Source organism: Ascaphus truei, unplaced genomic scaffold (genome assembly GCF_040206685.1).
Source record: "Ascaphus truei isolate aAscTru1 unplaced genomic scaffold, aAscTru1.hap1 HAP1_SCAFFOLD_668, whole genome shotgun sequence".
NCBI classification, from domain to species: domain Eukaryota; kingdom Metazoa; phylum Chordata; class Amphibia; order Anura; family Ascaphidae; genus Ascaphus; species Ascaphus truei.
Genome location: NW_027457001.1, coordinates 1 through 72,089, shown reverse-complemented (window position 1 = coordinate 72,089; position 72,089 = coordinate 1). Strand labels below are relative to the sequence as shown.

The 72,089-nt window shown below is 44.8% G+C and overlaps 1 protein-coding gene across 3 annotated transcripts; it reads right to left on the bottom strand.

Annotated features, from left to right (window-relative positions):
* Positions 1-54,262: 54,262 nt before the first annotated feature.
* Positions 54,263-71,948, bottom strand: LOC142485936 (uncharacterized). Of its 3 annotated transcripts, XM_075584602.1 has the most exons (4): positions 71,806-71,948; positions 69,408-69,470; positions 68,326-68,444; positions 54,263-56,121 (listed from the first exon to the last, which is right to left on the bottom strand). In XM_075584602.1, the coding sequence occupies exon 4, from the start codon at positions 55,877-55,879 to the stop codon at positions 55,124-55,126; it is 756 nt and encodes a 251-aa protein (XP_075440717.1). In that variant the 5' UTR covers positions 55,880-56,121; positions 68,326-68,444; positions 69,408-69,470; positions 71,806-71,948; the 3' UTR covers positions 54,263-55,123. The 3 variants fall into 3 exon arrangements, with proteins under 3 accessions (XP_075440717.1, XP_075440715.1, XP_075440716.1); XM_075584600.1 differs by lacking the exon at positions 68,326-68,444; XM_075584601.1 differs by lacking the exon at positions 68,326-68,444 and having other exon boundaries at positions 71,831-71,928.
* Positions 71,949-72,089: the final 141 nt, after the last annotated feature.

Genomic DNA, 72,089 nt, shown 5'->3' with positions numbered 1-72,089 from the left:
TAACTGTTATTTTATCCACAAGCCTGCAAAAACAATCTTGATCTTACGATATTCAATCTGTGCGTTTGCCTGCACATGGTTGATTTGTTTGCTTTTTATGTACTGTTTTTGGGGGTGTAGGGATCAAATTACAGTATTATGATGAACTGCCTTTTGAAATTACTGTACTCTACTCTATGTAATTTCTTTGAACTGCTGCACAACTAATCCTTCATCCCTCCCCCACGCACACACAAACTCTTATTGACAGACACCTCCACAGAGTCATTAATTTTCTGAAGTTAGTCATTGTGTTATTAATCCGTCTCTAGCCGAGCGTCAATCGCCTCACTGCGCCTGCGTGTACTCTAATCCTCTTTGAGATGGGAGCTTGCTGCTTACTGCGCATGAGTCACCCAACCCCCCTCCACAGAGTCATTCATTTTCTGAAGTTAGTCACTGTATTCTTAATCCGTCCATAGCTGAGCTACAAAGCCTCACTGCGCCTGCGTGTAATCCTCTTTGAGATGGGAGCTAGCTGATTACTGCACATGACTCACCCCCCCCCCAACCCTTTGAGGTTTTGTTTACGGTAACGCTTTGGAAAATCCCTTCTCGAATTTGAAATGTAAATCTGATTTGCACAGCATTGTGAGAATTGAGAGTTAAAAAAAACATTAACTGATTCATGTTGTTTTGACATTCATTCTTATTCATTGGTGTACTGTGTGTGTGTGTGTGGGGGGGTGGGTGTTGTCAATGATTATGATTATAACAAATAAACAAAAGACACCCTGTGGGCAGCACTTGTTGTAAGCAAATATGAATTGGTGATGGATTTAAAATTAAAATGCTTTAATCGTATAATTTAAAATAGATGTCAAAATTGTTGAAAAAATGGTCAACTGACTGTGGTGACAAAATACAAAAAAACAGACAAAAATATATAAAATACTATAACTGAGGTCTAGGGGGGGAGGTGGAGTGCCCACCTAACTGCTAACTAGCAGAGATCAACAATCAAGGACTAAATAGTCAACCCCCTAGTTCAGCAATAACAAGGTTAAAAGGCCTGTAAAGTAGATACAGGTGACGGAGAACTACCCATGCAAAGGTATATACCAATGTGCTATGCACAATAGATTGAAAGCTCACTAATGGCTATTTGATAGTCCACAATGAAGATGGTGAGGAATACCCTAAATAAAGGGTTAAAGCAAGCCTAACTATAGAAGGGTTGATATGGTAGGCAATGTGTTATATAATAGTGTGCACAAGAGCTCACAAAGTGTGGTGCTTAGCTCTGGGGCACGGTTCTAGTCCGTATCCAGTTATAGCCCCCTAACATAAATGTGCCACTTAGACATGCTTAATAATACCTCACAATATACACATAGGTCAGTCAGTGACTATCAATAGCTAAATGTACAAGAGCTTACAAAAAATGTATTTTACAGCTCTGGGGCACGGATCTAGTCCGTATCCAGTTATGGCCCCCTAATACAAATGTGTCACAGTAACAGATAGGTAAACAGACTGTGATAACATAGTGAGCAAACACATAAATGAGCCGAGGGGAGGGGAGGCGGCTACAGGACTGACGTCATCACGCATTGACATCCCCATGCCGAGCAGAGGGTGAGAGGCTCTGTACAGAGCCGAGACGCGTGTTAAGGGAGTCTGGGTCCATACATCATAGACACCAGGTACTTTATGTGGTATCTTATGGCAGCAGGATCTTGAACAGGAACCAAAGGTACAACTGCTTATGTCAGCGTTACTCCGCAATATCAACCCTGACGAGGGCTTAACTAAACCCACAGAGATGCGGTATATATTCAATTATCTCACCTTACCCAGCACGTGTAAATGCAATTGCTGCTGACTACTTTTTTCATTGTGTGCATTCCCTCTCCCCTCAGCTCATTTATGTGTTTGCTCACTATGTTATCACAGTCTGTTTACCTATCTGTTACTGTGACACATTTGTATTAGGGGGCCATAACTGGATACGGACTAGATCCGTGCCCCAGAGCTGTAAAATACATTTTTTGTAAGCTCTTGTACATTTAGCTATTGATAGTCACTGACTGACCTATGTGTATATTGTGAGGTATTATTAAGCATGTCTAAGTGGCACATTTATGTTAGGGGGCTATAACTGGATACGGACTAGAACCGTGCCCCAGAGCTAAGCACCACACTTTGTGAGCTCTTGTGCACACTATTATATAACACATTGCCTACCATATCAACCCTTCTATAGTTAGGCTTGCTTTAACCCTTTATTTAGGGTATTCCTCACCATCTTCATTGTGGACTATTAAAAAGCCATTAGTGAGCTTTCAATCTATTGTGCATAGCACATTGGTATATACCTTTGCATGGGTAGTTCTCCGTCACCTGTATCTACTTTACAGGCCTTTTAACCTTGTTATTGCTGAACTAGGGGGTTGACTATTTAGTCCTTGATTGTTGATCTCTGCTAGTTAGCAGTTAGGTGGGCACTCCACCTCCCCCCCTAGACCTCAGTTATAGTATTTTATATATTTTTGTCTGTTTTTTTGTATTTTGTCACCACAGTCAGTTGACCATTTTTTCAACAATTTTGACATCTATTTTAAATTATACGATTAAAGCATTTTAATTTTAAATCCATCACCAATTCATATTTGCTTACAACGAGTGCTGCCCACAGGGTGTCTTTTGTTTATTTGTTATAATTCTGCTCCTTCCCCTTATTGCACCGTTGTTAATTCTTTTTTGATTAGAGGCTGATGCGAGGGTTTCCACCCCTTTCCCTTTTCCCATTGTTGAATGATTATGATTAGCAGGAATGTAAATAAATATTTATTTTATTTTATCAGGAACCAAAAAATACAAATATAAAAATAATCATGAGTAATACATAATGCAGTCTTTATTAAGTTCTTCTGACAGATTGAAATTGGATAAATTATTTGGAAAACATTTGTAAAACATGGAGAAACATGAATAATGCACATTTATAAGAATATTATTTAATAATATATACTGTAATGTATAATATATATATATATATATATATATAAATAGTAATATTATTTTTTCCGTCTTTATCTTGTTCCTCATTCTGTGTACAGTACAGTAGTTCATTGAGAGAGGAGAGGTTTTGTGTACATCATTACTGCTGTTTATATACTGTACATTTGACTGTACAAACAGATTAGACTGGACACAACACCCCACCTCCCCCCAGGCCACCCTTTTTTCCTTTAACGACAAGAAAACAAAAAATTAGTGCAGTTATGTGCGTACTGTATTATGGCATTGTGTGATGTGTAGTACTACTGTACATGGCTGGTGCTGCTTTCTCTGGAAAGAAAAAAATTGAGCAGTCAGTAGGCAGTTACTGTAGTACTGTCAAACTAGTCTATACTTGAACTACTGTATACTCTGACTACTGTTAAATACTATGTACTGTAACCTGATGGCTGGTGCTGCTCTCTATGTAAAGAAAAAACTGTAACTACTGTATACTCTGACTATTAGGAAAGAAAAAATCTGTGCCATACTTACCTGTATCATACTGTACTTACAATACTACAGTACAGTACTACTTTCCTGATGCTTGCCCATTACGCGCGATCACAATGGGGAACACAGTCGCAATATGGTCTATATATTTATTGCAGCGTTCCACGGTGAGTACATCGTTCCAAAAATTCATTATGCCTTTCAACAACTAATCCTTTTTGGAGGGTTTCACCACTTTCCGGATATGGTCCTTCAGCTGATGCCAGACCATTTCGATCGGATTGAAGTCTGATGATCTGTTATTGGAAAAAAAGAACAATTAGTTTAAGAGATACAGTACACAGTAAAAACAGTAAGAAAAAAATGAGACATGGTTACCGCACTTACTCCGCTGGCTTCTTCACCCAGTTGATACCGCGCTCAAGGATATGCGCTGTTGACGCGGTGTGCTTCGGATCGTTGTCCTGGTAGAAACGGTGACCATCCGGGAACTCGCGTGTGATGTTCCTGTCCTATCAACACCATCGTACATGGTACAAGGTCAGCCCGAATACGAAATACGGTCCATTCTGGATTCCAAAATCTCAAGAGGCATCTTGCACTATTTAGTCCACTGGAAAGGATTCGGACCAGAGGAGAGGTCATGGATTCCTAGGCATCAAGTCCATGCACCTAGACTGGTTCGGCTGTTCCACCAGAAGTTCCCCAGTAAGTCATCGTGGAGTTGTCCGGAGGTCGCTCCTAGAGAGGGGGAGGGTACTGTGAGGATTATCCAGCATGCCTCCAAAGGCAACTTACCCCAAGGGCCTGCACTCGCGCAGGAGGCGCGTCACAGCACCAGTGCGCGTGCACGTAGCGCGCCCGACTTCCTTTCCTCCGGCCCATGATGCGCGACCCCCTGGCTGCTTTGCCTCAGCTTCTCCTGATCCCAGTGATGTGTGATGCAGGGACAGTACCCAGTGCGTCACTGGGTCTTACCCCGCCTTCAAGCTCCATCTTCGGGATGCCGGGGGAACCCTGGCGCGCTCGCGACCGGCTCACCAGCTGAGGCGCCAGTGACGTGCGGCGTGCGCTCACATTTGCGGGACTCCTCCTCCCCTTCCTATTAGGCTATTCCATAGGGCCTTACCCAGTAGCCTACCAGGACGCATTCCTGCTGTCTGGGGACCTCCCATTGGTGGGAGGCTCCTTTAAGTATTTGTTTGGATGTTCACTCCTTGCCGAGCATAATACCTTCTGTGACACTTACTTCTCCACGATCCTGTCTGTTTGCCTGCCTGATACCTGACCCTTGCTTCGTACCTGGACTCCGCTGTATCTCCTGCTCTGACCCTGGCTTGTACGACTACTCTGGAATCTCCTGCGCTGACCCTGGCTATCCGTTATACGACTACGTTGATATCTCCACTCCTGACTTCAGCTAAGTACCCCACGATCCTGCTCTCTCCTACCCTGGCCTGGCTTGTTATAACGATTACTCTGAACTCTGTATCCCTAGAACCGGCTTGCAAAACCATTCTACACTCTGGACGTGCCTTTGTGGTTGTGGGAGGTGTCTTGCAATAATTCCCTACCTCAGCCCCTCGGTCGCGTCTCGTTTTTGGTGAGCTACGCTTCACATGTTCATCCAATGACCATGGGAGTAATCTGTGAGTATATTTGTTTAGGAACATTATCTGTTTAGACTATATATGTACACAAAATAGACAGACAGAGCCCCTGGTGGTAGCACTCTATTCCAAAATTATATGGTGATTCTTTAAAATAACTTTATTAATGACAATAACGTTAAAATATTGGGGTCTAAAACAAAGATTAAATATTCCAAGTGTGTGCGTCTCTATTGGATAGATGTGTCCAGAAGAGTGTACATAATTGGGTTAATGTCCAGTGTTTGGGTAGTTCACTGGCCCTAGTGTTCCTCGTATAGAGTGAATTGACTAGAGTACTAGTGAATTGTCCACAACATTATGTCTGGTTTTCTATCCACTTTACCAAACTATCAAGAATGGCAAATTGAGTCAGATAAACTATTCTCTTCAGAAAATGTACCTTTGGAAACCATTTCCACACCCAATATCTCAAACTACTTCAATGACCTAGACAGAACACTCAACTTCGCCTCAAGACTTGGTGGGAGGTCAGTAGCTTTGAAAACTATCTGAAAGCTGAAACTATCCCAAGGGGCCTACGAGCTAATGTAGCACCAGCCCACTACATAACTGACCCTGAATTCCATCGCTCATGGGAACTAATACTTAAACAATGTTCTATCATGCTCATGCAGCTGTTAATAGAACACCAAAGGACGAGGCTTGAAACATTTAGCTTAGAGCTAGAGACCAAATTAAAAGAGGCAGAGAAGTGGAAGGAAGATTCGAAATTTGACGAACTGGAGAAAAAGTTAGAACTAAACATATCTAAATTTACAGCAGAACTAAAAGAGAGGAAACGCAGAAAGTTTGAGAGAGATAAGAAGGATTTCAAAGAGGGAAAAATATTTAGATATAAGTTTGCCAAAAAGAATAAGTATAGAACTAAAGCAACAGACATACAAGAGTCCTCAACAGAGTGGGAAACATCAGACACAGAAGAGACAAGATTAACAAGTGGTGAAAGCACCTCAGGCTCATTCCTCACGTCCCTGGTTCCACATTTTTTAGACCAACAAAGAGAGGCCTTATCAGGGACAACAGGCAGAGGAAGACACGAAGAGGAAAAGGGAAGAGTTTTGCGGAGCGGAAATACACAGACTCAGGGCAAAAGGAGAGGGAAACAACACAGATACTAAATACTCCCCAGAATTCAAACCAGTCCATTATAGTGAATCTTTCAAATTTTGAACTCACCAAAGATCACATAAGCCTACTTAATAAAGGACTATCATTTTCACCATCATCTAACATAGATATATTTGAATGGGTGAAGGACACGAATTTATTTAGTAGAAAATTAAAATTACACAAATTCCATCGCCTACGAGGGGCCGTTCACACAGCTAAGACCCAAGTCGAAGTTCTTACCTTTTGGGGATAGATTTGCCAACATAGACGTGTTCTGCGATCTAGTCACAAGAGACCTCGAGAACTTACCCAAGTTCAGGATGACTGATAATTTGAGTGTCTCTGAACAACTAGCTCTGAAGGAACTAACATCAAATAAGTCTATAACAATAAAAACAGCAGATAAAGGAGGCAATCTAGTCATACTCAATACCACAGACTACAAGGCTGAAAATCTGAGACTCTTGTCAGACCAAACCTGTTACGAAGTTCTGTTGAGGGACCCCACCTTTGACTATCTAACAGAACTCCGCACCATTCTGGACAAAGGACTCCTAAACAGAGTTATAACGCAAAGAGAGCATGATTTCATACTCAATAAAAACCCAAAAATTGCCACGTTCTATAGTGTTCCAAAGATACACAAACGGAGAACACCTCCACCAGGCCGCCCCATTGTGTCTGGGGTGGGAAATGTCAGTGAGAATGCTAGTAGCTATATAGATCAAGTTTTGAGACCCTTTGTGGCATCACTACCGTCTTACTTGAAAGACACTAAAGATATCCTTCAGAGACTCGAAGGTATAGTGATCACACCAGATACCATCCTAGTAAGCCTTGATGTAGAAGGGCTATACACTAGCATTCTCCACAACGTTGGCCTAGAAGCCACCAACTACTATTTACAAACTAGAGGTATGCATTTCTCCACCCATTCTAAGTTTATGATAGAACTATTAAGGTTTGTTCTAACACGGAACTATTTCCTTTTCAACACTAAAATCTATCATCAAATACAGGGGACGGCCATGGGCACGAAATGTGCACCATCATATGCAAACCTCTATTTAGGGTGGTGGGAGGCTAAACACGTTTTCACTGAAGAAATTGAACAGTACACGTCGCACGTCGTACTCTGGACGCGCTTCATAGATGACGTGTTCATGCTATGGCAGGGTACACCTTTGCTGTTAAAAGAATTCATTGGCATCCTAAATAGGAATGAACTTAATCTACACCTCACTCTCGAGTATGATCTAAACACCATTTGCTTCCTAGACTTACAGCTAATAAGAGGGACAGATGGCTCGATAGAAACAACGGTATATCGTAAACCCACAGCCACTAACAACCTGTTAGAAGCCTCAAGTCATCACCCTAACACTCTAATTAGGGGAATACCAGTAGGCCAATTCCTACGCCTCAGGAGGAACTGCAGTACGATTTCAGAATTTGAAGCGCAGGCCAAGACCATGACCCAACGTTTCAAAACAAGAGGATACAGTAACAAGAGTATCAAAACAGCATACAAGAGAGCTAAACACTCTCCACGCTCAAACTTGCTAACTGATAAAAACCTAACCATTGAACCCAAAGTGGTACGTTTTGTAGGCACGTACAATAAACAGTGGGATCTAGCCAGGGGAATCTTCCGAAAACATTGGCATATCTTGGAGGCAGATGAGGACATTAAGGAAGTCATTCCTGCTCACCCATCAATGGTGAGCCGAAGAGCAAAAAACCTTAAAGACATCCTAGTCCACAGCCACTACACGGAAGTCCCCATGCAATCATGGCTACCATCTAAACCGAATGGCAGCTATTCATGCCATCACTGCAAAGCATGCCCCAACATTCATACTACCAAAACATTCCAAAACTGGGACAACTCAAAAACGTTCCAGATTAGGAAATTTATCACTTGTCAAAGCTTCGGCGTGATATACCAAGGCCTCTGCAAATGTGGGAAGATCTACATAGGCAAAACAAAACGCAAATTCCAACAACGGGTATTGGAACACTTAGGCACAATACGGAATAATGTAGACACCCCACTGGCGAGGCATGTTAACTCTTGTCAACAAGGCAATCTTAAATCTATACAGTTTACAGGTATAGATCAATTCTCCCTAGGGCAGAGAAAAGGGGACATTGACACTGTGCTTCTACAGAAGGAAGCTCGATGGATTTATATTCTCAAAGCATTAACACCTAAGGGCCTCAATGAAGGTTTCGTTTATAGTCCCTTTATATAAAACTGCAAATAATAAAATTCACATACCTTTACAATCAATTAATAACATCTAAGTTCTATTCAATATGAATAAGATCCAGTTACCTATGACTCAATTTGTACCATCTAAAGAATTAACAATCTATTAATTTAAGTCCATGAAATGATTGATCAAACAAGTGCATTATTATTCACAAACCAGGCAAACACAGATAATATTGAATTCATTTATTGATACAAAATAAACATGGTGTCACAACAGTGCAAGCAATTATAAACACATTAACTGACATTCTGTTAAACATCATAAGCAGGAAGCAATAAACCAGCATGCCTCAACATTTTCAAAGTCCCACATATTCAGTGAGACACGGAGCTGAATTCAACTTCAGACACATACCAGCCTCATAGAGAGCATGCGCGATCAGTCAATGGGGTTACTTTAGGTTAATCCAAGAGCTATAAATACCTTGCTCTGACATAGGAATCCCACTGACTATTCAGCCTTGAGAAAGCAATCGCGAAACGCGCGCGTCGGCAAGCACGTGACCACGTGCACGCGGAGGTGCTCGAGTTCACATACACTGACTCAGCGATATTGAGAGAGTCAGCGTGGCGCCTCCAGTGCACATTAAAGGACTATTAGGGTCCCAATGGACTCACTAGTCACATACAAGTAAAGGCAACTATTAAATCTGGCACAACATTGTATTACCTAACTATGTAAGGAAGCCACAATGCTAATTCCCTGATACAGCGAGCAGCTCATAGGGCACAATACGATTTAGCAAAAGGCAAACCAAACCAGCAATTAACCTCTGGAGTGCCAGAATACAACCACACATGCTAAGCACTGTGCCAAATGGGGACAGGTCTGTCAATTGACCGATATACAACCCCAAAAGGTACACTACTCAGCTATTAACTTGGTATCTATCTAGAACAGAGTTATAGCAGTGTCATATTATACACCAGTACAAGTTTTATCAATACTAGTATACAGCACACCTCAGACATCAACAGCTATAGATGTTTATGTACCAAGCACCATACACCCTATTCAACATACCATCTATTGTATAGGGAGGTGACGGGAACATACAAATAGGTGCACTTTGACCAAGTTTTGTTTAATACAACAACTTTAATATGCTTTAGCTGCCATCACGCAATAGCACAGCATAGGTCCCATACTTAAGAGCACCAACTAGTATATTTTACTGGGGCACTGCATGTGTGGCCCAAACTGCTGACAATTCACTAGTACTCTAGTCAATTCACTCTATACGAGGAACACTAGGGCCAGTGAACTACCCAAACACTGGACATTAACCCAATTATGTACACTCTTCTGGACACATCTATCCAATAGAGACGCACACACTTGGAATATTTAATCTTTGTTTTAGACCCCAATATTTTAACGTTATTGTCATTAATAAAGTTATTTTAAAGAATCACCATATCATTTTGGAATAGAGTGCTACCACCAGGGGCTCTGTCTGTCTATTTTGTGTACTAAGTTACATGCCCCTTGCAGCACCACTCCCTCTGTAATATATCCAAGCTGAAGCGGGGGTACACCATAAGTTTCTAATTAGACTATATATGTATCTATCCTTATAGTCATTAGTTCAAGGTTCGCAGATTCTCCCTTTGGTCAATGTTTTTAAAATGATTGTTTTCTTTCCTCTGCTCTATGCGGTGACGTATATACCTTGTACCTCCCCCTTTTGTTACACGGAGGAGTTCATTCTTTATCAGTGTATGAAACTAAGTGCTCATTAAGCCCCTATTGGCTATCCCGCAGGGCAGTTTGGGTATTTTAAGCTGAGTCGTCTGTTTGTTATTTGTACTCTTTGATAAAGCGCGGACATCCGTGCGAAACGCGTAAGAGTGAGTCTTTTTTGCCATATGTGCCATTAAAGCATTTGCATTCATTTGAGTAGTCCCTGTCTGCTTATTTTTACAAGGCAGTTGCACCGCCTCACCTTTTTGTATCCTGCTACCCACACCAGTTGGAGCACGCCGACGCTGCCTGATAATCCCACGGAGCAAACAGTGAGTCATTCTTTCTTCTTAATGGCTTATCTCATATAAGACTTACCTCTGCTTGGAGGCTATTGAGTTAGCCAGACCACTGTGTAACATAACGTGGCTACAGGGGTCATTATACCTAATGGGACAGCTATTGTGATTGAAGATATTTATTTTACATGTGATCTTTCCTATACCGGATTCTACTGAGTAGCGCCACCAGGGGGCATGGGGCTCCCTTCTCTCCTACACTTACACAGGGATAGGCTGTTTGTTTATTTATTTTTTTTATGCTCTAAATTGTTTAAATGGACAGGCTCAATAAAGCCATGGTTTAATTTCCCCAAAACAGTCTTCTTGTGTGCAAGTCTGAACCTTCCTCTTACAGGGGCCTTCGCCCGATTGCCTTGCCTCCCCACTCGCTGGCAGGTATCACAGGTGCGGCACAACACCGATTCTTCCCGCAATACCCCCGGCAAGTATAAACTCTGGGTCAGCATGGCTCTCGTACGGGTAACCCCCTGATGCCCTGCCAGTGGGATCGCATGCGCCAAGTGCTGCAACTGTGTCCGGTATATACTAGTTACCACCAACTGACATGTCGGGGCTTTTTCCTGGTATAAGAGTCCACGGCGCCACAGGATCTGCTTGGATCCAGACTCGGGACGGTTCAGCAGCATTCTGCCTCATGCCCTCCAAGCTTGGATCTGTCGGTAAGGCATCCCGGAACATCTGTCTCTGCTCCAGCCCACTGACCTTAGTCACACAGTCAGGGATATCAGTCTCAGTCAAAGCATCTAAGCCGGGCAAAATGCCGACATCGTGGATCCCATTGGCCGCACCCCAGTCCAGGAACACGTGGGCCATGTGACGTGATGGGGTATCCAGGCTCACTAATAAAGGTTAAGCCCACTTGGTTGCCCCTGAACTATGTTTTGGGGTCTTAGAGTGTTAGATCTTTGACCCGTGTATTGTGCATGTGTTGCTTTGCAATGTAATAAAATATGCGACAATTGCAATGTTCTATGTTTTACCCTTTCCAGGAGTGCTAGCAAGTGGAGACGTCCAGACTGTGAGATTCAGGGTAGGTTTGATGGAGAAACTTCTTTCAGATTGCGGCTATATACAGGGGTTTCAGAGTTATTGGGGACCCTAAAATGTACCCGGGAGTCAAGCCACATTCCCGGACACATTGAAGAGCAGTGCTCCGGTCAAAATCCTACCATGAAATCGTTGTTGTGGCTCACCATTAGTCTGCTCTGCTTCAGCACAGACCAGAAAGTAAAACGAGGCACATGGGTGTAAAGTATCCCCAGAACTGAACAGGGGGCCCCTGTGTAATGAGGGGATACCCAGTGCCTCGGCTGCGAGGGTTTTTAAAATGAAAGTTAAAATGTTTCAAAGTCTAGTTGCTGTGTGTAAGGGATAAAGGCTAGTGTAAAGAGCATAGTTTAGTTTACACTCTATTCCCTACACCAATGGACTGTAACACATTTTAGCAGCAGAATGTATGAAAGTATATTTTTATTAAGCAACAGTGTTTTAAAATATATATTCCTTTATACATTAAGTAAGGCAGGGTCTTTCATCATGGATGGAGGGGGGCTCATGGCCACCTGGTCTTTGGGGCCAAAGAGTCTGCCTGAAGTCCATAGATCAAAGGGACACCAGCTGCTAGAGGTGTGAAAATCATCCTGGCTAGATAGCTAAGTTAACCCTTTGCAGTCCAATTAATTTTCACTAAGTGCACCAGCAGGTCTAATTTAATTTTCGGGAAAAAAACACATACAGCTCAACCCCGTTATACCGCGATCCGTACACACACTGCACACACAGTGCACACTGCACACACTCAATCCACACACTCACAGCACACTGCGCACACTGCACACATTGCATACACTCACAGCACACTGCGCACACTCACAGCACATTGTGCACACTCACAGCACACTGCACACACTCACTGTAAACTGCACACACTCACAGCACACTCACAGCACACTGCACACACTCACAGCACACTCAGCACACTGCACACACTCACAGCACACTGCGCACACTGCACATACTCACAGCACACTGAACACACTGTGCACACTCACAGCACACTGCACACATTGCATACACTCACAGCACACTGCGCACACTCACAGCACATTGTGCACACTCACTGCACACTGCACACACTCACAGCACACTGCGCACACAGCACACTGCACACACTGTGCACACTCACAGCACACTGCGCACACTGCACACATTGCATACACTCACAGCACACTGCGCACACTCACAGCACATTGTGCACACTCACAGCAGACTGCGCACATGGCACACACTCACAGCACACTGCACGCACTCACAGCACACTCAGCACACTGCATGCACTCACAGCACACTCAGCACACTGCATGCACACACACTGCACACACAGTGCACACTGCACACACTCAATCCACACACTCACAGCACACTGCGCACACTGCACACATTGCATACACTCACAGCACACTGCGCACACTCACAGCACATTGTGCACACTCACAGCACACTGCACACACTCACTGTAAACTGCACACACTCACAGCACACTCACAGCACACTGCACACACTCACAGCACACTCAGCACACTGCACACACTCACAGCACACTGCGCACACTGCACATACTCACAGCACACTGAACACACTGTGCACACTCACAGCACATTGCACACACTCACAGCACACTGCACACATTGCATACACTCACAGCACACTGCGCACACTCACAGCACATTGTGCACACTCACTGCACACTGCACACACTCACAGCACACTGCGCACACAGCACACTGCACACACTGTGCACACTCACAGCACACTGCGCACACTGCACACATTGCATACACTCACAGCACACTGCGCACACTCACAGCACATTGTGCACACTCACAGCAGACTGCACACATGGCACACACTCACAGCACACTGCACGCACTCACAGCACACTCAGCACACTGCATGCACTCACAGCACACTCAGCACACTGCATGCACACACACTGCACACACAGTGCACACTGCACACACTCAATCCACACACTCACAGCACACTGCGCACACTGCACACATTGCATACACTCACAGCACACTGCGCACACTCACAGCACATTGTGCACACTCACAGCACACTGCACACACTCACTGTAAACTGCACACACTCACAGCACACTCACAGCACACTGCGCACACAGCACACTGCACACACTGTGCACACTCACAGCACACTGCGCATACTGCACAAATTGCATACACTCACAGCACACTGCGCACACTCACAGCACATTGTGCACACTCACAGCAGACTGCACACATGGCACACACTCACAGCACACTGCACGCACTCACAGCACACTCAGCACACTGCATGCACTCACAGCATACTCAGCACACTGCACACACTCACAGCACACTGCACACAGCACACTGCGCACACTGCACACACTCACAGCACATTGCACACATTCACAGCACACTCAACACACACTCACAGCACACTCAGCACACTAAACACACTCATAGCACACACCACACAGCAGCCCCCCCCTACCCTCCTACCTCTGGTGTCAGCTTCTTGGGCATCGTGGGGCTGCCTGCGGGGATCGGTGCGGGGCTGTGGGGGGATTGGTGCTGGGCTCGGGGTATCGGTGCCGGGCTGGGGTGCGGGGATCGGTGCGGGCTGGGGGGGGAGGGGGGGGAATAAATGATCATTTGTTTTACTATTTGGCTTTGCTCAATGAAATTATCTCGGTTGTAGCCCTTGTACTGCTGTCACCCGTGAAGCTAACAAGAGGCCTGAACCTCCGCCCCTGGGAGCCTGGGAGCCACGGTGCAGCACCTCCACTGATGAGGGATCCCAACGTGGTGGGAGTGTTCCCTTACCAGAACAAACATACTGTACACAGTAAATACACACAATTGGATGAGAACAGTATTTACTATGTATATAACTATAACTGTTTTACAACAGTATCATTGCATCATTCCTTATGACATCAAAACATCACCTAGTATATATAGCATCACCTGACATATATTTAGCATTACACCCCCTTCATGTATATAATTGCGTTTTCTATTTGTCCATTCTGTATCAATGTGCCTGGGCACTTAACCCCTGTGTGTCCACAAACAATAAGGTGAGTGTGAGTGTGAGGGATAGCGCTTCCCTGTGTTGGGGCCTGGTGGTGCACTTATAATACCTCCCTAGTGATAGCCCTGACCAGGATAATCAGCAACAACCAACTGCTCCGCAACGTGATCCTGCTGCGCAGCGCGCTGCTTCTTGTAGGAATGATTCGGCCGTCTGACTCCTTTGGGGAGGGATCCCCAGCCGGATGATCCTGGGAGAACTGTCTCAGCTATGAAGTCCAAATCTCCTTCAAGTTATCAAGCTGCACTAGCATTCAGGCAATGTTCTGCAGCATGTCTCTTTCTCTTTTGCTATATGGAAAGTTCCCTTTCTTAAGGCCTTTTCCTATCATGCACATACAACACTTCTACAGTGGCTCAGGGAACTAACTGGGCCCTGGGGGATTAACCTCTGGCCTAGTCCCTGGAGCACTGCTCCGTGGACCAACCTGCACCTACAGGGTCCAGGTCTTGACTGCCTGCTTCCTGTCCCAGCATGCCGGTCGGTTAGGCAGTGGGTGCGAGGCAGCGGGTGGGTGGGTGAGAGGCAGCGGGTGGGTGGGTGAGAGGCAGCGGGTTTGGCAGTGGCTGGGTGGGAGGCAGCGGGTGGGTGGGTGGGAGGCAGTGACTGGGTGGGTGGGAGGCAGTGGCTGGGTGGCAGTGGGTGAGTGACTGGGTGGGAGGCAGTGACTGGGTGGCGATGGGTGGTTGGGAGGGAGGCAGTGACTAGGTGGCGGTGTGTGGATGGGAGGCAGTGACTGGGTGGGTGAGAGTGACTGGGTGCAGTGGTGCGGGTGCTGGCGGCGCGTGTGGAGGGGAGAAGACAGCTTTGGGTGAGGCACGGGGGGAACGGTAGCGGGAGCTGGCGGCGCGTGTGGAGAGGAGAAGAGCCAGGTTTGGGTGAAGCGCGGGGGGAGATGGAGCGGTGAGGCGCGTGGGGGGGAGAGGTGAGGCACGCAGGGGGGAGCGGTGAGGCATGGGGGGGAGCGGTGAGGCGGGGGTGAGCGGTGAGGCGGGGGGGAGCAGTGAGGCAGGGGGGAGCAGTGAGGTGGGGGGGAGCAGTGAGACAGGGGTGGAGCAGTGAGGCAGGGGTGGAGCGGTGAGGCAAAGGTGGGGGAGCGGTGAGGCATGGGTGGGGGAGCGGTGAGGCACGGGGGGGAATGGTGAGGCACGGGGGAGCGGAGTCACGCGGCAGCGCGGGTGCTGGCGGCACGTGTGGAAGGGAGAAGAGCCAGGTTTGGGTGAGGCGCGTTGGGGGGGAGCTGAGTGATGTGGGTGATGGTGGCGCGTGTGGAGGGGAGAAGAGCCGGGTTTGGGTAAGGCGCGGGGAGAGCGGAGTCGCGCGGCGGCGCATGTGGAGGGGAGAAGAGCTGGGTTTGTGTGAGGCCCGTTGGGGGGTAGTAGTTTTTCTGAAGCAGTGGGGGGAGCGGAGTCGCGTGAGGGGAGAAGAGCCGGGTTTGGGTGAGGCGTGGGGGGGGGGTGCAGATTCACGCAGCGGCGCTGGTGCTGGCAGCGCGTGTGGAGGGGAGAAGAGCCGGGTTTGTGTGGGGCGCACGGGGGGGTGTGAGGCGCATGGGGGGAGCAGAGGGGTGAGGCACGTGGGGGGGGAGCGGAGTGGCGCGTGTGAAAGGGAGAAGAGCCGGGTCTGGGTGAGGCGCGGGGGGAGCGGAGTCACGTGGCATCGCGGGTGCTGGCAGCGCGTGTGGAGAGGAGAAGAGCCGGGTTTGTGTGAGGTTCGTGGGGGGGGGGGTAGTTTTTGTGATGCGGCGGGGGGAGCGGAGTCGCGAGTTGAGAAGAGCCGGGTTTGTGTGAGGCCTGTGGGGGGGGGGGTAGTTTTTCTGATGCGGCGGGATTGTCTGAGGCGCGCCGGGGGTAGTTTGGGTGAGGGGTTGGCGAGTGGAGGTGAGGTGGCTCCCTTCCCCCCCCCGCCCGTGTGGAGCTGCTGACAGAGGGTGGCGGGAAGGCAGCCATTTTTTCAGAGTGCCGTGGCCGCCAAGCGGCCTGGTGAGCGTGGATCGGGGCATTTTGGAGCGGGTGGGAAGGCTAAGCGGTGCAGAGAGTAAGCAGGTGCGGAGGAGTAACGTTGTCTTGAAGCTGGATGCTGAGCGTGTAATTTTTGCAGAGTAGCGTTGTCGGAAATTGTGATTGAGTAAGTAAGGGGGACAATTAATAGTGTTTGGCGGGAAGGCGGCTATTTTAGCATAGTATCGGTGCAGTGTGTGAAATGAATATTTAATCATGGGTGAAGACGGGTATTTATTCATGATGGGCATTTTGATGAAGGTGGCCAGGGCTGGAGAAGGTGGAGGGAGTGATTTGTGGGAAGTTGCGGAGCGGCCTGTGGCCGGGAAGGAGGCCATTGCGGAGCGGGCGGGAAGGCTGAGTGAGTGATTTGGTGGCCATGAAGGCGGCCATTGCGGAGCGGGCAGAAACTGAGCGTGCAGGATAGTGGAGACACAGTAAGGGGAGTGCTGATGTGGTAATTTGTGAGAGCGTGGATGGGTAAGAGGGGTGGTGGACAGCAGAGAGTGTGTTAAACTTACCAAGGTGACAGGTAAGAGGGGGGGGGGGTGGACATCAGAGAGTGTGTTGAACTCACCAAGGTGTGTGTCTGAGTCCGCAGGGGTGATTCAGCAGGTAAAGTGTCAGAGTGTTAAGGTGAGTTCGCAGGGGTGATTCAGCAGGGTGAGAGTGTCGGAGTGTTATGGTGAGTCTGCAGGGGTGAGACTGTCTGTGGAGTAGGTGTGTCCGTGATGTCAGCTTACCTCTTGGCCAATGAGAGTCGTGGGGGAGGCGGGCCATGGGCGGGCGGACCGAGGGACACCTGAGAATCCCCACATCTACTAACAATCAAACAACTTTGATATATATATATATATATGCAAATATAGCTGTGTGCTCATCTGCATGTCTTAGGCAGGTCTGCAACCCCGCCTTTCCCCATTATCACCCAGCATACAGCACTTCCACTGCAGCAAGGGATTCTGGGAAATGACATGCAAATGAGCACACAGTGTCACTTTTTGCCTCAATAACCATTTTTAACATGGTTCCCTATAGGCTTAAGCTTGCTGCATGGTCACAGCTTTGAGCACAGCCAGGGTTAAGGTGCATACCCAGAAAACCACCCACAGACAGCTGTTTCGACCTTGATGGGTCTCATCAGTGTGGGGTTGATTTTACTGGGAATGCAAGAGAGGCTATGGGATAGGCTAAACCATAATACTGAGTTAAGTTATGGTGAGTAAAAAAAGTGACAAAAATCCTCCACAGGAAAGCAAATATGCAAATATAGCTGTGTGCTCATCTGCATGTCTTAGGCAGGGAACCATGTTAAAAATGGTTATTGAGGCAAAAAGTGACACTGTGTGCTCATTTGCATGTCATTTCCCAGAATCCCTTGCTGCAGTGGAAGTGCTGTATGCTGGGTGATAATGGGGAAAGGCGGGGTTGCAGACCTGCCTAAGACATGCAGATGAGCACACAGCTATATTTGCATATTTGCTTTCCTGTGGAGGGTTTTTGTCACTTTTTTTACTCACCATAACTTAACTCAGTATTATGGTTTAGCCTATCCCATAGCCTCTCTTGCATTCCCAGTAAAATCAACCCCACACTGATGAGACCCATCAAGGTCGAAACAGCTGTCTGTGGGTGGTTTTCTGGGTATGCACCTTAACCCTGGCTGTGCTCAAAGCTTAAGCCTATAGGGAACCATGTTAAAAATGGTTATTGAGGCAAAAAGTGACACTGTGTGCTCATTTGCATGTCATTTCCCAGAATCCCTTGCTGCAGTGGAAGTGCTGTATGCTGGGTGATAATGGGGAAAGGCGGGGTTGCAGACCTGCCTAAGACATGCAGATGAGCACACAGCTATATTTGCATATTTGCTTTCCTATGGAGGGTTTTTGTCACTTTTTTTACTCACCATATATATATATATAATACTGAGTTAAGTTATGGTGTATATATATTAGTTGTCCGATGGACTGGTGAAAAAAGTGTGAAAGCCCTGAAGGGGTTAAATAAAGCATGAGCTTATGTGAGTAGTGCAATTAAAATCTGGCTAAAGCCAGTATCATAGTTACCTTTACTATAGAGGCAAACTGGGTGCACAAATTCCCTGTGTGAATATAATAAAACTTACACATTTCTCTCTGTCAGCCTTACACATTCACCTACCATTCAATGGAGGGTGATGTCCAGACTGACACTAGGGTGTATTTTACCTGCACTAATTGGAAAATTGGTAGGGGCTCAGTAACTGCTATGTAAAGCAGATGAGCATTTAAACCTACCCCTATGACGTTTCAGAGATACTATATTTAAATGCCCCTTGGGAGTATGCAGCAAGGAAAAGGATTGCCTAATATTTGTGAGAAACTGTACATAATACCGCGCTCCTCCCTATAGAAGTTTGGTGCAGGTAAAAAGATAGGCCTTAACATATAGAAAAACAAAAAGAACGATTCCTGCGCTCCTACAAATTAGGCTAAGATAAAATAATATTCTCATGAAAAAGGGTATTTGGTTAAACCCTTTGGCCAAAGCATTTGTAAGCCTGCATGCCACATCAAGGCAACCCGTTAATGCAGGTACTACACACTATATATATATATATATATATATATATATATATATATATATATATATATATATATATATTGTGGCAGGACGGCCTCGCGGCGGGGTCAGTAAGACGCTAGACACGATGGGAAACGTTAAACTATAGTGGTTTATTAGCCACAACCAAAATAAAGTACGGGTGCACTGTCCCTTTAAGAAACTACTTTCAAGAAATTAAAGCCTAGTCCCGTTAGGGAAACGAATTCACTTCTTGAGCCCTTACTAACAGGGCAGCCAGCTAATCTGGTTATGCCCAAAACATATGCTACACAAAGTATAACCAAGAAGTATCATAACAAAGTCTTATCTGTGATGCAGCTCCAACAGCAAACAGGAACACGGTTCTGGGGAGCCGGCTGTCTCCAGCTCGCAGCAATCTGTATCTTTATCCTGGGTTGGGTTCCCAGCTGGTCCCAGCAGCAAAACTCCTCGCTGGACTGGGGGACCAGATCAACAGCCACGGCTTCCTAGCCGGGAGACGTCTCTCCACCCTCACGTGGAAAAACAAGCTCAACTTGTGTGAGAAACTTCCTGCTTTTTAAAGCACTTGTTTCACTGATGAGTTCAACCCCTGTTTAATCAGTCTTCAGCTGTGCTTTCTCTGTCTGAGGAGATTAACACTCTGTGAACTGGCTGCAGCGTCTCTCCATTCACTATTCCAGCCTACTGAGTCAATATAGCGCTTCATCTTGGTTTATATATGATGGACCATCCAGTAGGTCTGGTTTGAACAAGCTAGCCTTGTTCCCTCTGTGATGTCATCTTTCGTATATATCTTTGTGATCAGCATATTCATCATTTATATCATGATTATTAAATTCATTCATTATATATTTTTATTTTTATTTTCATTCACACTTTTTATTTACACTTTATTTCACTTTAAATATCATCAGATATATTTTATATATTACATACATTATAAATACAACAATATTAATTTGAATCACATATAAGTTTTGTTGTGATCAACAGATGAATACAGACTTTGCCTCATTCAATCTTGTTTGTATCGCGAAATTTGCGCCAAAACAGCGTCGCATCCCCTCCCACTGGGGGCTGATCCTAGGTTATATTAATTACTGTTTACAACGTCAAAACACACTCTTTGAAAAAGCGCCAAACGCGCAAAATGCATTAGAGTGACATACCTGTTTGTCAATGTTGTCACCAGAGTAAATTAAGGTGTTTTTAAGTTAGCCTTTGGTTTGTAGCCCCATATTTTTGCGATTACTGTACTCCACTTTGTACCCTTTTGGATCTCTCTCTATATGTGCTGTCAGTGTGATGCATGTACGGATACCGGACTGCCTACAGACTGAGTACATCTTCCTCTTCTTCATGCATACGGAGATAAGATTGTTCATGTGTGTTGCTGTAGGGAGCTTGTCTATAGAGGTGTTAGACGGGGCTAGACTGTTCATATTCAGTTTGTCCCAATATACACCACAGGCCTTTTTATGTACTCACTACCCCTTCTATCTGAGCCTAACTATAGATTGATCAGGCAGATACCCTCTATATATAGCACTCTGATGTCATATATGTTGTATACCAATGGACATAATAGCCCTGCAGTGAAGTGCTGCTAATCAGGTACAGTAAGTAACCCAAAATCACCAGAGAGATCAAAAAAAACAAAAAAAAAAAACAATAACATTTTATTACTTCTACATAGATTCTTTAAAAACACAGATAAATTGTTAAAAATCCCTATACTAGAGAGATCTGCCCCAGCTTGAGCCGAGCAGGGAGAGGACTGTGCCCCCGACTAACAGTCCGTTTTGGGAGCTCATCCGCGCCCGAACCACTTCGCGCAACCCCGGGAGAGTTTCTGGCTGCCAGGAACCCAAGATGGCCGCCACCCGCGTGTGATCCGAGGAACTCCAACTCAGCGGAACAACCCACGGGTAGAGGGAGGCCTTCGGCGGGGTCAGGCACCACAGCCAAGTCAGCAGAGGTAAGCGGATCAGGTGGCAGAGAGACGGAGAGCCTCGGACGGCGTGTGACTGGAGGCGCTTAGTGGGAGGCATTTGGAGCCGACTGATCACAGCGGGAGTACCCAAGCTTGAGGAGGGCGGGGGGCGAGGTGGGGGGTTGCCGTGAGAGGAGGATCACCTACCCAGTGCAAGGAGAGGCTCCAGACAGCGTACCAGCGGCTAACAAGTCTGCCGGGGAGGCTGCAAGGTGGGGAGGGGCGACCATCTTACTTTGGCTATTGCAGCCTTGACGCCGCCTAGGGGGGGAGAATGGAGCTGTCTCCCTTGCACCTCCCCCCCCCCCCCAACGAAATGTCGGGGAAGGGTCAAAAGCGAAACCAGAACCCGGTCACGAAGTTCTTCGCTCCGGCCCCGCGCCAGGCAGGCCTTAGCCCTGAAGCGCAAGATGGCGTTGAGGAGGAGCCGGAGCATGCGGTACACAGTGGCCTACACGAACAACCTGAAATGGACCCCCCCGGTCCTAAATAAAGAATACTTTGACTCTCTCATAGCCAAAATGAGAAGGGGGGTTCAGGAGGATACGGAAAAGGCCCTACAGATCATCCTTGCAGAGGTGGGAGCCCTCACAGAAAGAACCGAGGATCTGGAGGCCAAAATGGAGGGAGTCTCTAATGCCCAGGCTGAGACCCACGAGGAAGTCTCAAGATGTGGGGATGCGATCCGCGACCTACAAAACGCTCTCGAAGACCTTGAGAATAGGGAGAGGAGGCAGAACATTCGCCTTAGAAATATACCAGAGGCCATCTCCCACGAGGAACTACAACCCTACCTCCGCAGATAATTTTTACAACTGGTGCCTGACCTAGCCGAGCACGAGCTGCACACGGACCATGCCCATCGGGCTCTGGGCCCAAAATCATCGGACCCCAACCGACACAGAGACGTGGTGCTCAGAATGCACGCGTACTCTGCAAAAGAGCGGATTATGGCGGCCACCAGAAATCTGCGTACCATCACGATGGACGGAGTGGACATCCAACTCTTTAATGACCTCTCCCGGCTGACGGTGAATAAAAGAAGCGCAATGAGACCGCTCACCACTTACCTTCGTGACCAGGGGGTTAAATATCGCTGGGGGTTCCCCTTTAAGCTCGTGGTGCTCCGCAATGGACGCCACTACACCATATCTGCCCCGGAGGATGCGAGGGACCTCCTCAAAGCTTTGGGGATCCCCCCTCCACAGAAGGACGACTGCCCCCCCCCCCTCGTGCGGCTGCAGGATCGGACCCCCAGGACACCCCTCGTGCGTCGGAGAGGCTGGCTAGCCAAAGATTCCGGTGATCGCCCACCTCCCCCACGTTGAGGGCCCTGCTGTTCCCTGGACTCTAAGAAAATCGGGGGCACCCTCCCGGAGCTCCTACTCCTACCGTGCCCCAACGTTTCTATCCCCCCCCTCAAACAAACATACCCTGCAGTTTCCCTCGAACTCCTAAGTTAAGCCCAGCCAAAGACGCAACCTGGCCCAGAAGAAACCCCTACTTCAGCAAAGATGTCGGCAGGAGCTCCTTTCCCCCCCCTCAACGTCTCTGCCCCCCCCCAAGACGGTCCATCCACTGAAGACGACCCCCCGACTGCTTACTTACCTCCACAAGTCATTCCTCCACCCCCATCTGCCTTCAACCAGCGGCGGGGTCCTGAATCAGCCTCCCTCACCCTCCTTCCTGGAACTAGGCGCTTGCGGACTCTGGGATCCATCAAAGATGGCCGCCATGAAAATTTCAAGCCTCCCTGAAGCCCTATGAATCCAAAGGCTCCACGGCACTAAGCCCTCCCCTCCCTTCCCCTCCCTTCCCCTCCATTCCCCTAAACTATACCCCTCCACCCCTATACCCCTTCCCCCCCTCCATCCCGCCCCCACCCCTCTATCCTCCCCCCCTCTAGCCTCCCCCGCCGCCCCCCCTACATCCCTTCCTCCCCCCCCCTCCAGTTCTCTCACCCCCCTCCACACCCCCTTCAACTCAGCAAACCTCTTCACTTACCCCACCGATCCGCCCGGCGCGAGTAAAGTCTTCCCTGCACCTACTGAATCAAAGCAGCCTGCCGCGGAAATCACCAAACCTGCGCTGCTCGTTTGGCCCGTTCGTCTCGCCCCATGGAGGTCGCCCACTCCAGGTCCCAGGTGTTCTGCTCTGCTCCAGGCCTCCTTCGGTGGGGCTCGGTCCCTGCTGCAAGAACATGCCGGCGCCCTGAAACTTTCTGAGACGCTTCTTTTCCAGGGACGGATACCCGGTGCCTCTTTTCCCTCCGAACCGCGGAGGACAGGTCGTATGCTCGAACCCAGGCTCCCCGCCTATTTCCCCTCCTACCCCCCCCCCCCTCACGCTAGGCCCAGACTCTCTAAGTCTGGATCAAGTTTCAACACATTCCAGTGTTTTGATATAATGTTTTGGATCTGTGGGGCCTGTCTACTGAATTTGGTTATAAATAAAGGATTATCTGTAAACTTATTTTTATTCAATGTGTGTTTTTTATTTGTTTTACGCATCCCCAGAGGATTGCGTGTGAAGAAAATGCCTTCCTTCGGCTTTCCTGACAAGGAATTTGAATTACACTGCCGTAAAATATTGGACACTTGTTCAAATAAAGTTATGCAATTGATTGTACGGTATAAAGTGAAAGAAAAAAAGTCTTTAAGCACTGAAATTGACACACTAAAAAAAGAACTACACAAATTTAGTGATATGGATCGTTTTCCACACAATGATAAAATTATTTTAAAAAATATAGAACAAATGGAAAAAGGGGTAGTTTCTAAAAAACAAGAAAAATTCTTCAGAGATAAGTCAGACTATGATAGGAACCAAGTATATGCTTGGGAAAGACTGGGTCTCGCTAGAGATTTTGATAGGTCTAGAGTTACCTCTCACTCTACGCCTCGCAAGATGTCTAGCGATAGTGATCATTCTAATCAAAAATCCAATACAAAATCTATTCTGAAATTACCATACACAGAACGAAGGTCTAGTTTTGATACAGATTCTTCTGAAAACATGGATAGGCCATCCGTGTCTTTTTCAAAACAAAACATAAGAGACCACAGAGATTCTGAGGATGGTTATTTCAAAAACACATATCTATCCAGTCAAAGAGATGATAGATCTAAATCCAGTCTTCCTAATACACAACATGCACCGTCAAAAAACGGAAAGGGTGCAGAAGGGGGAAGAAGAGCAGTGAGAACATCAGGCTCAGACAACAAGAGGAAAAAATATCCCTAGATCCCTCTCTTAGTAATATCATCAACATTTCTGACACTCCCCTTACCCCACAAAAAATTGTTCTATTAAATAAAGGTTTAAATTTCGCACCTCAAGAGAATGTTGATCTTTTTAATACGATCATACAGTAGATCTTCAAAAATACACGCGCAAACTTGCATTGAAATTTTTTTTTCTAAAAAGGGTCAAATATCATTGAATCCGATCCAAGATACCACTGAGCCTGATATTCTATCTATGAACAAAGAAATCTGCTCTTTTAAAGAACATACCTTTAATATAGATATGCATACACTCTATGATGAATGCCGTACAGACATCCCTACAGAGCCCCCCTTTTTCGGTCATGTGGAATCGGGGCTAAAAAAGCGTTCCTCCTTTATTCCTAATAGCTCCAAAGGATCATGTATTTCTACATTTGAGTGCCTGGTAGATAGGGATTTGAGACTACTGGCTAAAGGTTTTTCCTTCCCAGGGTCTTCCCACACAATACACAATCTGACCAAACAAGAAAAGTTAGATCTAGACTTACTCAAAAATTATCAATCTATAGTAATAAAAAATGCCGACAAGGGTGGTGCCATTATAGTACAGTCATCTATCAAATATAGGAACGAAGCAATCAGATTACTGAGTGATAATGCATTCTATACAAGGTTGAGAACAGATCCCAGCAAGAGATTTCTTGTAGAGTTAGAGACTCTTTTGGAACTTGGCGACGTTCTACAGGTCTTAAGCAACAAAGAGAGAAAATATCTCAAGTGTGATTTTCCTATCATACCGGTGTTCCACCATCTCCCAAAGATCCATAAGTCATTGGAGAACCCTCCGGGGCGACCCATTGTCTCTAGCATTGGATCTTTGGGAGATGGTGTTTCCCGCTATGTTGACCACTTTTTACAGCCCATTGTATGACAATTACCTTCCTTTTTACAGGATACTACTGCGTTACTCATCGAGTTGGAGAACATTGTCTGGAAAGAGAGCTACAGATGGGTCACCATGGATGTCACATCGTTATACACTATTATTGCACATGAACACGGACTCAAAGCCATTTATCACTATTTACTATCCTCTTCTCTTTCCACTGCACAGATCACTTTCATCAATGATTGTATTTGGTTTTTACTGATACACAATTATTTTCTTTTTGACTCACTTTTTTATCTTCAGACACAAGGCACGGCGATGGGGACGTCATTTGCGCCCTCACACGCCAACCTTTTCATGGGTCTATGGGAATCCACATATATTTTTGGTGACACTAACATCTATCGTTCTAATATTATTTTTTACAAACGCTACATAGATGATTTAATTTTTATTTGGGATGGTGACCTTCACACTCTACACACTTTTATTGACACTTTGAACACTAATAATATTAATCTTAAGTTTACATTTAATACTGATTCTAGTAACATAAACTACCTAGATGTGACACTCCATGGTGAACCTGATTCTGCAATCTCCACGGACATTTTTACTAAACCACACTCAAGAAATTCATATTTGTATGCTAAGAGTTGCCATCCTAGATCCATGATCCGTGGGATTCCAAAAGGGCAATTGTTGCGTTATAAAAGACTATGCTCAGACCAGGACAATTTTCTCCAACATTCGAAGGATTTAAGCTTCAAATTTGCTGATAGAGGATACTCTAACAAAGACCTAGAACAAGCATTTACCTATGCAGATTGTTCAGATAGAATCGGGTTGTTAAAAACAAATAAAAAACACACATTGAATAAAAATAAGCTTACAGATAATCCTTTATTTATAACCAAATTCAGTAGACAGGCCCCACAGATCCAACACATTATATCAAAACACTGGAATGTGTTGAAACTTGATCCAGACTTAGAACCTTTTGTATTGAAACCCAGGTTTGCGTTCAGAAGAGCAAACACCTTAGCTACTTCTCTTTCCAAAAGTTTGTTCCAATCAGCTTCTTTACCCAAAATTAATAATATACCCAAAGGGTTTTTTTAAATGTGGGTTTTGCAAGTGCTGCCAATATGCAGTGCCCACTAAAAGAGTAGCCACTGTGTCAACTATGACAACATTTAGAATTCCAATATTCATTAACTGTCACACGAGCTATGTGGTGTATGTGATAGTTTGCGGATGCAATGCTAAATATGTTGGCAGGACAATTCGTCCAATACATATCAGAATTTCAGAACATGTAAGATTAATACACAAGAAAGATCTGATTCACCCTGTTTCTAAACATTTTACATCATGTCCAATTGGTGGTCTAAAAAACTTTAGGTTTTTTGGCATTGAACATATCCCCACATACATCAGAGGGGGAGATCGACTTAACAGGTTAAACAAAAAGGAGATGCAATGGATCTTTTTGTTAGACACCTTACAACCGCACGGTCTTAATGTTGATTGGGAACTGCAACATTTCCTACATGATTAGTAGCATTCACATTAACAATTAGTGCCCTGTAATGTATCCACCACTATGCAACCTTTATTTATGTTGCTGTATTGCTATCCTCATTTACCCATTGTTCCATATTAGAGATGTCCATTTTTATACCATTTATATAGAATTGATTATTGGTATTTATTGTCAGACTGTTGTACTTATGTTTCATCTTTCTGATGTACCAGCAAATATACTTATGATGTGTATGTATTTACTCAACCGTTATATGTATTAATCAGTATTCCAATCATGAACTGCTGGCATTGTTTTTAAATTGTTTTTAACACACTTGTACATAGGTATTAGGGGAATTAACCACCCTACCTGATTTCTATCTGGTACAGGTGTTTTGTGTTAAGTCTGCCTATATCTATGTACTCCTCACACTGATGGATCACTTTTTGACAAAGGCCTAAGGGCTGAAACGCGTCAAAGGATCCACCAGCTACACATGTTTGTGCAATAAATTCTTTTTTAGTCACCACCTATGTTAGACCCTGGTTTTTCTTACGGCTGTGCTTCGCTATCTTCCCGCTGCTGCTGGAGGAATTCCACTATTACTTACTGCTGATATGCACGCCGAGTAGCCGCTGCACACGGAGGAGACACGGAGGAGAACACCGCCGGTCAGGTGACAGCCCCATGCGATGCTGCTATCACGCTGGAGTTAGCGGTGCCACATCATTTCAAGCTGCCTATCTGAGGCACGGCACCATGGAGATAGACACCAGAGGAGATCACCGCCGGTCACTTGACCGCCCCACGTGACGTCATAGTCACGACAGGGTTGGCGGTGCAACACTACATCACTACTACTGAGGATTCAACACGGCATTGCCGCTCTCCTTAACCGTGAGTTTTTTGCAACTACTGGTGCCTAGAGCTGGGCCAGTTTCCATCTGATGCTTACAATTCATATGCTTGTGATATTCAATCTGCAGCGACTGCTTTTATCATTCTGATGCACCTGATAGGATAACTTCTTTATCCACATCTACTAAGCACTATTTTCCAATTAAATAAAGGCTCGGTCTCGGCAGCAGCAATGCTCTGGGAAGCGCACAAAGCCACCATCAGAGTAGACCTTATCTCTTTAGCCTCCCATAAGAAAAAATTGAAACAAAAAGCTCAAAAAGAACTCACTGAAAAGATTCTGACCCTAGAACGCCAGCATAAGCAGTCCTCCTCGAAAAAAGTGCTTAGAACCCTTGATAAGGCAAGATCGGAACTAAAAGTACTGCAGCTTGATGAGGTAGAGAGAGCGTTGAAATGGACTAACCAGAAGTTCTATGATAGGGGCAATAAGGCGGATAAGCTCCTGACCTCGAAATTAAGGGGCATTAGGGCTAAGGCCCAGATCACGAAAATCAGGACAAAAACTGGTCAGATAACATATAACGAAAAAGAAATAGCGCAAGAATTCGCGGAATTCTATACAGATCTATACAATCTTCACCCCTCCAGTCAGAAACACGATACCACCAAGGCAGCCTCGGAGTACCTAACTCAATGTAACCTCCCATCCCTCTCATTGGAGGAGCTGGAGTTACTGAACCAGGATATATCCCAGGAGGAGCTATCTAAGGCCATCTCCTCACTTAAAATAGCCAAGACACCCGGACCGGACGGGTTCTCCAACGCGTATTATAAGAAATTTGCAGCATCCCTCTCCCCTTATCTCCTGGAAATGTTTAATTCCTTCCTCCAAGGAGAACAGATCCCAAGCACTATATCAGCAGCCAACCTTGCCATCATCCATAAGGAGGATAGGGACCCGCTTCAATGTGGTAGTTACCACCCGATATCCCTACTCAATACTGACCTCAAGCTTTTCAGTAAGATCCTGGCAAACAGACTGAACCCTATTCTCCCCAGATTGATTCATATAGACCAGGTGGGCTTTGTGTCAGGAAGACAGGCCTCTGACAATACCCGCAAAATTATTAATATCATAGACCACGTGCACCTGAAACAGTCTCGGGCCCTGATTCTAAGTCTTGACGCCGAAAAGGCTTTCGACCGAATCAAATGGTCCTTTTCTCGACCAAACTATGCTCCAGTTTGGTTTCTCAGGCCCATTCCTCGAAGGGGTGCGAGCCCTCTATACCAACCCTACTGCCCTCTTAAAACTACCAGGTGGGCTCTCCAACCCAATAAAGATCAAAAATGGTACCAGGCAAGGTTGCCCCCTATCCCCCCTACTATTTGCCCTGTCCATAGAGCCACTAGCTGCTAGGATCAGACCTGAACCCAGCATAAAGGGCATTCCAATCGCAAACAAGGAATACAAAATTTCCCTGTTTGCGGATAATGTTATTCTAACCTTGTCTGAACCGCACACTTCCCTCCCCAACCTTGAGAAACTGTTGGACCAATTTAGTCGATTGTCTGATTACAAAATAAACACGGACAAATCTGAGGCCCTCAACATCTCCCTTCCAGACCCTACATGGAAACTCCTACAAAATAACTTTAAATACAAGTGGTATAACTCCCATATCAAATATCTAGGGATAAAAATAGCGAGCTCATACAGCTCACTGTATCAAGCCAACTATCCCCCTCTCTTCCGTCAGATCAAGAGAGACCTTGAGGCCTGGCATGCCCATCAGATCTCTTGGTTTGGAAGAATTGTGTCCACCAAAATGAATGTCCTCCCCCAATTACTCTATTACTTTCAGACCCTCCCTGTCCCTGTCCCACTAGCAGAATTGCGGAATATCCAAGCCCACATTCTACACTTTATTTGGCGGCAAGGAAGACCTAGGGTCCCGAGATCGGTGCCTGGGGGCCCCGGATGTAGTCAGATATTACCAGGCGGCCCAGCTGAGGCAGGCGGTGGTATGGAACAACCCCCCGACCTCTAATTGCTGGTTAGAAATAGAGACGCATCACGCGTCCCCCACCCCCCTCTCGGCTCTACTGTGGTCTCAGACCCATAAAAGCAGAAAGCCCCTGAGATTCGACCTCGGGGCAATGAGGTGCACGTGGTCGACATGGATAAAAACCAAAGGGAAACATGGCCTAGCTTCATCCCCCTCACCCCCATTTTCGGGAACCCGGACTTCCCATCCGGTTGCTCCCGTACTCAATTCAGCCAATTTCAAGGCCTAAATATCAGAGTGATTGCGGATCTACTGGAAAGCGATGAGGTCATGCCCCTCCAAGAATTTAGGAATAAATTATCGTCCCCCGACCTCCCCATATTCCAATACCTGCAGATTAGGCACTTCCTGAAAGCCCAATCCCCTAGCCTAAAATTCCCAACGCGCTCCAGATTCGAGACCCTATGTCTCAAAGGGGAGTATCAGAAGGGCTTAATCTCTGAGGTATACAAAATATTGGAGGCAGCCCAATCCCCCCCCCCACCCACTCCTATATGCAAAAGTTGAGCGAAGACCTGAACACCCCCATAGACCTGGAGGACTGGGAGGATGTCTGGGAGGCTGCTACCAAAACATCAATTTGCTCAGTCACGAAGGAAAATATCTACAAAATCTTATTCCAATGGTACCTGACCCCGAGTAGACTGAGCCAGATCTACCCAGGCACCTCCGACGTGTGCTGGAGGGGATGTGGTCAAAGGGGTGACATGTCCCACATTTGGTGGACATGCCCGGAGATCCAGAGATTCTGGACCCGGATCCAGAGCCTCCTGATTGAGACTTTGGACTTAGAGGTCCCCTTGGACCCACCGACCTACGTGCTGGGGAAACCAATTGAAGACCTCCCTGCCCCTATAGCTAGACTTACATCTGCGATCCTTACGGCCGCCAGATGTTGCATCGCTGCGGCCTGGAAGCAAGTTAAGGCCCCCTCCAGGAGAACAGTAATTACAAGGAGAGACGGGGTCATGAACATGGAGAGACTGACAGCTATGCTGAGGCAAAAAATGCCTCAATTTTATAGAACCTGGGAGCCTTGGCCGGGGTCGGGAGCCCCGACACTGGTGCAAGCCCTACTGCAACACTAGAACCCTTACTACCGAGTGCCGAGGCGCCCCTCCCCGCCACAATCCCCCGCTTTTTCCCCATGTCGTTCCCAACTATCTACCCGCCCCTCGTCACCCCCTCTCTTTTCACCACTGTAAATGCAAAAAAGGTTTATTGTGTGTCTCCAATTGCCTCCCTGTTATGTGCCTGTAATTTGTTCCTTTGACAAACTGTTCTGCTATGTTGTGATTGTTATACCTGTCAGTGCATCAAAAGACACCAATAAATGAAAAATGTAAAAAAAAAAAAAAAATCCCTATACTAATATGGCTATAGTGAGTAAATAGTCAGAGTAACAATTATGCCTATGTGGCTATTAACACATTTATACTCCTATTCCACATCCAATTAACATATAGATATATTACCTAGCAGCGATTCTCAAAAATGTCCAGATAATTGAGTCACAATAAATATATTTTTCATTCAGAGATCAGACTCGTGTAGCGCATAAATATGCCAAAACTCATATTGAAGGTAGTATTCAATGGATTTAACTCTGTAGGGAGATAGGTAACGTTGTATGGTGGGTAATGAATCAAATAGATGCACACGATATTAGTCCATGGGTTTGGTGTAAGTACTCATGGGATTTCTCCCTGTATACCCTATATGGGAGCAATGGGTATATGCTTGATGCTAAATTAGCAATGGGTATATGCTTGATGCTAAATTAGCAGCCTCCGATCACACCATAGCTAAATAGCAATCTCACCAAAACGCAAAACGAAGAAAAAGATATTCAATCAAATTGCATGAAATATATGCTGAAATCTTGTCTCCTATACAGGTTTATAGCATCGGCAGCATAAGGTAAGTAAACCGTTACATATACAAGCCTGCTCGTTGACTAGGTACTGTGGATGTCGCCACTTCGAGTGACGTCACGGACTGTGACGCCCTACGTTCCCGACGTACGTTTCACGTGTTCACCACGCTTCATCAGGGGTAGGAGGGATAGCAGTGTGGTCTCTCCGGTGGATATTTATACTATTAATGGAGTGTATATGTTCAGCCCCAAGTAGGCGGGGTCTGAGTCATTAGTTCATAACAAAACCGGGAGGTTAGTTGAACATGGATGTATCTATATCGGATATTTAACCATTTAAGTATTGGCTGTTCTAATAAAGTATTGCGTGCCATCAGTATGCAGGATAAGTAAAAGAATAGGATAAATATACGGATCATGGTAAGTATGATGTGTAATTGGTTCATCTTGTATTAAAATATATTATTGAATACTGTGTGTACTATTTGTGTCTAGTAACTAATTGTTAATAAAAGTGAGGTGAAATCCCTATTATGTGTAGAATTCTAAAAATTATTATGTAGGAATGTGACTCAACTGTGAACCAACATATCTTTGATATTTTTATTGCGTCTATATCCAGTTGTAGGAATATCTTTGAGAACTTTGCGTAAGTCTATATCTTCAAGTAAGATATGCCAGTGTGTCTGGAGGATCTTTCTAGTCTCTTGCCATTGATTGTTGAATGTTGAAATGAATCTAATGACATCCTCCTGTGGTATAATATTTTTTGGTGCCAGAAGTTCCGTCCTTGGGGACGTCAGAGCCCTATAGTAGGCTCTCTTGATTAACTTATTGCTATATCCTCTTGATTTAAACCTATTGGACATAGCTCTTGCTTGTTTGATAAATTCATCAGTAGAAGAGCAGTTTCGTCGCAGTCTAAGAAACTGTTCTATAGGGATATTATTGGTGACATGTTTAGGATGGTGGCTGTTAGCCATTAGTAAGCTGTTAGTCGAAGTAGGTTTCCTAAAAATACTTGTTTCAACAGTACCATCCAGAGTCTTTGATATGGTGATATCCAAAAATTCAATCTGATGTTTATCAAATTGTATTGTCAGTTTTAAGTTATGTCCATTTTGATTAAGACTGTTGATAAAACTGTGTAATAGTTTTTTGGTACCCTTCCATATCAGAAAAATGTCATCGATGTATCTGACCCACAACTCAACATGCTCAGTGTAAATCTCTTGTGCCTCTATGAAGACCACCGTTTCCTCCCTCCAGCCCAGGTATAAATTGGCATAGGTGGGAGCACAGGTGGTCCCCATAGCTGTACTCTGTATTTGGTGATACAGGGTATTGTGGAACATGAAGAAATTGTGGGTCAGTACATAATCCAATAATTTTAGGACCAGATTGTTATGTGGTATACAGTCTGTGTTTGTAGCCTTCAAAAAATGGGCTACGGCATCTATCCTATAGTTGTGGGGAATGCTCGAATAAAGCCCTTCTACATCCAGGCCTACCAGAAAGGAGTCAGAGTCCAGATTAATGCCTTCTATTTTGCGTAACACATCTGTGGTGTCTTTGACATATGATGGTAAAGTCTCAACAAATGGGCATAAAAACCTATCTAGATATACGCTTGTATTGGAGGTGACATTCCAAATACCAGAGACTATAGGTCTTCCCGGAGGTGGTCTTTTGTCTTTGTGAATCTTAGGCAAATGATAGAAGGTAGCGAATCTGGGTGTTTTAATAAGCATAAAGTCGTACTCCTTTTTGGAGATAAGTTTCTCTTCTAGACCTAGATCTAATATCACACTTAGTTCTTGTAAGTAAGAGTTTGTAGGATCTGTTCGCAAAATAGAATAGCAATGTGTGTCTGAGAGGAGGCGTCTAGATTCTTGTATATAATCTTCTACATTGAGAATTACTATATTTCCCCCTTTATCTGAAGGTTTGACCACTATGGTTTGGTCTAATTCAAAATCTCTCAGAGCTATTCTTTCTTGATAGGTAAGATTTTGAATTCCTTTATTGGACTTTAAATTTTTAAGGTCCTTGGTTACAAGTTGATTAAAAACATGAACATTGGAGCTACACTGACTAGGTGGTGTAAATTTAGATTTCTGTTATAAATCCGTAAATGGTCCTTCGCCTGATGGTCTGTGTAGACGGACGTTCACAGAGGTACACAATTGGAGTCGTTATAATGTGAAATTATAATAGGCTTTATTGTGCCTTTTCCTTTTCATCAGGAAATTATCCAAACACAGGGGGGGGGGGGGAACAAAGCTTCCATTCACTTGGGAGTATTTCTAGTGAAATCCTTGCAATTAGTTCACATCTCCATTAGTTAAGCATTTCTCCCATCCCAAACACATAGCATGAAAATAAGCAGATATAAGCAGTCTCTTAATAATGAAAGTCTTATCTGTTTATCAGCTGTAGAGTAAGCTTCTCTGCTCTCCTGGAACCGCACCTGTGCGTGCACAGAAAAATATCAGCATCCAGGTTTAGAAGTCTTATTGGGTGTCTTGCAATCAGCTCTGCTGTGTGGCTGGCAGAGCTCAAGACATTGTGTTGTCTCCAAAGGTCAGCTCTCAGTCAGAGCTAAGGAGTCAGTAACTTCCTGTCTCAAAGGCAGGCTTTTTGTAAACAATCTAATCAGGCAGGTGGTGTTTAGTAATTAACTACCACACTGCTAGATTAAAGGAACATTACTGAACAGGGATAAGTCCCCTGTTACATACCTCCCCTGTTTGTGGGAAGCTCGGGCTTACCACGGCCAAAGCCCATCCTTCCACTCTCATTTTAGATATCTCTGTGACTTGAATGAGAGTGGATGGAGGAAGAGAACCCTCTGTCCCACTGGGATTGGAGCCCTTTCTCCAGTTTATTTTTGTCTCCTCCCAAAGATGCTTGAGATCAGCACTCCTCAGTCGCTCGAGGAGGACTTTTTCCACGTAAGGTCTTTTTATCGCGTGCGCGGTCTTGAGATTTCTGTTGCGTCGGGCACTCCTCTTTTTGTAGACAAAGTGTATGGCAACAGTTGTAGAGCAGTTAGGACTAGCCCTTAGAGTTTTCTGCTCTTGAAGTGGTCTTTCTGGAGCTTCTCCACACCACGGAGTCGCCAGTTCAGCTTCTTCAGCTAAGGATTCTTCTGGCTTTGATTCTGCACTCCTACCTCTGTTTGTTGCCTGTTGGGCAGCTGTAGGTTTGGCTAGTGCTTTCTTTGGTGGCTCAAACTTCGTAATTTTGTTTTGAAGTTGCGTGGAGTCCCCAACTCTCACTGTACCCTTGTCCTTACGGGCATTAGTTACTGTGGGATACTGGTGCTTGGGCAGAGCCAATACCTTTTTCCGTATTGGAGGAATCTGTATCAGAGTCTCCTTCATATTCTGGAGCTCTGTAATTTTTGTCGTCAAGGTTGCCGCTGCGTCTGTTTTCTCCTTGGTGTACTGACTCAAGGGAATGGAACAGTCTCTCTGTCTCTCCAGCTCTTGCTCCAGTTTCTGAGCCTTCTCACGCTCCCTCTCATACAGAGTCACCTGGTATCGAAGCTCCGCTTCCAACGATGCTCTGAAGACATGCAGCGTGGCCTTTAACTCCTCATACTGCTCTGTGGGGACGTACTGGGTATTCAGACGTTCCTGCAGCGCTTGTACCTCTTTAGCAGCCTGCAGTTTTTCTTCCTGTAGCGTTTGCTGCTTCTCCTCAGCATACTGGAGGTGTGTACGCAGACCTTGCAGTTGGTTCTGCAGTCGGTGCTCTGCGTCAAACTTTTCCTTGACTTCTTCTGTTAACTGAAAATTTTCTTCTTTCAGTTTTAAGTTTTCTCTTTTTAATCTTGAACTTTCTCCTTTTTCAGTCTCTGTATTCTTCAGGGCTTCTTTGCAGTCCTCCTTCCATTTACGCACATCTGCTTTGAGAATGACAATCTCCTGGCGTGAGACTTCCTTCTCTAGGTTGAGGGTCTGAAGCTCCTTCTGAGAGACTTTGAGAACTGTACCAAGATTACCAATAGTTTCTTTAGCAATGTCCAGCTCCTCAGTGAGACTGTGTAGTTCCTTTCTGGAAACTTCCAGGTCTGTGCGGCAGCTGTTGGTCTCATGATGTGAGGCATAAAGCTCTATACGAAGAGTGTGAACCTCTTGCTGGAAGACTGTCATCTGCTTCAGTGCCTCCTCATACTTCCGCTTTAGCGTAGCCACCAGTTTATCAGATTGGCTCTGCTTTTCATCCATGGCGGAGATAGTAGCCTTTGCAGTATCTAGCTGAGTCTTGAGATCCTCCAATTCGGTCTTGGCCGCATAGTAAATTGCGAGCACAGTCTTCTGTAGCTCAGCATTATTTTTTCTCTCTCTTCCTAATTCTTCACAGAGCAGATCACAGTCATGCCTGCCAATTTTCAGGGCGTCTTCAGGGCTGGTCAAGGGATCGTCACTCACTGGTTCCGGCTCCGCTTCCCTGTGATGACTAGTTGAGGGTTCCTCACTGTTGGCTCTGGACAGACACTTCTTTGGGGTACACAACTTCTGCCTTGGGCCCTCTGGATATTCGGTTAACCGTGGGACGAATTCTCCATTTTCTCTAGGCTGCAGGGCAACTCGGTCCCCCTTTCCCTCCACAGGATCTGCGGATGTGTCTGTTCCTTCCATGGTAAGTGAAGAACTGCTTTTCTTTTTCTTTTTCCACCTTTTTGATTTGGATGACACCGTCCCTTCAGGGATATTGGGGTCTCCATCTTCATTTGAAATTTTAGCAGCTTCATTATATACGCCAGGCTTTTCTTGCAGTTGCTTTAGCTGACAGAAATATTGGGTGATCTGCTGCTCCCGCTCTGTCACCTGTTGATCATATTCATCATCAAAGGGAGCGGTCTTTTCTGTTCGTGCCGAGTTCAGGCACCCCCACCATTCTTGGGGTGTTTTGTGGGTGTGACTCGGTTCGGGTTCCCCGTAAGAGATGTCTTCCTCTTTATTGGACTGGAAGTGCCACTTTTCCGTGGGGTAGGGTTCATTACAGGAACGCTGCATCTTGTCCTCCATTTGTAGGCTATCAGGTGTAATTTTCTTCCTGACCTCAGGAGGCGCTATTGCAGCTGTTGCCACTGTATTTGCTAGAACCCCCAATTGTGGTAGTCCTACAGATGGGCATATTGTGCTTGTAGAGGTCGTAGTTCTCACAGGCATCTCTGTAGACTTTTCTTTCTTGGATAATTTTTTTCAATATCAGCAGTCCTGTGCATGCATTTTCTTTTATCAGGTATATAAGTTGTGCAGTTGCTAGGTAAAAAAGTCTATTTGCTTTACACCATTTTCTTGCAGTGTGCAAAATCCCCGCTTCAGCAACAGAATTTGGTTTTCTGCCTGAGTTCAGTAATTTTCAGTCTCATCTTTGGGTATTATGGCATTCACACTTCACACTTTGGTTGTCTGTTTTTGCTCCCAAGATATATATAGGCAGACTTTTTTACTTGCAGAAAAAAAACATTCTTTGCAGTGGACTATTTCTTTCATTCCCGGCAGGGTGACGCAACATTCAGCAATTGGGTTTGAAAAAACCTTTTACACAGTTCAGAAATCACTTTTTCCCCCTATAGGGCAATTTTACACTCAGCATTGGTTTGCTAAAAAATTCCCCTGCTTCAGCACAGTCTTGAATCAATTTTCACACTTTTCTGCATATACTCCATTCACAGCTGGTAGTCCTATGCGGTGTGGCAACCTTTATCTGCAAAATCAGTACCACTCGTGGGTCACCATCTGTATTCACTGCTTCAGCGAAACTTTTGAAAACAACAAATACCTATCCCTTTCCAAGGGCTGACTCACTTCTTGAACCCTGACTATGGGTGAAAGGCAAAGACCCCTATTTCAATGACCATATTACACTTTGTGATAGGCAAAATAAGGTTTAGCTACTTCAGCAGTATCTTCTGGGTTTTTGAAAGTGTCAGTGGTGTGTATCCCTTTAATTCCGATCTCTGCTGCATGAGGTTTTTTTTTTTTTTTTTTTTTCCAGACTGTTTGTAGGCAAAAAGCATTAAAAAAAAATTCACATAAAAATCTCCGGTCCTTTTTAACTACAAAGACACCTCTTATCCCACTTCTGACACCAAATGTAGATGGACGTTCACAGAGGTACACAATTGGAGTCGTTATAATGTGAAATTATAATAGGCTTTATTGTGCCTTTTCCTTTTCATCAGGAAATTAACCAAACACAGGGGGGGGGGGGGAAACAAAGCTTCCATTCACTTGGGAGTATTTCTAGTGAAATCCTTGCAATTAGTTCACATCTCCATTAGTTAAGCATTTCTCCCATCCCAAACACATAGCATGAAAATAAGCAGATATAAGCAGTCTCTTAATAATGAAAGTCTGATCTGTTTATCAGCTGTAGAGTAAGCTTCTCTGCTCTCCTGGAACCACACCCGTGCGTGCACAGAAAAATATCAGCATCCAGGTTTAGAAGTCTTATTGGGTGTCTTGCAATCAGCTCTGCTGTGTGGCTGGCAGAGCTCAAGACATTGTGGTGTCTCCAAAGGTCAGCTCTCAGTCAGAGCTAAGGAGTCAGTCACTACCTGTCTCAAAGGCAGGCTTTTTGTAAACAATCTAATCAGGCAGGTGGTGTTTAGTAATTAACTACCACACTGCTAGATTAAAGGAACATTACTGAACAGGGATAAGTCCCCTGTTACAGTCTGGCGCTTTCTTCTGCAAGTTCATCTAAAATTTCAATGTTATTGAAATCTTGTGTATTTAGCACTTCAAGAGGAGTATTCGCATATTGCCATTGTTTCCGTCTTTTGAAAAACTTATGTAGTGATAGTTTACGGCAAAACAAATTTAAATCTTTAACACAGTCAAATAGGTCAAATTGGCTTGTAGGGAAGAAAGATAGTCCTTTAGACAAAACGCTATTATGATGGGGACTCAGTATTTTAGAGGATAGATTGATTATCTGCGTCGTCTTGTCCTCCCCCAGGGATTTCTCCTCTTGGATCTCTCCTGATATGCCCATCTCTCTCGATCTCTTAAGTCTACCCTTTCCCCTCCTTGTTTTCCTCTTGTAATTGGAATGGGAAGAGGCCTGTATTCTCTAAAAAAGAGTGGCCTCATCTTTGTGGTAAGGGAAAGGGGATATCGTTGCCTATATTGAGAGCTTCTTGTGTATGAGCTCCAATGTCCTGTTCAGGATCACTGGCAGAAGCCTCCCACTCTGTGGAAGAATCTTGTGCTTTGGAATATGTCTTATTTGATTGATATCTGGTTTTGAAGCGAAAGATTTTACTTTCCTTGAAATCATCATAATCCCTGAGGAATTTCTTTTGTTTCCTCTCTTTGATGTCTTTTGTTAGTTTGTCTACATTCAGTTTTAATTTGTCTTCTAATCCTTCAAATAGTGGGTCGGCTTGCCATTTAAGTATGTCAGCTCTAAGAGTTACAATTTCGGCTTTCACTAGTTCTAGTCTCTTTGTAGTCTCTTTGTTTCATAGTCAACTAGAAGTTTCATCAATAGTGATGAGCATTGAAGTAAGATTTTTTCCCAGTTTGCTATGAAATTTACATCTGTTATCTGGTGTGAAAGGGGGATTAACAGATCCTACAAACTCTTACTTACAAGAACTAAGTGTGATATTAGATCTAGGTCTAGAAGAGAAACTTATCTCCAAAAAGGAGTACGACTTTATGCTTATTAAAACACCCAGATTCGCTACCTTCTATCATTTGCCTAAGATTCACAAAGACAAAAGACCACCTCCGGGAAGACCTATAGTCTCTGGTATTTGGAATGTCGCCTCCAATACAAGCGTATATCTAGATAGGTTTTTACGTCCATTTGTTGAGACTTTACCATCATATGTCAAAGACACCACAGATGTGTTACGCAAAATAGAAGGCATTAATCTGGACTCTGACTCCTTTCTGGTAGGCCTGGATGTAGAAGGGCTTTATTCGAGCATTCCCCACAACTATGGGATAGATGCCGTAGCCCATTTTTTGAAGGCTAGAAACACAGACTATATACCACATAACAATCTGGTCCTAAAATTATTGGATTATGTACTGACGCACAATTTCTTCATGTTCCACAATACCCTGTATCACCAAATACAGGGTACAGCTATGGAGACCACCTGTGCTCCCACCTATACCAATTTATACCTGGGCTGGTGGGAGGAAACGGTGGTCTTCATAGAGGCACAAGAGATTTATATTGAGCATGTTGAGTTGTGGGTCAGATACATCGATGACATTTTTCTGATATGGAAGGGTACCGAAAAACTATTACACAGTTTTATCAACAGTCAATCAAAATGGACATAACTTAAAACTGACAATACAATTTGATAAACATCAGATTGAATTTTTGGATATCACCATATCAAAGACTCTGGATGGTACTGTTGAAACAAGTATTTTTAGGAAACCTACTTCGACTAACAGCTTACTAATGGCTAACAGCCACCATTCTAAACATGTCACCAATAATATCCCTATAGGACAGTTTCTTAGACTGCGACGAAACTGCTCTTCTACTGATGAATTTATCAAACAAGCAAGAGCTATGTCCAATAGGTTTAAATCAAGAGGATATAGCAATAAGTTAATCAAGAGAGCCTACTATAGGGCTCTGATGTCCCCAAGGACGGAACTTCTGGCACCAAAAAATATTATACCACAGTAGGATGTCATTAGATTCATTTCAACATTCAACAATCAATGGCAAGAGACTAGAAACATCCTCCAGACACACTGGCATATCTTACTTGAAGATATAGACTTACGCAAAGTTCTTAAAGATACTCCTACAACTGGATATAGACGCAATAAAAATATCAAAGATATGTTGGTTCACAGCCATTTTGAAAAACAAAAAACAAAAACATGGCTAGGTACCAAACCTACTGGTTCTTTTCCCTGTGCAAGGTGCAAAGCCTGTCCTTTTATGTCAGTCACTAGACAATTCATGGATTCCAGCAACAACACCACATTTAAGATAAAGGATTTTATTAATTGTTTAACTTGTGGTACTATCTATCTTATGACCTGCGATTGCGGCATCATGTATGTGGGTAAAACCTATAGACCATTGAAAACGAGGGTACTCGAACATATTGGCAATGTTCGTAACGCTACTGACACCCCCATAGCGAGAAACGTCATAGAACATCATAAGGGGGATCCCAAAGTTATGCATTTCTGCGGGATCGAATACATACCTAGAGATCCCAGAGCAGGTAATTGGGACCAACGGCTTCTTCAACAGGATTGCCGTTGGATTTTCCAACTTCAAACCCTGGCTCCCAAAGGGTTAAACGAAGGGTTTATTTATTCTCCCTTTATCTAGTCACCTTACATCCAAGTATCCATATCTGCTACATTAGATGTTTATTTATCATTATAGATGTATATGACCTGCAGATAAGGATTATTAATTACACTTACATTCCTACACCTGTATATCACATACACGATTTTAGATAAGGTTATACTTTAATGGTACCTGCATTGTCCATTATGGCCAGGTTTTTTTCTGAGTAAACACTCCTACACAATACCTACCTTTAAGTAGACTCTAACACTATATTTTAGTACTATCACTATTTTACTTATACACTAATTTGGCTATTATTGTTATATCTGCAATTTTAGTTTTGGATTAATTATTACCATATGAGAAATATAGATCACAACATTGATTAGATACTTACCTTTTCTTATCCAAATATACATTCAGTTCTACACCTGTACATTACACATACCACATTTTAGACCGGGTTTCGATTAATTATGACCTGCATTGACCATTAGGGGCAGATCGTTATATTTGAGTCACATTCCTACATAATAATTTTTAGAATTCTACACATAATAGGGATTTCACCTCACTTTTGTTAACAATTAGTTATTAGACACAAATAGTACACACAGTATTCAATAATATATTTTAATACAAGATGAACCAATTACACATCATACTTACCCTGATCCATATATTTATCCTATTCTTTTACTTATCCTGCATACTGATGGCACGCAATACTTTATTAGAACAGCCAACACTTAAATGGTTAAATATCCGATATAGATACATCCATGTTCAACTAACCTCCCGGTTTTGTTATGAACTAATGGCTCAGACCCCGCCCCTACTTGGGGCTGAACCTATACACTCCATTGGGAGTATAAATATCCACCGGAGAGACCACACTGCTATCCCTCCTCCCCCTGTGAAGCGTGGTGAACACGTGAAACGTACGTCGGGAACGTAGGGCATCACAATCCGTGACGTCACTCGAAGTGGCGACATCCACAGTACCTAGTCAACGAGCAGGCTTGTATATGTAGCGGTTTACTTACCTTATGCTGCCGATGCTATAAACCTGTATAGGAGACAAGATTTCAGCATATATTTCATGCAATTTGATTGAATATCTTTTTCTTCGTTTTGCGTTTTGGTGAGATTGCTATTTACCTATGGTGTGATCGGAGGCTGCTAATTTAGCATCAAGCATATACCCATTGCTAATTTAGCATCAAGCATATACCCATTGCTCCAATATAGGGTATACAGGGAGAAATCCCATGAGTACTTACACCACACCCATGGACTAATATAGTGTGCATCTATTTGATTCATTACCCACCATACAACGTTACCTATCTCCCTACAGAGTTATATCCATTGAATACTACCTTCAATATGAGTTTTGGCATATTTATGCGCTAAACGAGTCTGATCTCTGAATGAAAAATATATTTATTGTGACTCAATTATCTGGACATTTTTGAGAATCGCTGCTAGGTAATATAATCTATATGTTAATTGGATGTGGAATAGGAGTATAAATGTGTTAATAGCCACATAGGCATAATTGTTACTCTGACTATTTACTCACTATAGCCATATTAGTATAGGGATTTTTAACAATGTATCTGTGTTTTTAAAGTATCTATGTAGAAGTAATAAAATGTTATTGTTTTTTTTTTTTTTTGATCTCTCTGGTGATTTTGGGTTACTTACCTGATTAGCAGCACTTCACTGCAGGGCTATTATGTCCATTGGTATACAACATATATGACATCAGAGTGCTATATATAGAGGGTATTTGCCTGATCAATCTCTTTGATCAAAACTGTTACCACTATGTTATCACCCTCCACAGCACCTGTCATTTATTGATTAATCATATGGTGATTGCGGTTGCATTCACATATTCAATGAGCCTAACTATACACTATATCATGGATACTCACTGAGGCTTTTATGTTCATCTTCAAGCAGGCTGAATATTCTTCTCAATTACACATTTATTGCCATTATGTTTCATGGATCTTGAGCACTGATACTTTGAACTTTGTTCTTTTTTCTCTACCATTGGCACATTGATCCCACCTTGATTGTTAATTATATATTGACATTTGTTCTTTTCACGGGAGACCAGGTTTATTAATACCATTTCTACCGGGATCATTTGATTGAGCAAAACAAGGAGGTACAATAAATCGTAATTTATTTCTGAATGGACATACACACAATGTTACAAAATTACAGTCAAAATATACTCACTGGGACGGGGCAAACGAAATAATTGGTTTCCAGAACGAAATCTTGCAAAATAAAGTCTGTAGGAGCAATCTCCCAGGAGCGGGAATTAATCGCAAAAGCCTTGGTCCGTTCTCAAATCTGCTGCTGCTGTAATGGCACTTGGAATCTTGATGAATCTTGTAAATCTTATATCTTTCATGAATGTTATACGAATCTCAGAATCTCATGAATCTTACGTGAATCTTACTCCCGATGGGCTGCAGGAATTCTTATTGAGTTCAGAACCAAACACACAGATACCCAGCAAGCTCTCAGAACCCCCCCAAAACCCTTCAGAACCCTATACTTGCAGCCAATCTGTCCATGGGAACAATTTTTCCCACCTATCCCGGAGTTGCCAATACTATACAAGCCTGGCAGGGGTGGCTTCACATTCTGCTACGGGCATGCGCAAATCTAGCACCTTTGCCTCTTAGCATATGGGACCCAACCCCTTTACCTGGCAACAGTAAATCTGGGCTGGGCAAGCATCTGCCAAATGCCAGAACTTCACACTGGGATGGGGATACGTGAGGTACCCCTCCCACTCTTATACCTCAGGACCCCTGAGCCTTTCAACTCTGGACTTTTGCAGACATTGTGGCATCAAGCCAGCGGAATGTCTTAGAAGTCCGAGGCTGCAAAACCCTCAGTTCATTTACACCGAGACACTACACGCATACTAATAAACAAGTGTTTCCCTGGCTCCGTTGTTCTGAATGAAAATCCAAATATTCATATCACGTTTCATACACCAATATAGGGGAACTTTCATTCATCAATTTTTATGAAACATTATAAAAATTAAGTTATGGTCGTTTATATGTTCCTATCTCAACTATGCACACAGCAAGTTTCAAAGCACTGGGAGCTTCCTAACAGGAGTTAGCAAAAGCTGCTTTTTATTCTCTAAGCGCTGGATTTAGAAACATTTTACGTTACTGTGTAAAACAGGTCTATATTTTACACTATCAACTTAGTACAAAGTTACCCCAAATATCACTCTCGTCACCATATACCTGGTGGGAGATACTCTGAACCCTTATACTGGGTTTTGGGGGTTTGGGCATATACCGGGGGACCCTTGAATGTGGTTTATCCCCCTGCCCTGTCTTACTGCTCTGGTCTGTGCTGAAGCAGGGAGACCTGGCGGTGAGCCAAGTAACTGCTTCCTAGGGTGGATTTTGTCCGGTGGTCTGTGTCTTCGTGTCCCCAGGAATCTGGTAGGATTCCCGGGTAAATTTTCAGGGTAGCCAGCAATTTTGGTCGCCTTCTACCCAAACACACCCTGCCAACACTTTTACCGTAAAATCCCCCCTGAAACTCACGCCCTGCGAATCTCCACTGGTTGGCACTCCTGGAACAGTAAGACGCACAAATCTTTTATTACATTGCAGTTCATAGGCCATAACTGGGTTGACGAGCTGACACATCAAACTCCCCAATATGGCTCAGGGCCACCCAGCCGGGCATAATACATTTATTATTGGCCTGGGTAGCCCCTCACCATCACATTTATACTTTAGGGATCACTACAGAAGTCTCAATAGTGTGTATCAGGCGCTGTCTTTTCTCTCTTGATTTATATATAAATATATATCACAGAGGAAAATAACATTGTTAGGTATAATAATATTGGTATTGTGCACCCACTCACACCATCTCTCTTCACTCACTATTTATTTATTATTATCATTTTAAAAGGCATACAGAAAATAAACAGAATTAAGGCAGTGAGAATACAGATGGGTTTCCACACACTTAATAAAAATGACCTATAACCAAGAAACATTAAATATTACAGCTGTAAAAAGATTAAAAACAAGAAAAAGGAATGATCTATTTTTTGTCATAAATGTCCTGAATTAGCGGATTCCAAAACAATGTCTGAAGAGGAATAACTACCAGGAGTGAATACAGAAGGAGGAGGAAGTTATTAATCAGTCTTCAGGCTGTGAAACAAGTCCAAACCTGCCTTACAATTCTGATACAGCTAAAGAAAACTGTAACATTGCACTCAACTGGTGTTCCCTTTTGCTAATTTAGTGCTATTTTTGAATCTGGTAAAGTTGGATAAATAATCTTCCATATAATCTTCCAACCAATGAAAAAAAATATTCATATTTTTCCTGTAATAATTAAAACTTCAATGACTAGTAATTTTACATGCAAATTTAATATACTGTATGTTAATGGAGGTTTAATTCAAAGCAATGTCTTCATTAAAAGTATAATATTAACAGAACCATATGGGTGTATATTGCAATTGATTCTCTCTCTCTATATCTATATCTACATACATACATACATACATATACACACACACAAAAGTAGAGGGGCAGTAGGGACACTGTAAACTTGAAAAAGCTTATGCTTATCCCATATGCACATGAAGACAAAATATTTACCAGATGTGGATCCGGAAAACAGAGACAGCACACAGCCAGGCAAGTAGATAAACTGTATTCATATCATATATTTTTTTTTTAATCCAGCAGCCTGATAGGCTGACAGGACTTGGCGGGCTGCCAAGATTTTTTTTCCCATCCAGGCTAAGGCCACGCAGGCATATCCTCTTCCTGCTGCTTGAAGAGGTTAGTACAGTACTCCATTGCATCCCCACCTCCCGGTCTCTGCTTCCCCTCCCTATCCCTGTGTCTGCCCGCAGGGTGGGTGATGGTAGCGGGGGTGTCCCCACTCCCCCCCCCAGTCCTCGCTCCTCCCCCGTCCTTGCTTCCCCCCAGGTTCCCGTATCTACCCGCGAGGTGGGAGATGGTAGCGGGGGTGTTCCCCCCCATGCTCCGCTTCCCCCCTGGTCCCCATGGCTGCCCGCGCAGGGCGGGAGATGGGTGCGGGTGGGGGGGGGGGCATTGGGGAGCATGGTTCTGGTCGCGGCCTTTCCTCTCTTCCTTTCTACCCCCCCCTCGAGTCCCAGGGGTTCCGCTGGCCGGCTGCACTCACTGCTGCCCCTGGCTTTTCCTTCTCCGCTCTCCTCCTCCTCCCTCCTAGGAGCGTGCGTGCAGTCCTCGCTGCTCCTGCCTGTGAGCTGAGAGGGGGGGAGGGGTCATCTGTGGTGTCGGCTTCTTCTGTAAACTTTCATGTGAGCTACCGGAGATGTGTGGGGAGGGGGGGGGGGGGGGGAGCTGCTGCTTCTTCTGCTCAACGTTGTGTGTGTGTGACAGACAGTGTGTGTGTGTGTGTGAGTGACAGACAGTGTGTGTGCGTGTAACAGACACTGTGTGTGCGTGTGTGTCAGACTATGTGTGTGTGTGTGTCAGACTGTGTGTGTGTGCGTAGGACACCAGAGGTACCCCCCAATTAGTCACCCCCTCCCCACTCAGTAACAGTCAGTCACCTCCTCCCCACCCTGTCACCCCCCGTCAGCCAGTCACCCCCCGTCTGTCTCCCCTCCCTCCCTCCTGTCTCCCCTCCCATCTCTCTGTATCTGGATATCTTATTTAGCCTGTATATCTTAACTGCCCTATACCTACACCGAAATAACCTATACTGCTTTGTTCCAGATCTGACTCTCAAGCTTCAGACGGGAGGCATCGGAATCCCCCCTAACCCAGAAAACAGGTAGAGAACACCTCCCCTCCAACATATAACATTGCGGGAATGAGGTACCTGGACATAGAGGGACTGCGGATCAGGTAAGATCCCAGCTGGGATTGCTGCTTTAGATATTGTGAAGCGGGGGCATCCAGACACTGGATAAAGGGTGCAGGAAACTAGTCATTCACACCTGGCTTTTTTTTTGTAAAACACACATTTTTTGGCTGTGCTCTGCGATTTCTCCTGCTGCTGCTGGAGGACTTCATACACACACACACACGTAACCAGGACTAATTGTAGTATAATGTAATACAATGTCAAAAACGAATGTTGTTCTTACTAGGAATTTATTCAATTTATTTTTTTTAAAGCGGGCCTGGGGGCAGGACTAGGGTGTGGGAGCACTAGGTGGCGAGTAGATTTTTGGGTGATTTGTCGAATATATAATATATACAGCTAAACCCCGTTATAACGCGGTCCTTGGGGTCCACAACCCAAAGACCGCGTTACAACCGGGGTCGCGTTAAAATTTCACCAGCATCAGCTCTGGAGCTTCCGCATTACAGATTTAAATCTCCTCCATTTTGCCGCCTTACCAGTGCTCTCCTCTTCCTGCTGTCCACGTGCTCATATCTCTCTGCTCTCTTGCCGTCGTATGCCATTGTTTTTTTCAAACATTCAATTCAATGCTTTATTGACTACCAGACACAGACACAAACACAATTAAACATTAATACATTTTGTACAAAACACATGCAGGGATTGAACTCAGGACCCTTGCATATGTTGGTAAGAAGTTCTTCCACTAGACCACAGAACTGTGTGATGTCATAGATAGCTAGAAATAGACTTAAGATTTCACATTTACATGTAACCTGTGGCAGTCTGTTGTAGAGGATAAATATATTTATAGGTTCTGTCTTGTCACACCAAGCCTATGGTGTAGAGGTAAGAGGCAAGGCATTGGTATCAGAAGTTCCCGAGTTCAATCCCTGCATGTGTTTTGTACAAAATGTATTAATGTTTATTTGTGTCTGTGTCTGGTAGTCAATAAAGCATTGAATTGAATGTTTGAAAAAAAAAAAAACCCCCGATGGCAGAGAGATGAGCACGTGGACAGCAGGAAGAGGAGAGAGATGAGCTGTAAGAGGAGTGTAAGGCGGCAATATATATATATATATATATATATATATATATATATATATATATATAAACGGGTGTTCCCTCTGGCCTGACCCACCCAATCTCATATTGGCCCGTGTAGTCTAACCAGTCTCCCATTACAAGGCGTGTGTGGTGGTGCACCTGCAAGTAACAGGACTCTTGAGTCTCCCGCTTGGTGTTATTAGGGGATGTCATCAGGACAGGTATCTGAGGTAGTGGGTACGAGTCCAACTTACATCATGTGCAGCGCCTCCACCTCATCAGGATCTGTGCTTCCGCAGGGAGATAGTCCTGGTGAGGAACTCCTTCTTGGTGCCATCCACTGTCGAGTAATCTCACACTCACACAGTGGGGTTCTTTTACTCAAGGACATCTTTATTGAATACAGGGATGTCGCAGACTGCCCCATGCAGCTGCCGGCTCTAGCCGCACATCTCTCCGTGCTGTCCCTTTGCCAGGTACGCCCTCCCGTATTGAAGTGGGATTCCCGTTCTCCTAGGGAGATCACCACTGCGCCAGGTCCCTGGACACAGTATGGCATAGACAAACTTGATTGATCACTCTGCTACCGCTAGTTACTGCACTAGGGTCACAAAAGTGATTCTTCCTCTCTGTACCTTCTGGTTACTCTTTCTCGACCAACAACCACACTAACTGTCAGTGTTGTGCCCTTTATACTCCAGGGGGCAGGCGCATCTCTGAGGTCACTATCCAGGGACTCAGAGCATACAGCCACTCCCTTCCTTACACAGGGCACCACACTAGGGTGTGAGGGAAAACCTCCCTAACTACTGTTGGCATGCCCATTCTTACCAGGACTTACAGCCAACAGGGAAGATGTATGCAGTCATTATTATGCATGGCTACATATATATATATATATATATATATATGTGTGGTCGACAAATCACAAAAAAATCTACTCGGATTCCAGCTGCATTGCCAGTACCTGTACTGGTTTCAGGCAGGAGATCCAGTCTAGTCAGGTCCTAGACCAGTTCCTGTAAACACTGCAGTGGAGGATAACAGGGGAAATCTCCTTAGGGAGGTCCCTGCAGGGTATCCCTAGTTGGGTATGCGTGTTGTGTGTGTATATATATATATATATATATATATATATATGGAAATAAAAGACAGCTCCCTTATTAGCATACACCTATAACCTTGCAAAACAGACCTCACACTGCAGGATGATATACCCAGCACAGATATATGACAATGCTTCTAGATTAGCAGGAAACCAAGCAAATTGCAATATAAAAGGTGAAAAAACAAAATTGTGAAAAAATATATGAAAAAATAAAAAATATATTAAAAAATGTATGTTGGCAACAAAAACAATAAAAAAATAAAAAAATACCTATAAAAATTGTGTGTAAGTCTCTTTTGTATTGTTGACAAAAATGTATAATCAATATAAAATGATGTCCATACAAATCCTTAAAAATGAATTAGAAGATAAATCGAGCCTCCCAGGGCGACAACACTCCACCCAGTCACAAAGACTGGGGAAAAAATTCAAGGACATAATGGGGGACTTCTCACTCTTAGACATTTGGAGAACACAACACCAGGGGCAAAGGGATTATACCTTTTACTCGGCCCCTCACCAGACATATTCCCGTATAGACTACTTTCTTGCGACCAAGAACATCCTAGAAGCCGCCCTAGATACTGACATCGGCCCAATCACGTGGTCAGATCATGCTCCCATCACCCTGACCCTATCCATTCCATTCGTGAAAACAACCTCGTATTCCTGGAGACTGAACGACTCCCTACTGAATCACTCGGAGACAGTACGGGAGATCAAAAAATCCCTTAAGGAATATTTCCGGACAAATATAGGTACTGTTACCTCTCCAGCGAGCCTGTGGGAAGCCCATAAGGCGACAATTAGAGGGCATTTCATCTCGATTGCCTCCCATAGGAAAAAAACTAAACTTAAACAAACCAAAGAGCTAACAGACAAAATAATAAGTTTAGAACAACAGCATAAAAATAACCCTTCCCGGAACATCTATAAACAGTTGACTTCTACCAGAAGCGACTTAAGAATAATTCAAATGGACAGTGTCGAAAAAGCTCTTAAATGGACGGGTCAGAGGTATTACGATAAAGGGAACAAGGCCGATAGACTTCTTGCTAGCAAGTTACGAGGCATACACAAAAGATCGCAAATAACGGCGATCCGGAATAGTGCTGGTGAGCTCCAATACAATGAAAAAAAAATTGCAGAGGAATTCACTAAATTTTACTCTAAATTATATAACCTAAGGGCTCACTCTGCTAGCCCAGACCCGAAGGCGCTATCGGCTACCATTGATTATCTAGCTGACTGCGACCTCCCCTCATTAACAGAGGAGGAACTCCTTCTCCTGAACGCCAAAATAACGGCGGAAGAACTAGAATGGGCCGTTAAGGCCTCCAAAATTTCTAAAGCACCGGGCCCTGATGGTTTCACAAATGCCTACTATAAGAAGTTTCTCCCCATTCTGTCCACCCACCTTTTACAATTGTTCAACTCATTCTTAGAAGGATGTCCTATCCCATCTTCAATGTCGTCCGCCAATTTGGCTATAATCCTTAAAGAAGGGAAGGACCCCACACAATGCGGTAGCTATAGACCAATCTCACTGTTGAACAATGATCTAAAACTATACAGTAAAATATTGGCGAACAGACTTAATCCAATTCTCCCGAGAGTAGTACATATGGACCAGGTCGGGTTTGTCCTGGGCCGTCAGGCCTCAGACAATACCCGTAAAATCATTAACCTTGTTGACCAGGCCCACCTTACAGACTCACAAGCTATGTTACTAAGCTTAGACGCAGAGAAGGCATTTGACAGAATTGACTGGCTGTTCCTAGACCAAACATTAAAAAAATTTGGATTCAGGGACTCCTTTCTTACGGGTGTCCAGGCGCTCTACCAAACGCCATCCGCCTCAGTTCGACTATCGGGTGGAGGAGCGGAACAAATCCACATTCGAAATGGTACCCGACAGGGTTGCCCCCTCTCCCCTCTCCTCTTCGCTCTCACGATTGAACCACTGGCGGCCAAAATAAGACAAAACCCAAACATCCAGGGTATACCTATGGCCACTGAACAATACAAAATTTCCCTATTCGCTGACGATATTATCCTGACCTTGACCAGACCCCTAACTTCCCTCCCCAACCTTCAGATGGAACTGACGGAGTTTGGAAAGGTATCAGGATATAAAATAAATAGCGACAAATCTGAGGCCCTAAATATTAGTCTTCCCGACCCCATAATCAAACTCCTCAAGCTAAATTTCAGCTACCGATGGTGCCCCTCATACATTAAGTATCTGGGAATTAATGTATCTAGGCACTATCGGGACCTATATAGGGATAACTACCCGAAACTATGGGATCAGATCAAAAGGGATCTAGATCGGTGGGAAGGTTATCAGATCTCATGGATTGGGAGGATGATCTCTACCAAAATGAATATACTCCCAAGAATGTTGTACCTGTTCCAGACGCTCCCAATCCAGGTCCCGGCCGCCGATCTAAAATATATACAGAATAGACTACTCCACTTCATTTGGCAGGGTAAGAGACCCAGGGTAGCCAGATCAGTCCTGATGACCACAAGATCCAGAGGAGGGATGGGGGTGCCTGACCTATATAAATATTACCTAGCCGCTCAGCTCAGGCAGGTAGTAATGTGGAACTCAGACCCGACCCGATGTTGCTGGGTGGGAATGGAAACTCGGTGTGCCAAACTGCCTTCTCTGCAAGCCTGCCTCTGGAGCCTGAACAGAGGAGATGGCCACTTACACAATCTTAAGCTACAGGCCTCACGATTCACGTGGGATGCCTGGTCCAGTTGCAAACTTAAATTTAACCTCACATCCACAAACTCACAACTCACCCCCTTTGTTAATAACCCTAAATTCCCTCCAGGATGCGGATCTAAGCTGTTCGCCCACTTTCACACACGGGGTATAGAGGCGATTGCCGACGTACTGAGCCTAGGGAAGCTCCTGAGCCACCAAGAACTGAGGAACAAATTTAAAATTACAAAATTGGACACCTTTAAATATCTACAAATCAGAAACTTTGTCAGAACTACGTGCCCTCATCCAGAATACCCCACTCTCACGACGTTTGAACTCTTGTGTGAGGACAAGTCCTACCAGAAGGGACTCATCTCAGATATTTACAATATCCTAATGCGCTCAACATCCCCTACACAGCACGACTACATGCTGCGATGGTCAGCTGACCTTAACGTCAATATAGAAAGAGAGACTTGGGAGGAAATCTGGCAGGCAGCCTCAGAAACTTCCCTTTGCACCACAATTAAGGAAAACATCTATAAGAGCATGTTTGGCTGGTATCTTACCCCAGCCCGATTAAACCAGATCTACCCTCTGGCATCAGACCAATGTTGGAGAGGCTGTGGTAATAGAGGGGACATGGCCCACATCTGGTGGACCTGTCCAGAAATTGTGAAATACTGGGCCAAGGTCCAAATTCTTATAAAAGAGGTCACAGGCCTAGAAATTCCTATTGAACCACTGACCTTCCTGTTGGCAGCACCCATGCCGAATATAGTTCGGCCCACCAGGAAATTAATATCCTTCATTCTCACTGCGGCGAGATGCTGTATTGCGGCCTCCTGGAGGAAAACAGCTACGCCAGCGCTCAATACAATAAAGAAAAGGATTGGGGAAGTAATGACTATGGAAAGGCTCACAGCCAACATCAGACAAAAAACCCCGGCCTTTGAGGATATCTGGGAACCCTGGTTCCACTATACCAGCGCGCCCCGACCAACCCAGGGAGGTGGGAGACTAACTCCCCTCCCATAAGAAAAAAATCAGTACGAACCCCACCAGCCACACCCCATCAGCCCTGTAGGACGACAATACCCTCCCCCCCCCCAAATCCCCCTCCCCCCCCTCTTCCCCCCACCCCCTCAACCACCCCACCACCCTCCCTCCTTACCTTCTCTCTATGAAGGCTCCCCCCCCTTTTTTCATGGACAACTTAGGTCGCCCTTCTTTCCCCCCCTTTTAAAAAAAATATATATGTTTTGGAAAATGTTAGGCTACACAATTTGTCAGAAATGTTGTATTCTCTAAAAATGCCTAATAAAAACATTGAAAAAAAAAAAAAATGAATTAGAAGTCCTGGGCAGCTTAATTCTTGGGATCACCAACCTCCCAACGATATCTAAGAAAAAAAGAAGAAAGAAAAAGCGCCCGATCCTAGTGTAAATTCAGATTTAAAAGGTTTTAATTATCATGAACAGACGATTGCCAACTCACACTTTGTCAGTTTAAAATAAGCAATTTATGGGACAAGCCCATGCACCACGCTGACGTCCAGCTTTCAGAAGTCTTCCATCTGCATACAAATGTAGCTGCTGTGAATCAGCCCTGCTGTGGGATATGCTGCCGGTACAACCTTTCTCCTCTGCAGGGAAGGTAGATGTTTCTGGCTGTATTCAATCACCCACCGCTCAAGTAGCAGGATGCAGGAACTGACGTCTGTGCTCTGGAGCTTGAGCTGCTTGGCCACCGTAGTTTCCTGTACCATGTGACCCTACGCGTTTCCTCCGTCTCAACGGATTTCATCAGGGGATAAACACTGGTAGAGTTGACTGAATATGTATACTAATGCCACCTAGTACCACACATGTGCTGCTTGGGCCAATAGGAGCTCGCCACGATGTTAAATCCACTCGCCCCGGGCGTGCAAATGTATAGGTTTGTCGAACACTGTATATATATATATATACAGTGTTCGACAAACCTATACATTTGCTCACCCCGGGCGAGTGGATTTAACCCCCGGGCGAGTAAATATTGGCCTAAGCAGCACACGTTTGGTACTAGGTGGCGAGTAGATTTTTATGTGTGGCGAGTAGATTTTTTGGTGATTTGTCAACCACTGTATATATATATATATATATATATATATATATATACAGTGTTCGACAAACCTATACATTTACTCACCCCGGGCGAGTGGATTTAACCCCTGGGCGAGTAAATATTGGCCCAAGCAGCACAAGTTTGGTACTAGGTGGCGAGTAGATTTTTTTGTGTGGCGAGTAGATTTTTTGGTGATTTGTCAACCACTGTATATATATATATATATATATATAAGGAAAAAAAGAGAGGAGAGAGCGCACGCCCATAGCGTAAAATTGTATATTTAATGAGGGGAAGGGGGAGGGGGGGTACAAAATGCACTTACAAAAGTACAATAAAATCAAGCATATGTGATAATAATCACCACCATCCGGTGCAGAATAAATGAGTTCTTCAGTATTAGGCGATACCTTTTTTATTGGACTAACAATTTATGTCATAGGACAAGCTTTCGAGAGTTCTCCTCTCTTCTTCAGGTCAAGCAATACTGATATACAAAGGATTCTATGGCTAAAACAGTGTAGAGAAACAAAACAAAAACAAAAAACAACAGATATGTACTGTAGATAAGGTAGGGTGTTAAAAGTGTTTGAAGCCAGGGGACGGTGACAAGGGAAGGTGGGGAGGGGGAGGGATGCTGGGGGGGGGGGGGGGGGAGAGAGTGTTGATAAGAATGGAGGCAAGCAGGATAATTACAAACAATTTTGATAGGGTGTGAGAAAACCCATGTCCGCATTAAGTCCTTTGGTTTTGGTGTCAAAGAGTCTTATCATTCTGAGTTCAAATGGACTAACACGGCTATTTTCTGAGATGATAGATATATATATATATCTCATCTATATCTATCATGTCCCTTGTTCTCTTGATCGGCACTATCACAGTAAATAACCCCATTAAAGTACAACACATGCCTACATATACCAGTTTGAAATCTATTCAATCATCCTGTTGCTGCAAAACAAACTGCATATCTGGGCAAGCTTTTGGGAATTGTCATTTCCCTAAAATATTTTTTTTCTATTATTTTTGTGGTATTTTGTATATTTTCACATCAATAGTTAGAGGGAGACTTCACAAAGTGATTTATCTTGTGTTTGAAAAGATTTGTTTTTGACTAAAGCTTTTCTCATATTAGAGCAGTTATAGGGTCCACCCCTGTGTGGATTCTTTGGTGTATAACAAGATGTGATTTGCGAAAGAAGCTTTTCTCACATTCAGAGCAGTTATGGGGTCTCACACCTGTGTGGAGTTTCTGGTGTATAACAAGACTCGATTTAAGCCCGAAGCTTTTAGCACATTCAGAGCAGTTATAAGGTTTCAACCCTGTATGGATTATTTGGTGTGTAGCAAGTGTAGATTTATAACGGAAGCTTTCCCCACATTCAGAGCAGTTATAGGGTGTCACACCTGTGTGGATTCTTTGATGTTTATCAAGATTAGATTTGTGACTGAAGCTTTTCTCACATTCAGAGCAGTTATACGGTCTCACCCCTGTGTGGAGTTTTTGGTGTTTAACAAGACTTGATTTAAGGCCAAAGTTTTTCCCACATTCAGAGCAGTTATAAGACTTCACCCCTGTGTGGATTATTTGGTGTGTAACAAGTTTATATTTCTGACTGAAGCTTTTCTCACATTCAGAGCAGTTATAGGGTGTCACACCTGTGTGGATTCTTTGATGTTGAAAAAGATTAGATTTGTGATTGAAGCTTTTCTCACATTCAGAGCAGTTATAGGGTCTCACCCCCGTGTGGATTCTTTGGTGTATAACAAGATCTGAGTTCTGAATGAAGCTTTTTCCACATTCAGAGCAGTTATAGGATTTTTTCCCTGTATGGATTATTTGCTGTATAACATCACTGCATTTCCCACTGTAGGTTTTCATGTCCCTGCTCTTTAAATACTCTTTGTCTTCTCTGGTATTGTGGTGTCTGTAAATTTAGTAAAATGTTGATGTATGGGAATGCTCTGCCGAGTTTCTTGTAATCTTCTTCCAGTTCTCATACAGACTTATGCAATGTTGAAGTCCTTAAAACATATTTCCATTAACACCTCTGTAATTTATGATGGTTGGGACATTTCTTATCTTGCTTCTTGTTCACAGATCAGTCATGTGCTGCAGATAATCTGTGGTGAGAAAATGTATTAATGTAACATGGCAATGCAACAAAGTACATTTGGATGAGAAAGACAAATATTCACTGAGTTTGACCCTTATAAAATTCTACTTGTTTAAAACCAGAGACAGAACATGAAACACAGACAGAGCTCAGTGCACATCCAGTGAAACTTATACACGGTACAGTGTTTAAATATATATGTATAGATATCTATTAAATAAAATGGTCTTTTAGTTTAACATTTTGGCCAAAGTGTTGTAAGCCCTTGAGCCACTACACGGCAGACCACATCTCAAGGGTAAAGTGATACAAAAGTGTAATCTGCGCTCATAAGTGGTTAAAAAGTGATTAGTGATATTGTGACCCTTTTAAGGAAATAAAAACGACCTGATTAGGATGAGGCTTGTGCCGCTGTTCTTGTGGGATGGCTCAGCACTCCAAACTAGTACAAAACAAGAGAAAAAAAACAGCGCAAAAAAACCTCATAGTGTAGTATATTCAAAAATGATTTTATATAACAAAGATGAGTATTGCACGTACATCAAGATAAAAAATACACAGCATGACATGTTAGGGACATGTTACCACTCGGCGGGACAGCAGCGCACGAACACGGTGTAAGGACTTGGAAATCTTTCCTCCGGTGGCAGGGGCCCAGGATCGAAGAGACCAGCTCGAAGTCGAAATTCCTTCCTTAGCACTGGGGATACCGCTGCCGTCGATTCAGAGGAGGTGTTCTCCTGATCAGTTCCGGGTTAGTCCGCGTGTGCGTATGACGTCATCAAGTGGCGTCTCTCTACCGTTCACGTCGCGCTGGAAAGTTAACCAGACAGGCGAAAGTCCCAAACACTGCTGTGTAATCAGGAAATGCCTCAGTGGGTAAAAGAAATAAAGGATCGCGCCCTCTCCTACGCGTTTCGTATCGAAATACTTCTTCAGGGAATGTTGGAGGAAGTTCCGGGGGCGCTTCATATACCCTCAGCTCTCCCGTGATTGGCTGCACTGAATCAACTCAACTCCCCACACCTGGAGAGACGTAAACCCATCCAGTGGTGGGTCAGAATTAAGACAGGCGGCCCCTCACTTGGAGATATGAGGGGTTAACATAAAACATTTAACATTACTAAGTCACAATTTTATTTAAACATCACAAGGCGACAAAGAATGCTCTAAAAATAAAGAGACAAAAATTAGTAACATTCCAATACATAATAAATACACAGAATACTGCTACCTAATGTTAAATGTTCAAATGATATGGTCTAGGTCTAAAAAACAACGCATAGACAATTCAGTGTATAGAGAGAAGAGATTAAAAATAGATTAAGTACACAAATAAAATTCTAATAATCACTGGTAAAAATAATAATAATGAAATGCTTGGATGGAGATCAAAATAAAGACCAAACGTCAATTTCCTCATTTAAACCCAGTGGGGACAGAGTCTGTAGTTTGTAAATCCACAGGCTTTCTTGCTTGGATAGCTTTTTATCCCTGTCCCCACCACGTCTCCCCGGCGAAAGCCTGTGGATTTACAAACTACAGACTCTGCCCCCACTGGGTTTAAATGAGGAGATTGACGTTTGGTCTTTATCCTAATTTTGGAACCTTTAGTTCTAAATACTGACTGTTCCAAATTGGAATGCGAACTTAAGATGATTCTAGAGTCAACGACGGAGGAAATTATGCTAAATAAGCAAAAGAAATTTTATCGTGACAAACACGACTATGATAATGGTCGACAAAAAGATTGGAATAGATCAGAAAGAGAAAAGGGCAATGTTTCTAATGGCCAAAATCCCCCTAATAAATACTGTATCAAGGTGTACAACATCAAAAGAAAAAAAGGGAAAATAGTCTTCGCTTTGAAGGAGAAAGGGGCCAAAAGGAACAGCCTAAAGACAATCGTAAGTCTTATAAAAACTATCCCAAAAAAACACAAGACAAACAGTATAGGAGTTATAAAAGGAGAGATAGCTCTAACAACAGATCAGAGTACACCTATAAGGAAACACATGGTAAAGACACATACCCTAAAGACAAACATTATGAACATAAGAGGGCCAATACACCCCCTAGGAAGGACTCTGAGCAGCAATCTCCCAAAAAATCCCGTTTTCTGGAGGAACTCAAGTTACGATACTTGGGCCCAACAGAAAAAGGGAGCACTGTCAGAGAAAGAGAAAAAGAATCTAGAGACTCCCAGGTCACAGAAAAGACACCATTCACCAGAAGAAGAACAAGAGGGGGGAGTAAGACCAAAGCAAAGAAGGGAATCAAACTAGATAATAACGAATCTTTTAAAGGCATTTTTAATCTATCCAAAATAGATTTGACTTTATGTCAAAAGTTGGTCCTCAGCAAAGGTCTTAAATTTTCCCAATCAAGTGGTCCCAATGGGTTTCAGTTATTTACTGATTTGCATAAATTTACTAGGAACCTGACACTGAAGAGACATTTCCTTAAAAAAGAAATAGGAACCGATTCAAACGATCCAGTTCTGAATTCGGACTCTATTGATGAGGATCCAAATTTGACATTTTGTCAACACAGCAATTTTAAGCCACCATCTAGGTTTTATCCTGCCCATAGCAAAGGGAGTTTTATTGATTCGTTTTTTAATGTAGTGAACAATGAGTTCACATCACTGGTAAAGAATTTTAAATCATCAGATATTCCACATAATCTTAGCTATAATGAACATTTAGCCTTAAAAGAACTACAGGATAGGAAGGATCTGATCATAAGACAAGCAGATAAAGGTGGAGGAGTAGTTCTCCAGAATGGTGAGGATTACGAAACTGAGGCGATGCGTATACTGAACGATTCTGTTAACTATGGCAAACTCAGTCAGGATCCGACTAAACGATTTGTCTTAGAGCTACAGGGCCTCCTCGATGAGGCTGTTGAGTCCACAGTGATAACCAAATCAGAATACCAATTTTTAAATGTTTTATTTCCCACCATACCGGTATATTATCATCTTCCTAAGATAATCAATCAATCAATCGATCCACCGGGTAGACCTATAATCTCCGGAATTGGGTCTTTAACATCAAATTTGTCGCAGTATGTAGATTTTTTTCTACAAAAATATGTGAAAACACTGCCATCGTACATCAAAGACACCACTGCTGTTTTAAATTTGGTCAAAATAATTAAATGGCAAGATGGTTACAGATGGGCAACATTTGATGTTCAATCCCTTTATACATGTATTCCCCATGATAAAGGGATTGGGGCAATTAAGGAGATATTAACAAAAGATATAGAACTCCGCCCACTAAATTGTGATTTCATTATCGATGCCATCAGCTTTATTTTGTCACACAACTACTTTCTATTTTTGAATCAATTTTATATACAGTTGTGTGGCACAGCCATGGGGACACGTTTTGCCCCCAGTTATGCTAACATATACATGGGGGTATGGGAAGATAACTTTATATGGCATAATAGCCCATTTGCGGATAGGTTTATTGTATGGCAGAGATATATCGACGATGTCCTGTGTATCTCGGAGGGTGATGATACTTTGGAGCTCTTTAAGGTCTATCTGAATAATAATAATTTCAATTTGAAATTCACTTCTGAGACTAACACAAATCAGATAGATTTTCTAGATCTTAGTTTGGTATCTAGAACTGGTGAAAATATCAATACCAAAACCTATTTCAAAAAAGTGGACACCAACAGTTTTTTATTGTCATCCAGCAATCATAAAAGATCCTGGATTGACAATATACCCCTGAGTCAGTTTATGCATATTAAACGCAATTATAGTCTTCAAACTGACTTTGAAGTCCAATCGGCCTCTCTTTTTGAGAGGTTTATTGAACGAGGGTACGACAAGGCCCTGTTGCTCAGCTCTCTAGAGAAAGTTGACAAAATGGAGAGGGATTCTTTATTAATTCAGAAAAAAACGAATAATTAATGAGGACACTGGTGACAAACTAAAAGTACCATTTATTACAGAATTTAGTTCAGTTAGCACTAGCATTCAAAAAATAATTAACAAGAACTGGAATATTTTATGTAATGATCCGATTCGGGGTCCCTCTCTCCACCAAAAACCCAGCTTTATTTACCGTAGGGCCAAGACCTTGAAACACTACCTAGCACCAAGTGACATTGGGTCTCCAATAAGTACATCTTTAGAGATTCCTTGGATGCCTTGTAAACCCAACGGTAATTACTGCTGTGGGAAATGTAAAGCTTGCAAAATGTTAAATACAGAGCGTAAAAAATTTCAATCAAATACCACTAAATAAAATGTTATTGACAAAGATTGCATATCCTGTAAATCAACATATGTGGTCTATTTGTTACAATGCCCCTGTGGGTATCAGTATGTTGGGCTGACCAAAAGATTCTTGAGAGTTAGAATTTTAGAACACGCTAGAAACATTAAGATAGGGTTTGAACAACATAGCGTGTCTAGACACTTTAAGTCAAAACACAATTGTGACCCCTCGCTATTAACATACATAGGTATCCAAACTGTCTCGTCGGGGAGACGTGGTGGGGACAGGGATAAAAAGCTATCCAAGCAAGAAAGCCTGTGGATTTACAAACTACAGACTCTGTCCCCACTGGGTTTAAATGAGGAGATTGACGCTTGGTCTTTATTTTGATCTCCATCCAAGCATTTCATTATTATTATTTTTACCAGTGATTATTAGAATTTTATTTGTGTACTTAATCTATTTTTAATCTCTTCTCTCTATACACTGCGTTGTTTTTTAGACCTAGACCATATCATTTGAACATTTAACATTAGGTAGCAGTATTCTGTGTATTTATTATGTATTGGAATGTTACTAATTTTTCGTCTCCATTTTTAGAGCACTCTTTGTCGCCTTGTGATGTTTAAATAAAATTGTGACTTAGTAATGTTAAATGTTTTATGTTAACCCCTCATATCTCCAGGTGAGGGGCCGCCTGTCTTAATTCTGACCCACCACTGGATGGGTTTACGTCTCTCCAGGTGTGGGGAGTTGAGTTGATTCAGTGCGGCCAATCACGGGAGAGCTGAGGGTATATGAAGCGCCCCCGGAACTTCCTCCAACATTCCCTGAAGAAGTATTTCGATACGAAACGCGCAGGAGAGGGCGCGTTCCTTTATTTCTTTTACCCCCTGAGGCATTTCCTGATTGCACAGCAGTGTTTGGGACTTTCGCCTGTCTGGTTAACTATCCAGCGCGGCGCGACGCGGACGGTAGAGAGACGCCACTTGACGTCATACGCACACGCGGACTAACCCGGAACTAATCAGGAGAACACCTCCTCTGAATCGACGGCAGCGGTATCCCCAGTGCTAAGGAAGGAATTTCGACTTCGAGCTGGTCTCTTCGATCCTGGGCCCCTGCCACCGGAGGAAGGATATCCAAGTCCTTACACCGTGTTCGTGCGCTGCTGTCCCGCCGAGTGGTAACATGTCCCTAACATGTCATGCTGTGTATTTTTTATCTTGATGTACGTGCAATACTCACCTTTGTTATATAAAATTATTTTTTAATATACTACACTGAGGTTTTTTTGCGCTGTTTTTTTTCCTCTTGTTTTCACATCTCAAGGGTACCTAACACTAATATAAATTCTTGATTTATAATAAATCTGTCAAAATTAGTTGCATAATTCTAAGTCTGATTGAAGCTCTTATTAACCTGTACATTACCAGGAAAAGCACTCTGTGTTAGATTTGTCACAATCAAACTGCAAGCAAGCAAGTTCCCCTGAGAATGGGAGATGCAATGGAGTGAGCTTTTAACCATTTAAATGTGGGAGGGGGTTTAATATGAGCTTGTATGTTTTACAATTCTTGTTCAGCTAGTCTTAGCTGATTGGAGGGTGGCTCCTCCTACCTAGTTGAAGTTCACCCCCTCCCACATTTAAATGGTTAAAAGCTCACTCCATTGCATCTGCCACTCTCAGGGGAACTTGCTTGCTTGCAGTTTGATTGTGACAAATCTAATACAGAGTGCTTTTCCTGGTAATGTACAGGTTAATAAGAGCTTCAATCAGACTTAGAACTATGCAACTAATTTTGACAGATTTATTATAAATCAAGAATTTATATTAGTGTTAGGTACCCTTGAGATGTGGTCTGCCGTGTAGTGGCTCAAGGGCTTACAACACGTTGGCCAAAATGTTAAACTAAAAGACCATTTTATTTAATAGATATCTATACATATATATTTAGGCACTGTACCGTGTATAAGTTTCACTGGATGTGCACTGAGCTCTGTCTGTGTTTCATGTTCTGTCTCTGGTTTTAAATAGATATTGCCATGCTCAGTAGCACTCCTTTGTGATACATATGCTTATAAATATGTTGTGGTTATTTTGGGGGTTCAATATGAGCTTGTAGGTGTCCTGTATGTTTTAAAATTCTACTTGTGCCAGATACAGAATCATAATTAAAGTTATATTTACAATGTAACTAGAATAGAACAATCACCCAGAGGAAAGCAAAGAAACACCCAAATAAATCATTTTACATTTTTGTCTCATACGTGGAAATAAATATTTCCTCTATTGTTGCACCAAGTCTCAAAAATGACCGGGTAACCGAAAAACAAAACAAAAAAACGGCCTGGTAGTTGTGACTTGCCAGTGGCGGAGGGTGTGAGGACTGCGGCAGAGGGTGAGGAAGACCACGGCAAAATCCTGGTGGCAGTGGGAGCAGCGGAAGACATCCATCAGGCAGTGGCAGCAGAGGCCGTTACTGCTCCCGCGGCTGAAGACATCCTTCACAGCCGGTGCTAGCAAGTGACCGGAGCATAAGCATTACTATTGGACAGCCGGAGGGGAGCACTTCGACTTCCATGCCGCTCCTCACCAGTTGTCCTATAGTAACGCTCCTGCTCTGGTCACGTATTCCTCTGTTCCCACCGGCACCGGCTGTGAAGGATGACTTCAGCTGCTCCCACCGGCTGAAGAGTGACGTCCTCTGCTGCCAGCGCCTGATGGATGTCGTCTGCTGCTCCCACCGCCACCAGCATGTCACCGTGGTCTTCCTCACCCTCCGTCGCCAGCTGCAGGTGTCTTCTGCTGATCTGCTCCTGCCGTTCTCCAAGAGGAGGACGAAGGGAGCAGAGCAAAACGGAAATTACCTGGCACCGGGTTCCATCCCCTTAGCGCGGGGTCTGGGTAATTTCCAGGTACTGAAAATATGGGCAGGAATGCCAGGTACTGGGTAATATATTTATCATTATTTACTAGTAAAGCGCCAACATATTCTGAAGTGTGGTACAATGGGGTACATTTTGTTATGTATATTACATAATCAGTTACATACAAGTAAGGACAAATATGCACAAACAGATACAAAGAAGTAATGAGGGCCCTGCTCATGAGAGCTTACAATCTAGAGGGAATGAGGGACAATGTTCAATCAAGAGGTATCTGGCTGAAACTGAAATCTTAAGTCTGGGTCTAAGCCCCAACTGACTCAGGTCTCGGTGGCATCCATGCTCTGATTAGTTGGCAGCTCTCCTCCATGGATCTCGGCCTCCACCAGAAACTATGTAAAGAGCTGCCGATTTCACTTCCAGAGCTCAGTCTGATCCTGACGTGGAGGTGAACTAAGCAGTGTGCTCTGCGGCTGTGCCGGAGACACCTGAAAACGAGACTGGGAGCCTAACCAAGCGGGAGATTTTAAAATGCTCTGTCGTGAATTGCAGAGAGGTCTGGGCAGTCTCGATCTCCACAGGAGTGGAAGCAAAACCCGGGTAAACATTGGAATTGGCGCCTGGCACCCAGGTAGCTGGGATTCCCCCCGTATTCCTTGTCTCAGTGAGTAAAAGATCTGTTTGTGATTTTGTGCAGTGCTTACTGGCTGCGGCTGGAATAAATACTCTTTATTGAAATGCTTTGTCCTGTCTGGTGCCTTGATCCGGGTGTTCTGGTCTCCTGTCACAGCTAGGGTTTTACATTTAATTCTAGACGCTATGCAAAGCAAGAAGGAAACGGAGGAGGAGGGGGGCGACTTCCATTTTAGTAGTGTCTCCAGTTGTATGTATCCCCTCAAACCTTTCTCCAATTAAATTAGGGAGAAATGCCTGTGCTGCAAATGGAGCACACCCGAGGCCGCGCTTATAGTGCTGGTGACGGCGACGCGACAGATGACGTCACCTGTCGCCACCCGCGAAAGTTATAATTTTACTTTCAGCGACGTCGCTAGCGACAGCGTCATTGATTGTTTCAGAGACAGTAACATGTGGCGCCGGTCTCTGAAAAATCTGATTTACCCGGCTTCCAAATTTTGGGTTGCGATGTCACTCCATGGACGGAGTCAATTGTTTTGTTTTGGAGCGACATCGCCGTGCCGGGCACTCTAAGCGCAGCCTAAGGTAGCTTTGGAGACATGCTAATAGATGTGCAAAGTATATTTAAGTAAGTCCCATCCCACAATTCCTAAAATGATTTCCATGCCAACTATATAAAGTTGATGAGCCTAAAAACAAGATTAGTGACTGGAATGGTGTCAGACCCAAAAGGACTAGAACCCACAACCACTGCTTTTCTTGGCAGCAGATCTAGCAGTGTGAGATAAACCAGCTAATGGGTAGCACTACTGTAACAGCATACTTAGTTTTGAGTTATACTTCTAATTTAGTGCTCACTCATATGTATAAAGCACTTTTCTCCTTTGTCCCAGAGGGATAGAAATGTGTGTGTAAGAAACAATATGCACGCCCCCATAGTGTAATAAAAAGAAGGGGGAGGGAAACAAGTGCACTCATAAGGGAAGGAAATGAAAAGGCTTTTGTGACAATCACCAGCCAGCAATCCCATTGGTATAAACCTCAGTCCTGGCAGTCCTCTCATGAGGGATAGTAGAACAGGTCCGCTGAGGACTGAATCTAGCAAAGTCCTGAGTGAAAGGAAAGTCCTTGATTAGAGGAGATTCAAAATCTAGCGGCCAAAAACACACGGAGCATCATCATAGAAAATGGTTAAATAATGTCCCTCTCGGCCAATTTCACCGGATCAGGAGAAATTGTTCTTGTGAAAGGGACTTTCTTTCACAATCTAAAGCTTTGAGTAAGAAGTTTACAGATAAGGGGTATGATGGACAATTGGTCCTAAACTCCCTGAGTAAGGGCCAAGCTATGAACCGATCTGCCTTAGTAGCTGATTCCAGGGCCAAAATAATTAGGAAGCAAAATTCTGATTATAACCAGAGTCAAGGAAGTAAAAGATTTGGGGCTCCAAAGTTTATTACTACATTTAATAAATCATACAGTATAAGTCCATTTAGAAGATTCTAAACAAGCACTGGAATATTCTTATGTGTGTGACGGGTGGGGGTAATTACGTTATCTAATAAAGGTTAAGCCCTCTGGTTACCCCTGAACCCGTGGGGTCCCTGGTAGCTACATAAGCACCATAAGCCAGGGATAATACATGTGGAAAATAATGTGACCCCTGCTTTTTTCTGTTTTCATGTTTCCTTGGCCCTAGAACTATGAGATGTATTGGGCATCAGTGTGACGTTAAGGGGGTAACCAGGCTCTCAATAAAGGTCAAGCCCATTCATGGTTACTCCTGATCCGTACATATATAAGGGTTCAAGAGAGTTAGCTCCTGGACCAAGTAACATTGCATCTTTCAATGCATGACTTGTAATAAAGATATTTTTTGTGTTTTTATCTTTCCGGGCATGTTAGTGAGCAGGGATTGCTAGGGCACGAGTTTCAAGGGGGTATTTGCTGAGGAATTGTTGTCAGAATGTGCATAGGTAGTTGGGTTCCAAAGTTGTCGGTTCCCCTAAAAATGTACCCGGTAAGCATGCCTGATACCTGGATACATATAGGCACATTGTCCCGGCAATATCTCCCCTCGAAAACGCTTGCGCGACTCACAGCTAGGGTTCCCTGCTTCAGCATAGCCCAGAAAGGTAAATGAGGCACAGGGATGAAAAAGTGTCCCTGTAGCTGAGGGGATCCATAGGTAACAGGGGTACCCCCAACCAGGTTAAGAAGCGTGAACCTCACACAGGCAAAGTTTTCTATTTTTATTTCAATACCAAGTTTGTTTCATTACAGTTATTCTTATAATACACTACTACATTTGTTACAAAAGTGCCCCTGCTTTTTTGTGTTTTGTCTTGTGATCCGTTCTCTGATTGGTCGCCAGCTCCTTCTCCATGTTGGACATAGAACACAGAGGTCTATAAAAGGGGACTGGCCAATCAGAGAATCAGACGATCTTGTGACTTGAGTCGGTGAGGCGCTGGCAGGATTTTCAAAGTTGCTCTGTTGCGAATAGCAGAGCAACCGGCTTCAGTTTTGTAGCTGGGAAAACCTGCCCAGCTGAGACTAAGGGCCTCATGCAGAGAGCAGCGGTGGAATTAATTGGAGAAAGAAAAAAATAGTACCTTTTTTGGCGTGATTTAACCTCCATATGCAGAAAGGTCATAAAACTGCATTTAAAATCCTGTCTGCATATGGAGAGTTTCAACCGGCGATATGAGCGCTGTTGAAACTTGTTGCAAAAAAATCGCGTTTTTTTTTCTTCCCCCACCGAGCTCCAGCTTCTTGCCAACTTTTTTTGGCGTGAACAGCCGCTAGATGGCGTTCGCGCCTCTCTGAATACGGCCGTTTTCAACAATGGAGAGATTTAGGTTCTCGCCAGCCGCGCGGCGAGATTTGCAAAAAAAAAAAAAAAATGGCGCTTCTTTCAAAACTCGCCATTACGTGCCTTTCTAAAGGCAGATTTCGGCAAAAAATGCCGCTTTTCCTGTTAGCGCTGCTCTCTGCATGAGGCCCTAAGTCATACACTGGGACCAAGTTCTCAGAACAGAACGAAGTGGCCGCGGTTGTGCAGTCTCCCCAAAAAGAGTACCACGTATCCCGGGATCAGGTACTGGTCAGGGTAAGCCTTCCGAAGCAGGGGCCCTGCACCTATTTGAGGCTAGTTTTCACCCCCAGACACCCAGTAAATGTATATTCTTCCTGCATTTTGTGTATTCATTGTGTGTCCGCGGATTTCACCCGAATAACCCTCGTTTTATTCCACTACCTTGTTTTGCCTAGTGAATGATCCCAGAAGGGAAAAAGTGTTAAAAGTGCTGGTCGCCGTGACACTAACAATAAAGTACAATGGGGTACTAAGAAAGAGAATTCCACGTGTTGTCTTGATGAATTGATTCAAATGTTAACTTTTAATGGGCATAATATTAAAATAAAGCGTAAAGTTTAAAAATAAACATCTTGTAGGGTGTTCTATGAATTGGTATCACAGGGCACTTCTGTGAGTGCTAACCAGGAGTATCAGGAAATAGAAGACTGTGTAGTGTTGACTAGGTATAAAGACAATAATACCAGTACCATGCACAGTGTAGCTATACTAAGGCCTCGGACATGGTTGCGCCAACCGCGCGGAGGCGTCCACACGGGGCGCGATCACATTGCCTACAGGCATTGATGTCAGTCAGACCGCGCGGGCGCAAGCAGGAGGGGGCATGAGTTGCTCAAGAAAACAGTTGAAACTGATTTCTTGGCACGATGTGCAGGTCAAGTGACCAGTTCGCCCAATGAGGGCAAACCAGCTCCGTAACACCCCTAGGCACGCCCCCCACGGTGCGTCCACCATGGCCAAAAAATGCACCCGCTTCACGCAGGTGACGTCACAGCCTTCGCACCCCTCCACGCTGGAGAAGGCAGTGTGGCCTTAGCCTAAGTTTCTTGCTACGCTACGATCCTTACTAATGTTAGTAAACAGGTGTAACGATATATATTGCGACACATTGTTATACTGTGTGTGGAGACCCTGAGTAGCACCGTCAGCATACTGCGGTATCCTTGGGGTTAATAGACTCCTGTGCGTTAAGGGCTCCTGATTATGCACCTATGAGCTGAAGGTTATATAAAAGGGATAACACTTTGGAGCTACGTGTCCAAGTGTATGTATACAGTTAGCCTTTGGTCAGTGTGTGGCAATAATTGATCACCACATGAATCAAAGACATGAATCAAAAAACCTGTTGCCTCCCTGTGATGTGACAGGGCTCTATGTGAGTAACCTGCCAATTGGATACTTGGGTGTAAATAACCTCAGTTTTGCTCCAAAAAAAAGAAGTCTATATAAGCCTGGCACCGTTTGTATGGTAAGTGCCCAGAATAGCTGCAGTGTGTGCAGAGATTCTTTCACGGGCGCACAACTAACACATTACTTATAACCAAGGTAAGTAGTACAAATATACCTGAAAAATCCGTTCCTAAATCAGCTCTACAGATTTCCGTAACTTAGTTGTGAGCTCACCGCCAGTTCTTTCATTTGAAAGCAGTGTGTCACAATGGGCATATCGGGAGCAGACGGTCCCTGTGGGAACACTGATCTGAATAATGTTCCCATACATGTAGGTAGTTTTTACCAAACCCTGTTCAGAGCAACAGTGTTAGGCTAAGGCCCTGCTCCCTCAGTCAGCGCGCCCCACTGCAGACAGACGGCGCGCTGACAGGCACAGACCGCGATATGCGGTCTGTAGGGAGCCGAAGCGGGAGTGGGGGCGTGGTTTGAGCGGAGGGACCCGCTACTCTCCCCTCGGGCTCGGTCTCCCGGGCTGCAGGAGGGAGCTGCTGCGGGCTGCTGGAAGGTAAGCAGCTCCCGCTCCCTCCCCCTTCCCCCACAAATGCCCTCCTCACATAAGCTGATATACACACACACACTACCTTGTGGAGGAAGCTGTCCGACAGCTCCCGCTCCCACCGCCGATAGGCTCATCAGCGCACCACGTGACGCGTCACCGCTCGGGATCACAATTTTCTTGCATCCCCTGGCGGTTGACGCGTCACAGCACGTTGTGAGCCGTGCAGCGAGGGGGGACCGGCTAGGAAAGGATACCCCTGCTGGTGAGTAACGAGCGCACCGCCGGCCGCAGCGGGTTCGCAGCCTTAGGGTTTTGATACAGAGATATCTCCACACGCCTGGAACGGGGTCGGCTTAATGGCGTTTTGGCGCCAAGTGGGTGGGGGCGAATGTCATTGTTACTTCCATGTTTTATGCTTGTGCACACTGAGGGGGATCTGACGAAAGGGCGGCTGCCCTGAAACGTTATTTGTTCCTTTAAATACACAAAGTGATGAGTAAGATACTTTCCCAGCAGTACCTGCGCTGGCTCATGTGCTACATACAATTGCTTCCTTGCTGGATAGCTCAGTTGTGGTGTTAATGCCAAGGTCGTGGGTTTGATCCCCACACTGACCATTCTGCAGGTTTCTTTGCATATGTTCTGTGTTTTATAAAAGGTTATGAGGATGTAAAAGTTTAAATTGATAAACATACCATGAATCGCTCCCCAGGGTCTTCTCAATCACGCTGCTCCCTTCCTCCGTTAACATGAGAACACTGAAAAATGTAAGTGATTTATCTTATTATATTGAAATATTAGGAACATTTCGTATGGAGCAGAATAAGTAGCACAGGGAAAATACAAGAAAAGTAAAGTCGATCATGAGAGCAATTGTTCAAAAATGTATCTACATTCTTAAATCATTTTTTCCCCTCTCCATTGTGCCCCCCTCACTGTGCCTCCCTCACTGTGCCTCTCTCTCTGCCCCTCACTGGGTCACTCTCTCTGCCCCTCACTGTGCCTCTCTCTCTGCCCCTCACTGGGTCACTCTCTGCCCCTCACTGGGTCACTCTCTCTCTGCCCCTCACTGGGTCACTCTCTCTGCCCCTCACTGGGTCACTCTCTCTGCCCCTCACTGGGCCCCTCTCTCTGCACTTCACTGGGCCCCTCTCTCTGCGCCTCACTGGGCAGGGCCCTCACTGTCTCTCTCTCACCCCCCCTCACTGTGCCTCTCTCTTTCCCCCCCTCACTGTGCTTCCCTCACCCCCCCTCACTGTGCTTCCCTCACCCCCCCTCACTGTGCTTCTCTCACCCCCCCTCACTGTGCTTCCCTCTCCCCCTCTCACTGTGCATCCCTCACCGTGCTTCCCTCACCCCCCTCACTGTGCCTCTCTCACCCCCCTCACTGTGCCTCTCTCACCCCCCTCACTGTGCCTCTCCCCCTCCCTCACTGTGCCCCTCACCCCCCTCACTGTGCCCCTCTCACCCCCCCTCACTGTAACTCCCCCCCCTCACTGTGCCCCTCTCTGCCCCCCTCACTGTGCCTCTCTCTCCCCCACTCACTGTGCCTCTCTCTCCCCCCTCACTGTGCCTCTCTCCCCCCTCACTGTGTCTCTCTCTCCCCTCCCCCTCACTGTGCCACTCTCTCCCTCACTGTGCCTCTCTCCCCTCCCCCCCACACTGTGCCTCTCTCCCCTCCCCACCACACTGTGCCTCTCTCCCCTCCCCCCACACTGTGCCTCTCTCCCCTCCCCCCACACTGTGCCTCTCTCCCCCCCCCCACTGTGCCTCTCTCCCCCCCACTGTGCCTCTCTCCCCCCCACACTGTGCCTCTCCCCCCCCCACAGTGCCTCTCACACCACCCCCACTGTGCCTCTACCTCTCCCTGTGCCTCTCTCCCCTCTCCTCACTGTGCCCCTCTCTCCCCCCTCTCCTCACTGTGCCTCTCTCCCCCCTCTCCACACTGTGCCTCTCTCCCCCTATCTCCTCTCCTCTCTGTGCCTCTCTCTCCCCCCTCTCCTCTCTGTGCCTATCTCCCCCCTCTCCTCACTGTGCCTCTCCCCCCCCCTCTCCTCACTGTGCCTCTCCCCCCCTTCACTGTGCCTCTCCCCCCCTCACTGTGCCTCTCCCCCCCTCACTGTGCCTCTCCCCCCCTCACTGTGCCTCTCTCCCCCCCTCACTTTGCCTCTCTCCCCCCTCACTTTGCCTCTCTCCCCCCCTCACTTTGCCTCTCTCCCCCCTCACTGTGCCTCTCTCCCCCTCACTGTGCCTCTCTCCACTCCCCACTGTGCCTCTCTCCCCCCCTCACTATGCCCCTCTCTACCCTCCCCCCCCTGTGCCTCCCCCCCCACTGTGCCTCTCTCCCCCCCACTGTGCCTCTCTCTCCCCCCTCCTCACTGTGCCTCTCTCTCCCCCCCTCTCCTCACTGTGCCACTCTCTCCCCCCTCTCCTCACTGTGCCTCTCTCTCCCCCCTCTCCTCACTGTGCCTCTCTCCCCCCCTCTCCTCACTGTGCCTCTCTCCCCCCTCTCCGCACTGTGCCTCTCTCCCCCCTCTCCTCACTGTGCCTCTCCCCCCTCTCCTCACTGTGCCTCTCCCCCCCCTCTCCTCACTGTGCCTCTCCCCCCCCTCTCCTCACTGTGCCTCTCCCCCCCCCCTCTCCTCACTGTGCCTCTCCCCCCCCCTCTCCTCACTGTGCCTCTCCCCCCCCCTCCTCACTGTGCCTCTCCCCCCCCCCTCCTCACTGTGCCTCTCCCCCCCCCCTCCTCACTGTGCCTCTCCCCCCCCCTCCTCACTGTGCCTCTCCCCCCCCTCTCCTCACTGTGCCTCTCCCCCCCTCTCCTCACTGTGCCTCTCTCCCCCCCTCTCCTCACTGTGCCTCTATCCCCCCCTCTCCTCACTGTGCCCCTTATTTCACAGTTATAGAGAGGGGAATGGGATAAGAGGGGGATGGGATAAGAGGGGGGTGGGATAAGAGGGGGGTGGGATAAGAGGGGGGTGGAATAAGAGGGGGATGGGATAAGAGGGGGATGGGATAAGAGGGGGATGGGATAAGAGGGGGATGGGATAAGAGGGGGATGGGATAAGAGGGGGATGGGATAAGAGTGATCACCTGATCTGCTCCCGGGATCACAGACCTAGGTTAGGATCACATATGTGCAGAAGCCAGCATGGTGCTGCCAATGCCATGTCTAATCAGGACACGCCCCCTGTTCACGTCATAGCCTTCTGTCACAGCCAATAGGAGCCTTGCTAGTACTGCACATGCTCACAAGCGCCACTGAAGCCAGAGCCGCCATCTTGGATAAGCGTTATGCCCACACTAAGTAATACAGTTTACTGAGATCCCAAATAGAAGATGTAATAGGGTCCCCTATATGAGCTAATAAGGAAATG

What these genes read in the sequence shown, in the direction of transcription:
- LOC142485936 (XM_075584602.1), bottom strand. Translation starts at nt 55,879, where the DNA reads ATGAAAACCTACAGTGGGAAATGCAGTGATGTTATACAGCAAATAATC.